The sequence below is a fragment of the Eublepharis macularius genome, chromosome 1 (assembly GCF_028583425.1).
Source record: "Eublepharis macularius isolate TG4126 chromosome 1, MPM_Emac_v1.0, whole genome shotgun sequence".
Lineage (NCBI taxonomy): Eukaryota > Metazoa > Chordata > Lepidosauria > Squamata > Eublepharidae > Eublepharis > Eublepharis macularius.
Genome location: NC_072790.1, coordinates 229720148 through 229790800, shown reverse-complemented (window position 1 = coordinate 229790800; position 70653 = coordinate 229720148). Strand labels below are relative to the sequence as shown.

The 70653-nt window shown below is 43.9% G+C and overlaps 3 protein-coding genes across 9 annotated transcripts; all 3 read left to right on the top strand.

Moving 5' to 3' along the window:
- The first annotated feature begins 6834 nt into the window (after positions 1–6834).
- LOC129329144 (intelectin-1-like) lies at positions 6835–23449 on the top strand. 3 transcript variants are annotated; one of them, XM_054978588.1, is made up of 8 exons: positions 6835–6896; positions 10248–10314; positions 11700–11846; positions 12007–12254; positions 15723–15881; positions 16156–16276; positions 22532–22635; positions 23185–23449. In XM_054978588.1, exons 2-8 carry the CDS (start codon positions 10254–10256, stop codon positions 23335–23337), a joined length of 993 nt encoding a protein of 330 aa, XP_054834563.1. In that variant the 5' UTR covers positions 6835–6896; positions 10248–10253; the 3' UTR covers positions 23338–23449. The 3 variants fall into 3 exon arrangements, with proteins under 3 accessions (XP_054834563.1, XP_054834560.1, XP_054834571.1); XM_054978585.1 differs by having other exon boundaries at positions 6839–6926; XM_054978596.1 differs by having other exon boundaries at positions 6882–6896; positions 10205–10314.
- A 7464-nt stretch (positions 23450–30913) lies between these two features.
- LOC129338630 (intelectin-1-like) lies at positions 30914–52882 on the top strand. 4 transcript variants are annotated; one of them, XM_054993024.1, is made up of 9 exons: positions 30914–31132; positions 43607–43703; positions 44603–44669; positions 46898–47044; positions 47203–47450; positions 48834–48992; positions 49270–49390; positions 52105–52208; positions 52679–52882. In XM_054993024.1, the coding sequence occupies exons 6-9, from the start codon at positions 48900–48902 to the stop codon at positions 52829–52831; spliced, it is 471 nt and encodes a 156-aa protein (XP_054848999.1). In that variant the 5' UTR covers positions 30914–31132; positions 43607–43703; positions 44603–44669; positions 46898–47044; positions 47203–47450; positions 48834–48899; the 3' UTR covers positions 52832–52882. The 4 variants fall into 4 exon arrangements, with proteins under 4 accessions (XP_054848999.1, XP_054849015.1, XP_054848991.1 ...); XM_054993040.1 differs by lacking the exon at positions 47203–47450 and adding an exon at positions 45154–45367; XM_054993016.1 differs by lacking the exon at positions 30914–31132 and adding an exon at positions 45154–45367 and having other exon boundaries at positions 43471–43703.
- A 2767-nt stretch (positions 52883–55649) lies between these two features.
- LOC129342278 (intelectin-like protein) lies at positions 55650–68639 on the top strand. 2 transcript variants are annotated; one of them, XM_054997967.1, is made up of 8 exons: positions 55650–55746; positions 57099–57168; positions 60524–60688; positions 62678–62925; positions 63530–63688; positions 65343–65463; positions 68149–68252; positions 68374–68639. In XM_054997967.1, the coding sequence occupies exons 2-8, from the start codon at positions 57108–57110 to the stop codon at positions 68524–68526; spliced, it is 1011 nt and encodes a 336-aa protein (XP_054853942.1). In that variant the 5' UTR covers positions 55650–55746; positions 57099–57107; the 3' UTR covers positions 68527–68639. The 2 variants fall into 2 exon arrangements, with proteins under 2 accessions (XP_054853942.1, XP_054853950.1); XM_054997975.1 differs by having other exon boundaries at positions 55655–55762.
- Positions 68640–70653: the final 2014 nt, after the last annotated feature.

The following is a 70653-nucleotide window of genomic DNA, read 5'->3' as shown; positions in this document are numbered from 1 at the left end:
TATTTCAGTCGGAGTGTGGTAAAAGCAATTCTCTGTTTTTTATAGTTCCATAAAAATTTATTTAACAAACTTTGCCAATTTTTCATCGTTTTCTGCGGGATCTTGAGTGGAATTGCTCTCATAAGAAATAAAAGTTTTGGCAGAATAAATGTTTTAATTATATGATACCTTTCAAACCAAGAGAGATTTAATTTGTTCCATTTGCCTAAGTTCAATTTTATTTGTTCTATAACTGCATTATGATTTAGTTTAAACAGTTGCTTCAAATCTGTAGAGATATTAATGCCCAAATATTTTATGTATTTAGAGACCCAACGATAATTACAGATTTTTTTTAGATGGGTAATTGAATCTTTTTGAATATAGACTGGGAGCAATTGAGATTTCATTTGGTTAATTGTTAACCCTGAAATATTACTGAATTTTGTTAGTGTCTCCTGTAGGGGAATAATCGATTTAATTGGATTTACCAAATAGAGCAATAGGTCATCAGCAAAAAGGCTTAATTTAAAGTTGTAAATTTTGGTGGTAATCCCTTGTATTTGGGTGTCATTCCTAACAGTCTCTGCTAAGGGTTCCATAGCCAAAATAAATAAAATGGGGGAAAGTGGGCAACCTTGTCTCGTACCTCTCTGAATGGCAATTTTATTTGAAAAAAACCCATTGATTTTAATTTGAGCTGTATTTTGTGAGTAAATCGTGTCTATCATTCTTAGAAATTTATCACCAAAACACATATGTTTTAACACTGATTTAAGATATTGGATCTCAATGGAATCAAAAGCTTTTTCAATGTCGAGAGAAATAAAAGCAGACTCTATATTATTTGTTTGGCAGTATGAGATTAAGTTTAGAGTTTTGTAAATATTGTTAGTCAGGTCTCTAGATGGAATAAAACCAGATTGGTCCTGGTGAATATAGTGGGAAATGAATGAATTTATCCTTTTAGTTAGAACCATAGTGAAGATTTTATAATCTTGGTTTAAAAGGGATATGGGTCTATAAGACCCCGGGTTGGTAACATCTCTGCCCTGTTTTGGTATTACAGTAATTGAAGCATTTGTCCAAGAAGGAGGCATCTTACCACATTCTAAAACTTCATTACAAACTTCAGTTAAAGGTTTGCTTATAAGCATGATAAATTTTTTGTAATATTCTGATGGAAATCCATCAGGACCTGGCGATTTATTATTTGGCAATGATTTTATTGCTTCTGATATTTCCTGTTGAGTAATTGGGCTATCTAAAAGAGATTGATGCTTAGTGTCCAGTTTTTTTAAATTTGCTAGTGACTGTAAAAATTGCAAAATAGACTTCTGATTTGGTTTTTTGGATGTATATAACTGAGTATAGTAATCCTCAAAAACATTCAAAATCTCTTTTGTTGTGGTGTGAGCTACTCCCTTAGTGTCGATTATTTTCTTAATGCACCTTTGTGTCTCTTTGTCTTTGATCTTGTGGGACAAAAGTCTAGAAAATTTGGGTGAATTGAACCAGTAATTTATTTTAATGTATTGTAGCTTTTTTTGGATTTTATTGATATCTAATGATTCAAGTAATTTACGTTGAGATAGTAATTTTTTATAAATTTTTTTACTGCATGTTCTTTTATGGGTAGCTTCTAACATTTTTATATTCTCTTGGAGTTCCTGTTTAAGGATATTTCTTTGTTTATTAATATGTGCTGAAAGAGATATTAAATGTCCCCTTGTAACAACTTTCACTGTATCCCAAAGTATGCTTGGTGAAATGTTTTCTGTTTTATTATCAATGATAGCTAATTCTATAATCTTGTTAATTTCTGTGACTGTTGTTTGATTGGTAATTAAGGACTTATTGAATGACCAAAATTTTGGTTTGAAAAAATTTGGATTGATTTGTAATGAACATTTGACCCATGCATGATCTGACAAGGTAATATTACCTAATTCAGAGCTGACTATATTGTCTGTAATTGAATCAGAAACTAATAAATAATCAATTCTAGTGTAAATGTTGTATTTTGAAGAAAAATAGGTAAAATCTTTTTCATTTTTGTGTTGATACCTCCAAATATCAATCAGGTTATTGTTCTCTAAAAGGCGTGCTAGACCGGAGTAGTCATTCTTATATTTAGATGTCTTCTGTTTGGGTCTAGATCTATCTAGTTTATAATTTATTATATAATTTAAATCTCCCCCTAAAATCTGAGTGCCTTCACTAAATTGTGTAAATTTGTCTAAAGAATTTTTTATAAATGTTAGTTGGTCCTGGTTAGGTGCATATATAGAACCAAAGGTGTATAGCTGGTTTTCAATTGTACCCTTAATGAATAGAAACCTGCCCTTAGAGTCTCTAATTAAGTCATTAAGTTGAAATGGTAAAGTTTTTGAAATAAGGATGGACACCCCTCTTGCTTTGGAAGTCCCAACTGCATGGTATTGTAAATGATAACGATTAGACTTCAAGTTTTTTGTATGTTTAGAATCAAAATGAGTTTCTTGTAGTAAAATAATGTCTGAACCTGTTTTAGATAATTCAGAAATAATTCGTTTTCTCTTAATCGGATTTCCAAGGCCACGTACATTAAAGGAAATAACTTTGAGATGGTCTGCCATATCTATTTTTGTTTGTTATAAGAAAAAATAGTTCTCAAATAACTTATCAGATACTTATTAACGACCAAAAATTAAACACTTCTTCAACTTTGAAATAGCTAATCTTCTGTTTTTTCCTCCTCTTTTCTTCCCCCCCTCTTTTTTATGTTTCTTTACCAAAATTAAAATTAAAGCAGTACTAAAAATACTAAGCTAGAAGCTTAGATACAAAGATTGCAGTAAGCAATATTTTAATTTGTGACAGTAGAATTAAGTATTTTTGCTCTAATACATTTTATCTCAAAAAACAAACAACTAAGCTCTATCAAGCGTTGTAGAAAGGAATCTATAAAAACACTATTTAAACTAATTAACTTTTATAAAAAACAAAAATCACTTTTATATAATCCGTTAATACTATTTCCCTTTCCCTCCCCCAGTTCTTATTAGTAACAGAGCATTAAAAAATACAAAAATATGAAGCTATAAAAACTTGAGTAAGAAAAAATAAAAAGACAATTATAAATCACGTGGACTAGTGTGTTACTTCACGCACTAGCTATTTGTTGAGAGAGAAAAAAAACCCAACCCTTAAAAACTAACTCAACAGAAGCCAAAGAACACTAAGCTAGCAGCTTAGATATACAATAAGCAATATTTTAATTTGCAGCTATAAAATAAAATATTTTTACACTGGTGCACTTTAGAGGCTGAGTTCTAGCAAATGTAAAAAAAAAATTAAAAATCACTACTTAAACTAATTAACTTTTATAGTAACAAGACCCTCCACAATACAATTCCCCTTAACCCTATAACAGTATACCCCTCTTCCCTCCCCCAAATCTTATTAGTAACAGCTCAAAACTATAAAACTGTAGAAATTTTTATAAGGAAAAAAAAACAGTTATAGTTCACTTGGACTAGTGTGTTACTGCACACACTAGCTATTTGGTAAAAAACCAACCCTTTGGAACTATCAACCCAACAGGAGCCACACTGAAGAAACCACCCTAGGCTCCCCCCACCTGGAAAAATAAGATGAACATTAACGTGCAGAGAATTTCCACCTCAACTGTTGACTAAACTCAAAAACACATTCCCACATTAAGCTTAATTCTTTTTTGTTGTTCTTAATTAGTTGTCCAGAATAGGGATTTTACTCCCTTTTTGAGGAGAAGGTGTTGGAAATTTTCTTTTTTGACTATACTTGCTGACATCCATCGGAGTCTCCACATGCAAGTTCTGCAGCAATTGTTCAGCCTCATCTAAATTTGAAGCAATCAGTTGTTTTCCATTATGCATGACAGAGAGTTTAATAAAGTTGCTCCATCTGTAACGAATGTTAGCTCTTTGCAAGGCTAAAGTGACTGATTTTAAGTCCTTCCTTTTGGACAACACTTCACCCGGTAAATCAGGAAAGATGTAAGCTGGCTTTTCGTTGAAAAGAAGTGGGCTTTTGACTCTGGTCACATCCATTAGTTGCTTGCGTATTTTGTGGTCTGCAATTTCCACAATGATATCTCTTGGAAGATTTCTCTTTTTGGCAGCCTGCTCAGATCCCAGTCGAAAAGCCTTAGTGATGGTTAGCTCTGCATCGTTAGGTAAATTGAGCAGTTCGGAGAACCATTTAGTTAGCATTGTGATTAAGTTATCATTAATAGATTGCAACTCTTCTACGTTTCTTATCTTCAAATTGTTTCTTCGTGCAGCCACTTCAAGGTTAATTAGCCTCATTTCATGAGAATCAGAGGTATCTTGGAGATCACGAATATCCCTCTGCGACATAAGAGCCAAATCCAGGGCATTTTCAACTTTTGCATTTGTTTTACTGAGCTCTAGTTTAATGTCTGCCAACTGCATTGAAAGGGGCTGTATTAAAGCCGACATTTGTTTTAAGAGTGACTGTTCAAGCTGTGCTATTTGTTTAGGTAAGAGTAAAAGCTGTTTATTTACCTCTGCACTAGCTTCCAGTATACCCTCGGCCATGTTTGTTTTGCTTTCCAGGCCTTGGCTTTTCTGCACTTCAAAGTCAGCTCCTTCAAAGAGGTTTTGCAAGCACTTAACTGCTTTTGTTGGTGATTTTTTCTTCATCAGCCCCTGCTTTTTCATAGCCTCCTCAAACTTTAAGCTTTAAAAAGCTTTACTTACATGCTTCCAGGCGGGGGAGAGCTGGAGCTCCTTCAACATGCATCCATCTTGCACAGATGCCACGCCCCCTTCTTCTCCTTTTGCTTTTGCTTCTCATTCATCTCTAGCAATTTTAAGAGTTTCATCAGTCATCGATCTAGGCTTCTCCTTTCTTTTGGCTACAGAAATAGTCTTTGCAGATAATTTCTTGATAATATTTCTGCTTTCAACCCATAATACTTCTGGTTCATAATCAATTAAATTCAGTAATACAAATCAGTTCTTTAGATGGTCTTCAAATTCTTCAGGAATGGCATTCAGATTATATTTTGGCACTATAATTCTTTTAGTGTTTCTCTTCAGTGTCTATGTTTTGATATTAACATTTCACAATCTGTATCAGCGCAATCAGCTCCTGGTCTTGTTTTAGCAGACAGAATGCATGCGTATACAAGTTTTCAGCATCACAAAATTTTATGAGTCGCTATCCTGTTTCATTTTGTGATCCTAGTCCAAATTTTCCAACAATGTTTGATTCTGCTTTGTCTCCTATTTTTGCATTCCAGTCACCTATGATTATCAGTATATCTTGTTTAGGTGTATGATCAATTTCTTTATGGACACATGCAGAAAATTTTTTGATGTCTTCCTCCTCAGCATCTGTAGTTGGAGCAAAAACTTGAATGAAGGTTATGTTAATAGGCTTTCCATGAAATCTGATTGATATTAATCAGTCAGACTTTGAGCTATAGCTCCTGACTGCTTGTGCTATGTCTCGTCTCACTATCAGAGCAGTACCATTTCTTTTCAGTTTGTCATTTCCAGAGTTTGTAATTTTGTAACAAATTTTGAATTTTGTAATAAAAACTTTGTCAGTTTCTGACTGTAAATGTCCTAATCCAGTTCACGTTACTTCAATCATACCCATGATAGCCATGTTTAAATGTTCCATTTCTCGTTCTATGATTTTGGGCTTACCTGAATTCATACTTCTTACATTTCATGTCCCCAGTAAATCTGTTGCACAGCTTTGGGTGTTACTTTTGCATTTATTCACATAGCAACTGTATGTCCTTTCAACTTTAGTCTAGTCACATCATTAAGAACAGCGCCATTCGTACTTGTCCTCTGCTCTTCCCCAGTAGTCAATTAAGTGCCATCTGACTTAGAGGTCCTGTCTTCCAGTACTATATCATCTTTCATTTTGGATTTTCTCATCATAGAGTTTCTGAGGTAAGAGATGATCAGTAGTGGTTTACCACTACTACCTTCTATACAGTACTAACCCAAAGTGTCACTGCTGTTGTCACTGTTGCTATCGGTGAAAAATCCTCCGCCAGTGCCACCTACCATTACTGCTTCTGCCCAGTAGCTAACCTTGAAGAATTCCTCCACTCCCATCACCGCTGGAACATTCAGTTCTCCTCTGCTGATGTGATGATTGATTCCTGAAGGGGGTGGTTGCATCTGAGTCTGGTGTCTCTTTCCATGACTCTTCCAGATGTTTAGAATTTGATGGTATCTGTGCTTATGATGGTATTGGTCTTCGCTTCACTGACACATTCAAACCCTCTCACCACATTAAGATGTTTATCTAAAAGGGGATATTGTGCTACTTTTCCACAAGTGTCTTTCTTTCCTTCCTCACACTGTATTTAAAAAGTATTGTTGGTCAATGGGTGTACATAATACAAAGCAGGGAGCAGACATGCTCAGGGTTTTCAAGCACTTTCCCCACTCATGGTCCCAATTGTCACATGAAGGAAAGCCCCGTCATCTCAAAAAGAGTCTATGTGTGAATAAACAGAAAGTGATATTTTGACCTTTCTAGAATTCTTCCGGTCTTATCTCTAGTTGATATGCAGCTCTGCAATGCAAGCTACCTGTGGCAATGTTCAATTCTCAGCATACTCTTGCATAAATCTGGATTTTCTACCCAGATTCTGATGGGGGAGGCCCCTTCCAAGGGGTTAACATCTTTTCCCGGAAGAAGTGATAAAAAGAATGTGTTCCTTATTTGCCAATCTCCTGCCCTATATGCAAACAATGGTGTTCTCATCAATAGGATTTCCTTATTTTGATTGACTGGCTGTTAGCCACTTGCAAACTGGAGCTAATAAATATCGAGCAAGAGGAACAGATAAGACAAAAGGCTGGAGCTTTTGCACTGAAGAAGTGGAAGCTGCTGTTCAGGTGAGCTGGCAACTTTTCTTTGAAGGACAGGTATGTGAACTGCTGGAAACAAATTTTGCTGAATTACTATCCCATCTTTCCTGCATTATAGAATTAACAGACAGTGTGTATAATGATCAGATTGTGGGATTCATCAGGGACTATCAGGGAGACCAAGGTTCAAATCCCCCCTTAAGCCAAGAAACTCTCTCTCGCAGTCCAGTCTATCAGGATTGTTGTGAAGATAAAATGTCAGGGAGACAACCATATAAAACACCCTGAATTAATAGGATGAAGGGCATGATAAAAAGAAGAGGAGGCAAATTACATGGGATTTTCCAGTATATCTCTCCTTCAGGGCTGGCCCCAAGATTTTTGGTGCTCTAGACACCAAAGCAGCTGCCCACCCTTTTCATCACCCCACTGTGACATGAGGAAGTGAGCCTGCTGCCCACTTTCTTCACCATCTGCACTGCACAGTGTCAGGGGGAATGTTGCCAGGTGGCATCCCCAAGGAAACTGGATAGGGCCCTGGAACATACCTTAATTTTTTTTCTTGCTCACATGCTTCTGAGTTCGATGTAATGACATCACTTTGGCCATGATGTCATCACTGCTGCTGGAGCCAAGGCTGGCTGGCCACTCCCGCAAGCATGCAGAACCAGAGAGCCAGTTTGGTGTAATGGTTAAGAGTGCAGTACTCTAATCTGGAGAACCGGGTTTGATTCCCCATGCCTCCACTTGAAGCCAGCTGGGTGACCTTGGGCAAGTCACAGGAGCTCTCAGCCCCACCCACCTCACAGGGTGTTTTGTTGTGAGGATAATAATAACAGACTTTGTAAACTGCTCTGAGTGGATGTTAAGTTATCCTGAAGGGCGGTATATAAATCGAATGTTGTTGTTGTTGTTATAACCACAAGATGCTGGCAGGATCGCTGCAGAAGCTGCCTGGGTGCCCAGATGCAGGTGTCACTCATGAGGCCCTTACCTGGGCACTGAGGAAGGGGAGGTGTCTGGTATTTGGGGAGAGTTTTCCCCAGAAAGTCCCCCCAAATAGCAGACTGTCCAGATGAATACCGGACACCTGGCAACCCTAGCTTGCTCTCTTTGCCCCTCCCCAGGTCTCAGGGAGACATGTCTGTTTCCTGCTCTCCTCCTCCTCACCCCGCCTTGGGGAGGCAGGAAGCTGTCGCCCACCTTGCCTATAGAAGGGTAAGGAGCTGCTCCCAGCAGCTGCCCACTGAGGCTAGGGACACCTTCCTGATGCCATGGACTGGCAGACACCCTTCTAACCATTGTGCCCTAGTCTATTCCCTAGGAGTGTCTAGTGAATGGGCCAGCCCTGCTCCCCTCCAGACACTAACCAGATTGAAATGAGTTTATCTTCTGCAAGGTTGCTTCATCAGGTACTTTCAGACTATGCATTGAATTGAATATTATCAGGAGCAAGCAGGAGCATGACCATCATTCCCATCCTACAGTTACTTCATTGGCTACCTATCAGTTACCATGCTCAGTTCAAGGTATTGGTTATTGCACACAAAGCTATTCACAGCCTTGGTCCAGCATACCTACGGGACCGTCTCCCTCCCTATATCCCTCCATGGCAGCTTTACTCAACTGAACAGGGTCTCTTGCAGGTGCTAGCCTGTACGTGGGCAAAATCAACAGCAGCCCGTATGCGGGCTTTCTCTGTGGTAGCCCCTACCCTATGGAACGGCCTGCCTGAGGAGGTCAGGAGAGCCCCCATGCTCCTGGCTTTCCACAAGCAATGCAAAACTGAATTATCCAAAAAGGACTTTTTCTCAGCTAAGAGGGTGGTATTGTAGGAAAGGGATCCCAGATGTTTCGCTAATAGAAACCATAGATTTCACCATTATGTTGCCTTACATATTATCTGTTGCTTTAAATATGTACTCCTATATACTACCTGTGTTTATGTTGTTTAATGTAAGTCCCAGAATTGATTATATTCTGTTTCAGCAATTTCTCAACCCCATACTGGATCCTTGCTAATACTATGTCTTCGTAAACTCATATTCTATTCATTTACCCCATGGCATTGTTTATGGAAATGTTCTTGACACTGTATGGAAATGCCTGCCCTTGTTCTTGCCACTGATTGTACTAATCTCATATTATGTAATCCGCCTTGAGTCTCAGTGAGAAAGGCGGAATAAAAATGACAGAAACAAACGAACAGGTCTAAAATTACAAACAGTAGACTGCACCTGGTAACTTGATTTTTAAACAGGTCCATCAGCCCTGGGATGTCATCTCTTGTTACCTCTGTGGCTCAGTTCTTTGCACAACCTGTCTGAAATGAGTGGGTTGGATCCAGAACTAAATTTCCCAGTAACCGAAGCAGAGTAATTTCTACCAATTCCCCCTTCTTGCTGCAGACTCCCAGTTGCCCTTCATGCTTTCCCTGGATCCTCTGTTTGCCTGGAGCAACATTTGGGGAGATTAATGGACTGCAACAGGTGGCAGGCCAGAAAATTATGTCTGGCTGAACTTAATAGCACTGCAGTCACTATTCCCAGCTGGTTTGCTTTGCACCAGTTTCAGAGGACCACTGAAGGCCAAGTCCAGGGTGACCCTGGACTCAGAAGGAGTGAAAATTATAAGGTGCAGATGGCATTGCTATCCAAATGCACATCCGTATTATTTAGCAATACAAGCAAGTATAGTGGTTAGAGCATTGGAATAAGATCTGGAAGACCCAGGTTTGAATCCCTACTCTGCTGTGGAAGCTTGCTGGGTGACCTTGAGTAAGTTACGTAGTCTCAGCCTATACTACCTCAGAGGGTTGTTGTGAAGATAAAATGAAGGGTAAAATCAACAGCAGCCCCATATGCGGGTATTCTCTGTGGCCCTATGGAACAGCTTGCCTGAGGAGGTAGGGAATTGGCATTGTAGGGAAGTGGTTTCAGATGCTTCACTAATGAGTAAGGGACAATATAGTTCACCACTATGTTGCCTTACGTACTAACTGTTGCTGTAAGTATGTGCTCCTATGTGCTACCTGTGCTTCAAGCATGACCCTACTGGGTAGTTCTGTGTTGTCTAATGCCGGTCCTAGAATTGCTTATGTTCTGTGCCAGCATTTCTTCAACTCTGTATTGGATTCTTGCTAATACTTTGTCTTTGTAAACTTGCATTTATTTACCCTATGGCATTGTTTATGGAAACGTCCTTGATATTGACTGTATTAAGCTCAGTGAGAAAGGCAGAGTATAAATGACATAAACAAATAAAATGCTTCGACTAGACGAAAGGCGGGATATAAATGAATTAAAGAAATATTATTTAATGGTCAACCACTCCAGGGGACAAGCCATTGACTAGCTGACCTTCTGACTTTCCACACAGTCCACAATGAGGCCACTTGCTCTCCTGCTTCTGCTCTCTGCTTTCGCCCCAAAGGCTGAACTGTGTAGTAAGTATGTGCTATCTTTATATAAGTTATCATTTTGTCCTGTTACATTTATTCTCATATATTTAACTGGTTTTCTGGTAATAACACAAAAGCCTATTTTTTGTGTACATGCCAGTACACAATACTGGCCCCTTTTTTAGCCAGAGAGATTGTGCTCCCAAGGAGTAAACATCACACATGCTGGCACCTCTTTTTTAAAGAAAAAATGGTTGAGTAGCACAAATAAGCAGATGATGCTGAGCTCTATTTCACCTTGACAGCTGAGTTGGGTGGATCTATGGAAGCCCTCAACAGATGCCTGGAGAAGGTAATGGGATGGATGAGGGCCAGTAAACTGTGGCTCAGTCCAAACTAAACTGAGGTGTTGTTGATCAATGACCAAGCCACTTGAGGACTCAGGAGTTAGCAAGTCCTGAGGGAGCTGATTCATTGCTTGGTGGTGGTGCTAGATTCTGGCCTACAGTCAGAGGCTCGGGCTTCCATTCTGGCCAACAGTGCCTTTTATCAGCTGATATGATAGACACTGCCCTTCCTCTACAAGCATGATTTGGCCGCAATGATATGTACTCCGATCAGGTCACAGAAACTTCAACTGGTCCAAAGGGCAATAGCTAGATTGTTGTCAGAGGATGGGTATACCATCCCAGTGCTGAAACTAGCTGATCTGTGGATCTGCCCTGTTGATTAAGCAGTTTATGAGGTTACCAGGAAGGTCTGTATAGTGAGGGACACTCTGGAAATGAAATGTACACCAGTTTGGTGTAGTAATTAAGAGCGGCAGGACTCTAATCTGGAGAACCGGGTTTGATTCCCACTCCTCCACTTGAAGTAGCTGGTTGACCTTGGTCAGTTACAGCTCTCTCTGAGTTCTCCACCGACCCACCTTGCAGGGTGATTGTCGTAAGCTGCTCTGAGTAAGCATTAAGTTGTCCTGAAGGGCAGTATATAAATTGAACGTTATTTCAAACGTTATTCTGCAAGCAAGAATGTTATTCAGCAAGTCATTCATTTTGGACAAGGTGTGAGGTGATCTCATAGAATCAAAAAACAAACTCTGATTAAGGGGTGTGACAGTTTCTCACCTAGACCTAGCTATCAAATCATGAAATGGAGTTTTACTATCTTTAAGACACAGTAAGGTTCTCTGGTTGGATTTAATAAAGAGCCTCCCTGTCTGCATAGGCCCTAAGAGTGTGGGGAGGCCAGGAGGGGTGACTGTTCTGTATTTTTGTTCAGGAGGCCACTGGAGGTAACAATGCATGCTTAACATGCCTTCATTTTGGTGATGGGATCGGAGTCTAAATACTTTGCTGTTCTAGTTATCCTAAAGGGTTACGGGTTCTAGATTACCTCCCTGCTAAATTTAACTTTTGTTATGTATATAGGCAGTGACAGTTGCATCAATTTACTGAAGCAGGACATCCTCAACCTTCTAGCGAAATGGGAAGGGTCTTCCTGCCTTCCAAACTCTCCACAGAAGAATCTGCCTCAAAGCTGCAAACAAATCAAGGATTCCCAACAAGAAGCCACAGGTGAGAAATGGTCTTTGCGAAAATTTAATGCAACCGACATTAAAATCCCATCTTAGTTCTCTGAAATAATAACACCAATCAGTAACAATAGCACTGAATAACAAAATATTGCATTGTTTTAATTCTTTCTCTTATCACACCACCTTCTGGGCCTGTGCAGATGGGCTGTATTTCCTGCAGACGGGAGATGGTGAGGTCTACCAAACCTTCTGTGACATGACCACCAATGGAGGAGGTTGGACTCTGGTGGCCAGTGTCCATGAGAACAACATGTATGGGAAGTGCACTGTGGGGGATCGTTGGTCCAGCCAACAAGGGAACAACCCCAACTGCCCAGAAGGAGATGGAAACTGGTCCAATAACTCCACCTTTGGGTCAGCCGTGGCCTCAACCAGTGATGATTACAAGGTGAGGAATATTGCCTAGAAGATCTGAGGACTGAAATAGTGGGAACCATAGATATAATATATCATCTAGGTCAACTGTGTCTCTGTACATATAAAGCATAATAAATCCACTCGGGCCCAGCCTGCCTTTAAAAGTTTCCAAGGAGGAAGTTTATATAACCTTATACCATAATAAATCTGCCCAAGCCTTTTTCTTGTTTAGGCTGTAAAATAGGAACTTTCTTGAACTGGTTACAAGGAAATTCCATCACTACTTTAGCTATTCCTATAGAACGTCAGCCCCCCAGCATCACTAATTAAAAGATCTCAAATAGAAAGTTTTCATTGCATGAGACCCTGGAGAACCACTTCCAAGTCACATTGTTGGGCTGGATGGACCAATGGTCTCACTCAAGAGAAGGCCACTTCCCATGTCATTTGGAAAAGCACTTACTTTGCATCCAAGGAAGAAGCTTGAAGAGATTTTGATTCATATCACCTTATGTCATAATAAATCTAACCAAGCCTTTTTGTTGTTTAGGAAGGAAATTCCGACACCATTTTAAGAAGTTCAGCTACTCCTGTAGTACTTTGATCTCCTGCATCACTAGTTAAAAGATCTCAAGTAGAACGTTTTCATTGCATAAGACCCCAGGGAACCAAGTCACACTGTTGGGCTAGATGAACCAATGGTCTCACCCAAGAAAAGGTTACTTCACATGTTATCTGGGAGAGCATTTGCTTTGCATGCAGAATATCCCAGGTTCAATCCCTGCCATCTCTAGTTTAAAAGGATTCCAGCAGCAGAACTGGAATCCTATTCTGAGATCTTATTCTGCAATCGTATTCTGAGATCTTAAGAAACTGAGAGTAATCCATACAGACCAGACTGATTCAGATGTAGGTACTTCATATATTCAGGGGCTAGCAAGCACACAAATTACATGAACAAGGTTCAAGTTCAACCCCCAGCATATCCAATTAAAACATCACAGGTAAGAGAACTGGGGGGAAGCCCTGCATGAAACTGGAAGTGTCCTTCCAGCAATGCCAGAATATACTGTATTGGGCTAGACAGACTGATGATCTGACTGCATTAGGCAGCTCCAGATATGCACTCTTTCTTGCCCTATTCTCAACTATCATGATCAACAATGATCCTTCCTCTTTCCTAAATTTATATCTAGTGATACACTTTCCTTCAACAAATGGCTGCTTACCATTTGGTCTTCAATGCCTTTATTTAAAAAAAAATCCCTCTCTTTTTATACTTACTTTTCAGAAAGTCATAGATCCCTCTCAATAGTAGATATGATTTTGACGAGAGATTTAGCTACCATCATTTCTAAAGTAGGTATCTATGTAAGAATTTCTCAGATCATAATCCTATGACTATGATTTATAAGAAAAAAGTTGTACCTTTAGATGGAAATTAAATCAAGTTTTATTACAAAATGAAGCAATTGTTAATGATTGTAAGACCAAGGCTGTTTTCACACTACTAACCTGCTTCTGTAACATTGCAAAACGTCGCGCAAAAAATGCAGAAGATAGCATCTTCTTGTGAGAGTTTTGCGTGATGTCGCGCAAAACTTTCGCGAGAAGACGCTATCTTCCGCAATTTTTGTGCAACGTTTCACAAGGTTATGGAAGCAGGTTAGTAGTGTGAAAATGGCCCAGATTAAAGGAATTTTTTGCATTTTGTCCTCCTTCCTACCCCTTTTGAATCCACCCACCATGTCCCCCTTTTTTATAATAAACCTTACTATAAAAGTATTTTTGGCTTCCTTGGTACAATCCTTTTCTCTGGGATATTCTCCGATTCTCTTCCCTACATGCCAGACAGCTTGAGCACTACCCTCAGTTTGCTATAAGATCATTTTTCATGGTTTCCACCCTGTTACTTATTCTTTTGCTAGGGCTGAGCTGGAAGAGCTGCTTCCCAGCGGATCAGTCTAGCTGTTCTCAGGAGGTACCTAAGTGGTGGCAGGCAACTACCTGCGTATTTTCCAGGGAACTCTTGGCCTAAGGTTGTTCTCAGCAAGGAAAGTCACTTTCCCCCTTTCCTAACCGTAACAATATATTAGTAAACAGAGCCTTCCTAGGATTACAAAACACCAAAGACAAATTATGAATGGATCAATAACGATAAGAGAAGTGGCGGATGCTATAAAAAATATTAAGCCTGGGAAGGCTTCTGGACCTGACGGATTCCCAGGCACTTAAGTGCTTTGGGGATGAATTGTTACAACACTTATGAGGAACTGTATTTTAGAGGGAAATAAGATGCTTGAGACCTGGAAAGAGGCCAATAGTACATTAATGCCCAAAGACATTAACTACAAATTATGTACAAATGATTAACGTATTATTGCAGAAATGTATAAACTTGTTTTGAAACTGGAGACAGAAGAAGAGCAAGTCAAAGAATATATGATTAAATGGGCTAAAAATTTTGGGTATGATATATTAAATGAACAATGGGTAAATATATGGTTAAAAAGGCTGAAATGTACATTAAATTCCAGTCTTGAGAATTTTATAATATGATGTATCAATGGTATATGGCTCCTGAGAAATTGGCTAGAATGTATAAGAGTACATCGAATGTATGTGGGAAATGTACTCAGCATGAAGAATCATTATTTCATATGTAATGGTCTTGTAATTTGCAAAAATATTTTGGGAAAAGTATCATTATTGATACAGACTATTTTAAAGATTAAAGTGCACAAAACCTGAGACATTCTTATTGGGAAAGATAGACTTTCAGTTGTAGAAAAGAGCTGGCACTTCCTTTTTATAAAGGATTACAGCAGCAAGACTACTGTATTCTCAAAACTGGAAGAATCCGACACTGCCTACAATAGAGGAATCTTTGACAAATATGATGGAATGGGCTGAGATAGCACTGATTAGAAAAAAGGCAATAATTTCATTTGTTGGTGAATGGAAACTCTTCTTGGACTATTTGTATGAAATAGATTTTGAAACAATTTCATGATTTCTGGATTAAGTGATTTTGCATTAGGAAAAAGAGAGCTAATGGCTAGTTATATTTGTGTCAAATGATTGTTTTATATGTTATCTTCATTGGTAGGTAGTTTATAATAGTTTAATTGATGTTTTAGATATTTATGATGTGATACGTAATTTTTAGATTAATGGATTAATGACTGTGTTATGTTTATTTATGTGAATTTATTATATTTTACAGGATAAACGTTTTTTAAAAAGAAAGAAAAAAGAGCTGTTGATCATTACTCAGAGAGAATGTAGATTTGACATATGAGTATTTGTTTTGGAGAAAATCAGAAACCTCTTAGTTTAGATTGTTTTTGTTGTTTTTTTGCATTATGTATGTTTTGTATGTTGATTAATTGTATTTCTTTGTTTTATTAGTATATGTGTAATTGTAGTTTTTTAAGGTTTGTTTTTAATTATGTAAATTTTTTAATTTAAAAAATCCCTCTCTTTCCTTGCTTTCCAGAATCCTGGCTATTATGACCTGGCAGCAAAAGATCTGGCTATATGGCATGTTCCCAACAAAACTCCAATGAAAGAATGGCGGGACACCTCCCTCCTGAGGTATCGCACTGAAACTGGGTTCTTGGCTGCAGAAGGAGGTAACCTTCTCCGGCTTTACCAGGTAATGATGGTTGTTTGGTGACTTAGAATTTCTGCCTGATAATTCAGCATTTGGAGTTTGGGAAGATGGAAGTTAAGGCAAGCACTCCTGGGGCTTGCGCATCGTAGTCCCCTATTGTGAATCACAGGGACTTACACTCAAACAAGTATTTGCTCAACTAGAATATTCTGTAAATAAATTATAACAGAGATATCACAATATATTATCTTGCCCTCCTAACAAAGGAATTTGGCCCATAAATGGAAAGCAGTAATCAGTTTGCTTCTCCTTTCAGAAATACCCAGTGAAATTTGGAATTGGCAGTTGCCTAGCTAACAATGGCCCAGCGGTGCCTGTTGTCTACGATGTGGGCAATGCCCCGAAGACAGCCGGATATTACTCTCCAAATGGGCGGAGTAAGTCTTTTTTGTTTGCTTAGATTCTACAGTCACTTTGCCAAAATCTGTGTTCTGACAAAACAAGCAGGAACCACTCGAGTTTTGTGACTCTCCCTTCTCATCTGTACCTACTTATTCATGTATTCATAGTGATCCTCACAAGTAGTTGACAAGACCTCTAGCCAAAAAAAATGTGAAAAAAGGAAACTGGGTATTGCAAACAGCCAGCCAGAAGGATTTAGTGAGGACTAAGTGCCCGGTGCTGCTTCTTCTATATGTTTACATCTCTAAGCAGTATAGGGTCTCATACCTTTGCTTTTATTGCTATCACCATGTTATGCAATTTTTTTTTAACAAAAAGCAGCTTAGGCTGTGTCCAACAAGGACGTTTGTTTTCACCTGGGTTTCCCAAGTGGAGCCCTTTGTATGGATCTTCTGCACAACCCTGTACTGCAATTGCCTTCTGCAAAACCCTGTGCTGTAATTGCCGTCTTTCTGGGTTATCCCTGCCCTTGATACATTCTTTGCCAAACCCACTTTGCTCCAATCTTATGGGAAGGAGCTCAGCCCAAGAGTACTGCCATGGTGTTTGGAAGAAATGAAGCGCACTTTCCTGTCCTCCAACAGTCCCAGCCACGTGGTGGTAGTGCAACCCAGGTCTTATTTGGAGAGCTCCCATACAATTACTAAACAAGGCCAACCCTGCTTAGCTTTCAAGATCTAATGAGATCAGGCTTGCCTGGGCTATCCACGTGAGAGCCCCCACCTACACCACAGGACTGTTTTTTGAGGACTTTTTACAAAAATGGTAATTAATACAGTGCTATAACAATCCATTGCCAGTTATCTTATTCCAGTTTTAAGAGAGCAGTTATAATGAGTAATAGGTATTTCTATTGGTTATAAGGACAGTGCTTTTTATTCACTTCTTTAAAATGTGGCGCTTACCTTTTTTGTAGGGGTATAACTATGTCCCCATAACATTTATAATAAGCAGCCGTCAATCCATTTGGGCCAAGAGCCTTCTCTGCCTTTAATTTTTTGATGGGAAAGTTAATCTCTTGTATTGTTATTACCTGATTTAGAATATTTCTATGCCTAGGCATAAATTCTTTAATTGGTTATAGTAGTTATACCCCTACAAAAAGTAATGAAGGAAATACAAGACAAGAAGATCTTACCACCGATGTGGCTAGAGGCAAACATAACTTTAATACATAAAGAAGGGAACGATCTGTTACTACCACAATCATATAGACCCATTTCTTTGTTGAATGTGGATTATAAAATATTTACAACAATACTGGCGTAAAGGTTAAGAAGATGTATCTCAGATGTAATTCAGCACCAAACAGGATTTGTTCTGAAGAGATACATGAGAGATAATATTAGATATCTCCTCAATGCAATTGAATACTCAAGAAGGAAGGGGGGGGGGTACTACATTTATGTTTCTGGATGCTGAAAAAGCATTTGATAATGTGTCTTGGAAATGTCTTACGAAAGCACTGCAAAAAATGAACTGTGAGACTGAGTTTTTGAATTAGATGCAAAGTATCTATACTAACCAGCAAGCCACAATCCTAGTTAATGGTTTGTTTATGGAAAACATTGAAATAACAAAAGGAACACAACAGGAATGCCCAATATCACCATTACTGTTCATTATTGCTTTGGAAATTTTGGCGGTGAGAATCAGGCAAGACAGCAGAATTGATGGCATAAAGGAAGGGAAAGAGATATATAAAATGAAAAGCTACTAGGGGTGTGCAAGCCAAAAATTTTCGGCTAAAGCCGAAAGCAGAAAGCCGAAAGAGGATTCTCTTTCATATAAGCCGAAAGCCGAAACGGCCAGCCGTTTCGGCTTTCAGCTTTCGGCTTTTTCAATGGGAAAATGCCTCCGGCGTCTTCCCGGACGTCTGGGGGAGGCATTTTCCCACCGAATCAGCCCAAAATTGGTGGGGACCTTCCTCTAGCCCTTCTCTACAAACCCCCCAAGTTTCAGACCGATTGGACTTAGGGGGGCCATGTTATGGCCCCCCAAAGCAGGTCCCCCTATCCTCCCATAAGAAAGCGAAGGAGCAGCATATTGTTAGCATGCTGCTGCTCATCTTCTTCATTATTTCCTATGGGGAAAAATGAAGAAGCAGGCTTCCTTTGCCAGGGGTGGCATTTTGCATGCAAAATGCCCCCTTACCCTCAGGGGCCCTTCTCCCACCCTTCCTCCCACCCTCCACCAAGGCTCAGCCTGCTCCCACTTGGGGGGGGGGCATTTCATGGCCTCCCCAAGTAGGTGCTCTGCTCTCATCTCTAGCACTGACAGCTGGGGGAGGCTTGTCTTGCCAGGGGTGGCATTTTGCATGCAAAATGCCCCCCAGCCCTCAGGGGCCCTTCTCCCACCCCTCCTCCCACCCCCACCAAGGCTCAGACTGCTCCCACTTGGGGGGGCATTTCATGGCCTCCCCAAGTAGGTGCTCTCATCTCTACCACTGACAGCTGGGGGAGGCTTGTCTTGCCAGGGGTGGCATTTTGCATGCAAAATGCCCCCCAACCCTCTGGGGCCCTTCTCCCACCCTTCCTCCCACCCCCCACCAAGGCTCAGACTGCTCCCACTTGGGGGGGCCATTTCATGGCCTCCCCAAGTAGGTCCTCTCAGCCCCTAAAGTCCACCCCTTACAGCCCCACACAAACCCAATTCCCCCCCAGCTGCCACACACAGACCCAAATCCCCACATTAGCCCCTCATAGACCCAAATCCACCCCCAGCAGCCCCACACCCATAACCCCAGGAACAGGCTGGCAAAGGCCAGCCCTCTCCTTTTGTTCCCTATGCTGGGAACTTCTAAACTCTCTTTCCCTGGGCAATTCTGTTCCTGGGGTTATGGGTGTGGGGCTGCTGGGGGTGGATTTGGGTCTATGAGGGGCTAATGTGGGGATTTGGGTCTGTGTGTGGCAGCTGGGGGGGAATTGGGTTTGTGTGGGGCTGTAAGGGGTGGACTTTAGGGGCTGAGAGGACCTACTTGGGGAGGCCATGAAATGCCCCCCCAAGTGGGAGCAGTCTGAGCCTTGGTGGGGGGTGGGAGGAAGGGTGGGAGAAGGGCCCCAGAGGGTTGGGGGGCATTTTGCATGCAAAATGCCACCCCTGGCAAGACAAGCCTCCCCCAGCTGTCAGTGGTAGAGATGAGAGCACCTACTTGGGGAGGCCATGAAATGGCCCCCCCAAGTGGGAGCAGTCTGGGCCTTGGTGGGGGGTGGGAGAAGGGCCCCTGAGGGCTGGGGGGCATTTTGCATGCAAAATGCCACCCCTGACAAGACAAGCCTCCCCCAGCTGTCAGTGGTAGAGATGAGAGCAGCTACTTGGGGAGGCCATGAAATGCCCCCCCCAAGTGGGAGCAGTCTGAGCCTTGGTGGGGGGTGGGAGGGTGGGAGAAGGGTCCCAGAGGGCTGGGGGGCATTTTGCATGCAAAATGCCACCCCTGACAAGACAAGCCTCCCCCAGCTGTCAGTGGTAGAGATGAGAGCAGCTACTTGGGGAGGCCATGAAATGCCCCCCCAAGTGGGAGCAGTCTGAGCCTTGGTGGGGGGTGGGAGGAAGGGTGGGAGAAGGGTCCCAGAGGGCTGGGGGGCATTTTGCATGCAAAATGCCACCCCTGGCAAGACAAGCCTCCCCCAGCTGTCAGTGCTAGAGAGATTAGAGCACCTACTTGGGGAGGCCATGAAATGGCCCCCCCCCCATGTGGGAGCAGGCTGAGCCTTGGTGGAGGGTGGGAGGAGGGGTGGGAGAAGGGCCCCTGAGGGTGAGGGGGCATTTTGCATGCAAAATGCCACCCCTGGCAAAGGAAGCCTGCTTCTTCATTTTTCCCCATAGGAAATAATGAAGAAGATGAGCAGCAGCATGCTAACAATATGCTGCTCCTTCGCTTTCTTATGGGAGGATAGGGGGACCTGCTTTGGGGGGCCATAACATGGCCCCCCAAAGTCCAATCGGTCTGAAACTTGGGGGTTTGTAGAGAGGGGTTAGAGGAAGGTCCCTACCAATTTTGGGCTGATTCGGTGGGAAAATGCCTCCCCCAGACGTCCGGGAAGACGCCGGAGGCATTTTCCCATTGAAAAAGCCTAAAGCCGAAACGTTTCGGCTTTTTTTCTTTCGGCTAGCCGAAACGTTTCGGCTTAGCCCGAAACGTTTCGGCTAACCTGAAGGAAGCCGAAACACTTTTGTTTCGGCTTTCTTTCGGCTTTCAGAAAGCCGAAATGCACATCCCTAAAAGCTACTATTGAATACTAAGCTACTATAAAATAAAACTCTACTATTGGCAATGATAGAAGAACAAGAAGAGATTGAAAAAATAACCGACTGTGCCATTACTACAAAGCCTGTAAAATACTTAGGAATAAATATATTGGCACAAAATGAGAGCAATAAGGACAATTATCAAAAAATTTGGACAAGCATTACTGAAGATCTGCAAAGATGGGAAAATTTGAATATTTCATGATTGGGAAGGATTTCTGCTATTAAAATGAACATATTGCCAAAATTGAACTTTTTGTTTTAAATGGTGCCAATTCAGATAGACCAAAAGTTTTTAAACAAGTGGCAGAAAGTAATAAACAATTTTATATGGATGGGGAAGAAACTAAAAACAAGATTTAAAGTATTACAGGATGAAAAAAAACTCAAGAAGGATTGGTAATACTGAATATTAAATTATACTGCCAGGCAGCAGCATTGGTTTGGATAACCGATTGGATTATAAATCAGAATAGAAGATACGTTAAATTAGAGACAACTGATGCTAAAGAGGGTATTAATAAATATTTACGGCTTAAGAAATCACTAAAATCAATTCAAAAGCAAGATGGTGTTCATATATTAAGAGATGGACTACTTAAAATATGGTTTCATTGCAGAAATAGACTGAGCCCACCAATTTTTCCACTGATATCGCCAATAAATGCTCACTGTGATGCCAACACTAGAAACAGAATTGACCAGTTTAGTTATGAATTTATGACAAATAAGCAAGGTAACATGAAAACTTGGCAAGAAATTCATGCTTAAGGGGGAAATATTCGATGGTTAATATGTCATCAAATAGTATCTAAGCTTAAAGAACAAACTCTCAAAGGCGGCGGCAGATTAAGAGAAAAAACAGAATTTGAATTACCGATAAACTGTGACCAGAAGCATTTATTAGGAAAAGTCTATAAAATTCTACTGCAACACCACACAGAAACAGAACAAGTAAAAAACTGTATGGTGAAATGGATAAATTTCGGAGAAACTATTTCCATGAATCAATGGGAAAATCTATGGACCAAAGATAATAAATTTACAGATTGTCAATTGTTAAGAGAGAACTGGCATAAAATGTTCTTTAGATGATATATTATGCCCAAAGATATTGCGGGAATTAGTAAGAATTATAGTGGGCAGTGTTGGAAATGTCCATGCACAGATGCAACATTCTGTCATAAGTAAGCACAAAGCTATTGGATGAAAATGTATGAAGAGATGCAGAAGATTTTCAGGCTCAGGTTTGACCTGAATCTGAAAAATATGCTGTTAAATATCTTACCAAGTAATATTACAAAAGAACAGGGAGATCTCTTCCGGTATATGGTGACAGCCACGAGACTACTATATGCAGCAAAATGGAAAACAGATTCTTGTCCTGATATGCCCGAGAGGATAGTCAACCTATATGAACATGCATCAATGGCTAAATTAACCTCCTATGTGCAAAACAGACCAATACTGGAATTCCAGAAAAATGAAAAGATTTCTTTGATTACTTCGGTCGAAACTAAGATAAATTAAGGTAATCATAATACACAGGCAAAATATGGAAGAGATGACTGATGAAAAATTATTGATATTAAAGTTTGGGTATAAGCAATCAAGGAGAGGGGACGAGAACTATTATATAAGCTAGTTGTGCTGTTAAATATTTTGAATATACTTTTCTGTTGTAGCTCAAATATAGTGCTTTTTATTTTATATAAATGTCTATGGACTTTCCACTGTCATTTCTATCTTTTCTTTTTCAATAAAACTTATATTATTAAAAAAAAACCCCTAAAAATCCAAAATGTGGCGCCCACCTTGGAAGGATGGCAGACATTCCCTGTGGAAATGTGGAGTTTGAAGTTGATAGGCAAGGAATTCCCATCGTCAGTTATTTTAAGCAGTGTTCAGCAGACAATTTCATTCCCATCCCTTCGTTCTTCTTGCCTTTCCTACTCTTTATGATTTCTTCTGTGTTCTCTCAGATGAATTTGTTGCTGGCTTCATTCAGTTCCGAGTGTTCAATCATGAGAAAGCAGCCATGGCTCTCTGCGCTGGGGTTAAAGTCACCGGATGCAACACAGAACATGTGAGTATCCTGGCGACAGGAACTTAGCTTCCAGAAGGGATGGTTCTCAAACCTCTTTCCAACAACAACCACACTCAACAACCACAGCAAGATTCAAGTCCAGTAAAACCTCAAAGACCAAGATTTCCAGGGCATAAGTTTTAGAGAGTCCAAGCTCCCTTCATCAGATATCTGTTGTTCTACCTCAAACCAACAGTTACCCATCTGAAACTAGCTCTGTAACTTATTACCTATTTGTTGGACTCTGTATGGAAAGGTAGTCACTAAAACAAGCTGAGGAGAAACCAGTGCTGCTCAAGGGACACATCTGTCTAGTATTCAGTGTCTTTATTAATGTATCTGAAAACAGCATACTACTCTTTTTGATCAAAATAACACTTTGCTACCTTCCTGCTTTTGACCTGTATAAGCTCTAGTCCCTGTTTTGGAGGTATTTTCAATTGAGATTAATATTTGCTGAATTTTGGTCTAATTCTAATCCCGTCTCTATAGGGTTGGCAGCTCCTCCCAAGTTGTGCCATTTGTTTTACTCTCCCTTCTTTTTCTTAGCACTGTATTGGCGGAGGAGGATATTTCGCAGAAGCAGCTCCTCGGCAGTGTGGGGACTTCGCCAGCTTTGACTGGGATGGATATGGGACTCACCGTGGCTGGAGCGCTTCTAAAGAGATAACTGAATCTGTTGTACTGATCTTTTACCGTTGATGGCTGGTGTGGCAGAAAGAGGAGTACCGGAGGCACAGTCTTGACCAGGGCTTTTTTTCTGGGAAAAGAGGTGGTGGAACTCAGGTGGTGGGTTTCCCTTGGTGCAAATGGTCACATGGCTGGTGGCCCTGCCCCCTGATCTCCAGACAGAGGGGAGTTTAGATTGCTCTCCGCGCCACTCCAGCGGCTCAGAGGGCAATCTAAACTCCCCTCTGTCTGGAGATCAGGGGGTGGGGTCACCAGTCATGTGACCATTTTCAAGAGGTTCTGGAACTCTGTTCCACTGCATTCCAGCTGAAAAAAAGCCCTGGTCTTGAGCATGAAAACCTGTCTTCTGTGCATATAGGCTGTCAATGGAACTGAAAATTAAAAAAACTGAACGGAGATGTACCTTTTGTGCAGTTTGTTCTTCTGAGGATTTCTCATGTGACTACTAGAGTAGAACAGTATTCCAAACATGTGCAGTCACCAGCTAGTTGCAACTAAGAACACCTATAGCGGGAGCTGACCAATGGTCTCTCAAATCCAGCATCCCATTTCCTATGGTGGGCAGCCAGACATCTCTCAAGTCAGAGTGTGCATTTGGAAAGTATATAATCGGGGACTTCCTGTTTGGGATCCATGGAGGTCTAACGCAGCTCCACTTGCGGAGCTGACCGGACTGCCGTTTTAACCGGCCGGCGGGGTGAAAATAGCCCGCGGCCGACTGCTCTCAGGCGGGGAGCAGGCAAAGAACGCTCAAGACCCTAGGGTGAGCTAGATCTCGGACGAGGGGGGGCTCTACACAGCGAGTCTCCCCCCGATCCTTGAGGTCCCACCTTGCGACGGGTCGGCTATAATCTCTGCGGCAGTTTTGGGGCCAATTCGGCTGGCATAAGACCTACATACCCAAGCATCGATTGGGGGAAGAAGCTGAGAGGAGAACTTAAAATCGAAACAGCGATTACAACCCGAGAAAAGTGAAGAGAAGGTAAAGATCATTATCTTCTGAGACGGGACAGATTGATAAAAACAGAGAGGAAAAAAAGTAGATTTTTAAACTGCAACAGACTAGTGAAAAGGAGGGGAAGACTCGGCAGGAATCGAATTTAAAAAGAGACTAAGTTTAAAGAAGTTATTAAAGAAATGGGACTATTGTTTTGAATACCTGTGGCTTTGGAGCTGTGAGAAAAAGACACCATCGCGAGATCTGCTGTGGGAAGACGGGAGACAGGAAGTGCGTAATAACAATAGAGTGGCTGGAGAGAAGCGGCCCTTGCTGGAGGGCAGGAAGTAGGGAATCGCCATTTTTGAAAGGGGAAGGGTCGCGGCTTCAGCGGAAGAGGAAGTAGGCCATCTTGGATTACAAAATCATAGAGAAACCATAGAGAAAAGACGCCCGACATTTTGGACTCTTTAAAACTTAATTTCTATAAGAAGACCGGGACATTTAAAATAGAAAAACGTTAAATTTTACGCCACGGAGTTAAGGAAGAGAGCGGATTCGTGGGAGCGAGCTAAAGCAAGCCCCACGATGTCAAAAAAAGAGTGGCAATCGGCAATAGAAAACCTGGATAAAAACCTGGATAAAAAACTTTTAGATATGATTAAAGAACTTAAGGACACGAAATTGGAGCTGATAAAAGAGGTTAAAGAGGTTACACAGACAGTAAAATCGGAGCTGTCAGAAGTGAAAAAAGGTATGGAAACAATACGAAGTGAATTACAAGGAACGCAGCAGAGAGTTAAAACAGTAGAAGACGCGATGGAGAATTTAGCAGACACGCAACAAACAGAGATGAGATTGGTGAAGGGGAGAATGTCAGTTGCAGAAACTAAACATATGGAGAAGCAGCTACGTTTTCGTGGCTTGCCAGAAGTGGAAGGAAAGTCAGCGCAAGAACAGATGACTGAGGTGTTGGCTGAGTACCTGGGGAAGGAGGAGGAGGAAGTTGTGGCTATCCTAGATGTGGCATACCGTGTGAATTCGAGAATAGCAACCCAGAGGAAACTACCAAGAGATGTGATTGTGCAGTTTACAACACGAAATATGAAAGAGAGGATTGTGACAAAACAGTTTCAAGATCCATTGGAGATTGATGGCAAGACGATTATTATAATGAAGGAACTGCCCAGATCAGTGTTACTGGACCGGAAAAAATATAAAGTGCTAATTCAGATTTTGAAGGACATGAAAATCAGGTACAGATGGGAGTTACCGGAAGGAGTGTCCTTTGAGTTTGGAGGGGCCAAAAAACGCATCAGATCTGAGCGAGAGATGGAGCGATTTATTAAGGACAATGAAAAAGACTTACCAACAAGATCATGAGTATGGAGTGTAAAGTATTATCTTGGAATGTAAATGGACTAAACTCACCGAATAAGAGGAAAAATACTTTTCGCTGGCTACTAAAACAAAAATGTGACATTGTTTGTTTGCAAGAGACCCATATCAGAAAGCAGGATGTAAAATATTTAAAATCTGGAAAATTGGGCAAAGAATATGTAGCGGCCTCCAACAAGAAAAAAAGAGGAGTGGTGTTGTACATAAAAGAGGAGCTACAGCCAAAATTTGTTATGAGAGATGTGGAAGCTAGATTTGTAGCAGTGGAATGTATTTGGAATTTAAAGAGAGTGTTGGTAGTCGGACTTTATGCACCTAACGGTGCAAAAGAAAGCTTCTTTGAGGATTTAAGGAAGCATTTAGACGATCTTGCATACGACCAGATAATTCTTGCTGGAGACTTCAATGGAGTGACAGACTTGGAACTAGACAAAAAGACTACAACGGCACAAAAGAAAAGAGGACTATTACCAAAGCTTTTTTTTGAGTTGATTCAACAAGAGACTCTTGAAGATGTATGGAGGAGAGAATATCCTAAAAGCAGACAGTTTACTTTTTATTCTGCAAGGCATTCTACATTATCAAGAATTGATATGATCTGGGCCTCAAAAGACTTAGCATTATGGACTAAGGAGGTAGAAATAATGCCTATGGTAGGCTCAGATCACAACCCAATTATGTGGAAATTTGGAAAAAAGAGAAAAAGGAAAGCATGGAGAATAAATGAGGACTTGTTACAGGAAAGAGAGAATATGGAAATACTGAGAAGAGAGACAAAGTTTTTTATACAATACAACGTGAATAAAGAAGTACCAACCAATAAAGTTTGGGATGCTTACAAGGCGGTTGTAAGGGGCATACTAATGGACTTAAATGGTAGAGCAAGAAAGAAGAAAGAGGAGAAAAGACAAGAGATTGAGGAGAAAATAAAAGCCAAAGAAACACAGCTAAAAAAGAGACCAGGGAAAAAGAAGGTATACCAGGAAATTAAAATACTTCAAGAACAGCTAACAGCAATGAGCAATAAAGAATTGGAGTGGAATCTCAAAAGACTGAATCAAAAAGCGTTTGAGGGTGCTAATAAACCTGGGAAGTACCTGGCATGGCAATTGAAGAAGAAAAGGGAAAAGAAGATAATAAATAAAATTTGCGAAGATAACAAAACGTATTTGGAGCAGGCTACCATTAGTAGAGCCTTTTATAAATTTTACGCTAAGCTGTATAATAAAAAAGAAGTAAACAAAGAATCAATAGCGTCATATTTGGAGAAAACCAAACTTCCAGAAATCTCGGAAGCTTGGAGAAATAAGTTGAATAGTGAAGTAACTGACGAGGAAATAAGTAAGGCAATACAATCTGCAAATCTAGGAAAGGCGCCAGGGCCAGATGGACTTACGGCTAAATTCTATAAGACAATGGCTAATGAACTGGCACCATTCCTAAAAGAGGTGATGAATGGGGTTTTAAGGGATCAAAGGATTCCAGAAACTTGGAGTGAAGCGAATATATCATTGATCCCAAAAGAGGGCCAAGACCTGACTAATGTGAAAAATTATAGACCTATATCGCTACTCAACAATGACTACAAAATTTTTGCGAAGATATTGGCGGAGAGATTGAAGGGGTGGCTCTCGGAAGTCATAGAGGAGGAACAAGCAGGCTTTTTGCCAGACAGACAAATAAGAGACAACTTAAGGACAGTGATCAATGCTATTGAATATTATGACAAGCGTTGTGACAAAGAGGTTGGTTTCTTCTTTGTTGACGCTGAAAAAGCGTTTGACAATTTAAACTGGGACTTTATGTTTGCCACTATGGAAAAGCTACAATTGGGAGAAAGATTCATCAGAGCAATTAAGGAAATTTATAGAGACCAGACTGCAGCAATTGTGGTGAATGATGAATTGACCAAGAAATTGACGATAAGTAAAGGAACAAGACAAGGTTGCCCGTTATCTCCATTGTTGTTCATTTTAGTATTGGAGATTCTGATGATACAAATACGTCAAGATGATGAAATTCGTGGAATAAAAATAAAGGACTATTCATACAAGGTCAGAGCATTTGCGGATGACATAATGTTAATTGTAGAGGACCCATTGGAGAACATGCCAAGAGTGATAGATAAGATCAAGGAGTTTGGAGACTTGGCAGGTTTCTTCATTAACAAAAAGAAGTCAAAGATATTATGCAAAAATATGACTAAGCAGAAACAACAATTGTTAATGGAAACAACGGATTGTGAAGTAACAAGTAAAGTGAAATATTTGGGAGTCGAATTAACTGCAAAGAACATAGATCTATTCAAAAACAATTATGAAAAACTATGGACTCAGATAGAGAGAGACTTGATTAAATGGAATAGATTGAATTTGTCGTGGTTGGGTAGGATTGCAGCAGTTAAGATGAATGTGTTACCAAGAGTAATGTTTTTGCTACAGACAATACCAATCATCAGAGACTCCAAACAATTTGAAAAATGGCAGAGGAAAATATCAGATTTTGTTTGGGCAGGCAAGAAGCCTCGAGTGAAAGTGAAAGTTTTACAAGATGCAAAGGAAAGAGGCGGAATGCAACTGCCCAATCTGAGACTTTATCATGATGCAATCTGCCTAGTTTGGTTGAAAGAATGGATGACATTAAAGAATAAGAAACTATTAGCCCTAGAGGGATATAAAAAAATATTTGGATGGCACGCATATTTATGGCATGACAAAGTAAAGGTCAACTCGATGTTCCTGCATCACTTTGTTCGGAGAAGTCTATACATAATCTGGAAGAAGTACAGAATTTATCTACAAGAAGGAACCCCTTTGTGGGTGGTTCCATATGAGGTGATAGACCCGAGAGCTGTTGATAATGAACAACAATGTTTAACGTATAAAGAAATAACTAAAACTGAAGCATCCAAACTTAGAATAAAGACACAAGAGGAACTATCACCTAACTACGATTGGTTCCAGTATAGACAGATCAGAGACTTATATAATTCGGACTCTGTAAAGGGAGGTATACGAATAGAGAATTCGGAACTAGAGCAGACCCTTCTTAAAGAAGATAAGAAAAGAATATCCAAGGTATACCAAGTACTGTTGAAGTGGTATACCGAGGATGAGATAGTTAAAACACAAATGGTGAAATGGGCTATAAACTTTAATAAAGAAATAACAATGGAGGCATGGGAATACTTGTGGAAAACTACAATGAAGACAACGACATGTATTAATATCAAAGAGAACATTCATAAAATGATCTATCGTTGGTACATGACACCAAAGAAGATTGCGCTAGGGAATTTGAATACTTCTAATAAATGCTGGAAATGTAAGAAGCATGAGGGCTCCCTCTATCATATGTGGTGGTCGTGTGAGGTAGCCAGGCAGTACTGGGGGGAAATAATAAGAGAAATGAGTGAAATTTTACAATTTCAAATTAATAAGAACCCAGAACTCCTGCTACTGAACTTGGGAATGGAGGGAATTCCAGCCCAACACAGGACGTTGATATTTTATATGACAGCAGCAGCTAGACTTTTGTATGCGCAAAAATGGAAAGTACAAGAAGTGCCAACTATGGAAGATTGGACTTACAAATTGCTGTATATGGCTGAAATGGACAAGATGACAAGAAAATTGAGAGATCTGGACTCAGGGCAGTTCAACACAGACTGGGAGAAGCTGAAACAATACCTGGAGAAGAAATGGGAGGTGGGAGGAAAACTGTGGCAGTTTGAGAACTACTGAAGTATTGAAGTAGAGGGGGAAGACTTTACCGGGGGGAGAAGAGATAAATGTGAATTAATAAGCAGTCAGATTAATAGATTGACATATATATAGATATATGTAGGTTAACAAACAGAACATAGAGAAAATAATTAATTATAAGGACTAAATATAAGGAGCGATTAACTAACAATATTTTCTTTTTTTTCTGACAAGTTTTGTACCAAACTGAATGTCTGAAGATATAGATGGGTCAAATTGATTGACTACGTGAGGAGAGATATATAGAACTATTATAAAAAGATAGAATGAGTAATATATATAGAGAATAAGTCAAATTGTTTGATATAAACGAATGTATGATCTATATGGTTTATGATATATAGAAATACCTGAAATTGAAAAATTGGGATAAATTGTTTATCTAAGATAGAAACAAAGGCTTACAGTTTGGGCATATAATGTTAAAAATAGTTAAGGATGTACTGCTTAGAATAATGGAGAATATATATTTGTTTTAGATAGAGGAAGCTAATAAAAGTAAGGGAAAGGGGACAAAGGGTTGGAAAGCTGTTGGAAGTCAACAAAAAGGGGGGGGAAAGGGAGGGGGTTAGAGATGAAAAAATTGGGGAAAATTGAATGTAAATGTGGAAATAATGGATTCTAACCCAATAAAAATTTTTCAAAAAAAAAAAAAAAAAAGGAAAGTATATAATCAAGACCCAAAGCAAAAACAAGGAGCTCTTTTCGGCACAGAGCATTCAGGGCAACTGCTCCAGTTCCCATACTGGGGGAACCTGAACACCAGGCAGCCAGGGGCCATGCTGCCCCTACTGCTCCCAAGTCTACCCAGGCAACCGCTGCAGCAGAGACCAAACAAGCTGGCTGGCAGGGCCAGCCACCACAGAAGAAATCAAGCAAGCCCAAGCTGCAAGTGGCCAGTTTGCTTGCTGAGGTCAGCACTGCAGCCTCAGCAAGCCAGCCAGCTGGCCACCCAGGTCTCTCCCCTCCCCCACTGAGGAGGTAGGGCTGGGAGCAGACCAAGAGGCAGGGCCCTTTCCAGGACTGTTTTTGCCTCCCGGTCTACTCCTGGTCAGGGCCTGAAGTGGGAGCAGCAAAGCCTCTCAAGCACACAACCTTCCACCACCTCTTTGTCAGTGTCCCCACCATCTCCAACAGTGCCCTGAGACCACAGTGTGGCATGATATGGTTTGGCATGAATATCTGACTTGACAATTGTTAAATCCACTCCCTGCCTCCATAGGCCATTGCACCGAAGTGCTGAGTGCAGGGGGAAAAACAGCTGCTGACGAAGGCTTGCCTGTACTTTTGGAAGCTCATACCATGGTTTGGCTCTAAACTGTGGTTCTTGCAAACTTTACCATAGTATGATGCATGAATTGAATTACATGGTGGATCAGTTCCTGGACACTGAACGGAAACATTCTGTGAGAATGTCCAGCCCTCCTGGTGACAGCTGTTATGAAAATATGGGCTGCAGGATCCCAAGTGGTAGGAGGGGAGAAGATCATCATGTAATCTTGGAAAGAAAGCAAATCCAACTCTGTTCACTGCCCTCCTGCCCTTTGTGTGTCAACAATTTCTGGCTACTCTGAACACTCTGCTCTGATTTGTTCATCAATGCTCCAAAGTCAATTTGGCTGTTGATAGAGACAGGGGGACAAACACAACTGATCAGGTCTTTCCTCCTGGTTAAGCCATTGACACTCACTCAGAAGCAGAGAGGAAGGTAAGCTGTTGATTAGGTGAGCTGGGGATATTTCTTTACACCCCCACACCTACCCTGCTGTGCCATATTGTGTTGTATCAAAAAAAGCCACCGCTTTTCCCCAAAACCGATGTTAGTCTCCCATGCAGAGAACAAATAACTGAGATTAATTTCTTTACTAAGGCTGATTTTTACAAGCAGAATAAACCAAGAGTCCAGTAGCACCTTAAAGACTCACCATAGATCAAATACATTTTGTTAATCTTTAAAGCACGCTGGATGGTTGTTTTATTCTGTTAAGGCGGGGGAAATAACATAACAGCCCGACTCTCCTATCCTGCTGAATGGGTCTTGCTATGCCAAATTTGTTTTGCAAATTCCAGCCTACCTATATGTCAGCATCCTCTGTTGTGGCAGGGGGGGGGGGGTCACTGATCAGATTGCTCCCTTTTGCACTGTACATCCTCTTCGGGTGACTATGGGTTGGAGGCAACAGTGGCTTCTGGCGGCTGCTGATTTCAATCGCCCACTGCACAGGGATGAGCTCAGCATCATAGCTGTATCAGGAGAGAAGTGACAGCCAGTGGGCTGGAAGCACGGCAAGGAAAGAGCTAGCAATGGAGCTGCAACTAAAGTGGCACAACACTGCCTTCCAACAGGGAAGCCGATTCTCATTGCCAATGGCATGAATGGATCAATAGAGAGGGGCTCTTTCTGGTCCTGTAACCTCTGGACTATGCGCAACCTTAAAGAGGAGAAAAAATGGAACAGATTTTTGCTGGATTAGGTTCAGAGAGTGAGGGGTAGAATAATGCTGAGAAATCAGGGTTACACTTACCTGTAATCACTTCTCACGAGATTTCGTGCGAGATTTCACTGTTTTCCGGAACAAGGTAAGCCGTGTGGAAACGGCCCAGGTGCAGGGCAAATGCAGAGAGATTTTTCTAGCTTCTAGAAGGGCACTCCTTCCCCCACACAGTTTCCTACCTAAATTCATGTGTTGTGAAGGAGAGGCACCTGCTTCCTGTCCGGGGTCTGAGTCCCAGCCCTCAGACTTGCCAGGAGGGAACAGTGGGAAGCAAGTCAGGAGGCAGCGGCCCTGCCACCCCAGCCAGCAACCAGGTCCAGAACCTGCCTACTCCAGGGGGAAGGGGTGAAAGGCCAAAGCCTCAGAGGGCTGGAGGGAGCAGGGAGAGACCAGCTAGTCCCATCCTCCAGGGGGAGGAGAGGGGGCTAAGCAGGCCAGAGGAAAAGGGCCAAGGCAGGGGGAATAGGAACCCAGCAGCAGCCCAAACAGAGCCCTTACCAGCCAAATAGGAGAAGCAGCCACTACAGCCCAGAGCCACACCCCGGCGAGAGGACAGTAGCCTGGCTCAGGAGTTGCTAGGAGCCAAGCCCCTCCAGGTGGAGCTGCCACAGGCATTCTGGGGGAGGAGATGGGTAGCCCCGCCCAGCATCAATGAGCAGGCAGCCCAGAAGCTGGCCAGGGCAATTCCTCGCAAGCAAGGCCAGGGAAGCTCAGCAGCACAGAAGCCTACTGGGGCAGCTCCTCGCGAGCAAGGCCAGGCAAGCTCAGCAGCTCAAAGGCCTACTGGGGCAGCTCCTCATGAGCAAGGCCAAGGAGACCTCAGCTGGGGATGGCTCGCATTCAACCCCACCCTGCCAGCAAGGCAAGGAAACCTGGAAGGGATTAGTGATAGGAGGGAAACACTTGAGGGAAGGCACAGCTGGGCCAAGTCAGGAGAGGGAACAAGCCTGGAAGGAGGGCGGGGTGGAGAAAGGAAACCCTATAAAGTGTGGCTAGGAAGAGCTCTGAGGTGATGGGTGTGAGTAAGGAGTGATGGTGTGGAGTGAGAGCAGAGCAGTGTGAGAGTGGAGGCTTGGAGGAGAGTTCTGGGAGGAGGAGAGGATGGAGGACACAGGGGGTGAGAAGGCCAGGTTGAGCAGGCCAGCGAGTGGACTGAGAGGGAGTCTGGGTGATGTATACCCCTCCTTCCACAGAGCAGGGTCCTGCAGCATCCCTGGTGCCCCTCTGATGTCAGGGCTGGCCCAGCTAGTGTTCCGCCCAGCGGCGGCAGCAACAAGCCCTGACACTTCCCTCAGTTCTTCCTTTCGTCACCATCAGGAAAGCATGTCTGGTATTTTGGCTCCTAAATTTCAATTTACCTCAGAGTGCCTTCTTCCATTCTGGTCAATTTCCTCTTTAACAACCATAGAATTCTTCATGGCTCAAAAGACTTTGTTCAAGAAATGTACCTAGTGCTCTACCAAAATGACTCAAACTGATCAGCATGAGTTTTGTGTCCTTTGCCTCAGGGAGCCTACCTCATACCAACAGTGCCAACACTTCACTCCATTCTGCAGTTGGTTCCAGCCTTGGTGCCAGGATCTTCTTTTCCAGCCATTTCCCCTGCATTGGCAGCATGGAAGGCTTTGTTAGATGTCACACAACTTGTGTCAGTTCCAGGAATGCCCTCGTCAGCTCCATCCTTTTCCATACTGACCCTGCCTTCCGTTCCGATGCCCCTTATTCAACAGGAATGCATGCTCGATTCCGACTCTGAAGAGGATGAAATAGCATCCAAGTTTGACCACGTGTCTGAGATGGCCTCAGAACCCAATCCAAACAAAATTATAGAAGGCTCCATTTCTGCCTCTCCCATAGAGGACTATAGGATGTTCTCTAAGCAGATGCTGAGAATGGCTCAGGCTCTTGAATTGAATGTTTCCCCTGTCAGGTCCAGTGTATATCTAAACTGTACTGACTCCATTTTCTAATGCTTCTAGTGTTTAAGTGCTTTCTTCCCAGGTGCACCAGTTCCCAGGCAGCATTCCCACCGGAGGAGACTGTTTTGTCTAACACCGTTCCACCAAGCATTGGCCTTGAAGGAGAGCAGCTTCCCAGGACTGAAAGATGTTGTTTTGAGAACTGTGGGGGGAGGCTAATTCTGATCGGTATTGTTACTCTGTACCTCATGCTTTGCCCTTCATTGGTAACAATGATCGTGTACCATCCTGAGTCTCCTATTCAGGACAGTGGACTATAATGGACCTTTTCTGCAGTAAAGTTTCCTTATTCAAACAATGGACTCGTGTTTGCTTCTAAAGGGAAACCTGTAGTGAGAGCCTTATCTAGCCACAGTCTGACATTTTGTTACCAATCATGCCTGAGTCGGGCCCAGCGGAATCCAAGGTAGTCCCGGACAGGGATCCTTTGTTTGATCCGTATGCGTCCCCCGACAGTCAAACAGCGCAACCCCAAGAATCTCAGGTGCCAGCCGGGGCCGGAGCTTCGACTTCTACACCGCCTCTCATCGACCTAAGCAGTGAGGGGACAAGGCCGACGGCTGCCGCTCTCCCCTTGATCTCGCTACCCACCCCGTCGGAGTGGGGAGCCAGACCCAGAGAAACGCGAGAGCGCCGGGCCGGAGGGCTACATCCAAGAGTTTCGATGGACGGACGCCGAAGCCTAGAGACTGTCCCTGAGCTGGATAGCAGCCAACCGTGGCTGTTTTGGAACAGGACGGCCGAACAGACGGACGGGAACACATCCCGCCGCGGCGCCCTGAGTTGGGATTATTCGGAACTTGCCCCATGGAAAGAACCAACGGAAGTTCCTGAACAAAGTTGGGTGCAAATGCAAAGTCGCACCCATGCTGTAGATTCCGGCATCTCGGCAGTGACGGGCCTAGCCAAGGGAATTCTAGCAGCGAGATCGCGAGTCGACCAAGGAGATCCTCCGCCTTGGGGGCCGTTTTCCCCGGTGAGTACAACCGAGGGAGGTTCCGTGATGGGGCAACCGGGTCCTAGCCGAATGCAACAGTTGGAAGCTAGGCTGATCGATATGGAGGAAAGTTTGGCTCATGCCATTCACCTAATCTCAGCGATGGGGGCAGGAGAGAGAATCTCACCTGAAGAAATGGCGGTACAAATCGCCACCCTCCAAAGTGTTATGTCCTATCCGGTTGAGGACGCCCCGCAGCAGCCGCTGCCTTCGGGAGAGGAGGAATCCTACCCTGGAGAACCGGGAGAATCGCCCGCGGAACTCCCTAGAATAGACGAAACTCCGCCGAGCGGGGATACTCCAGCTGAGGTACCTGGAGAGACTCTGACGGAACCCCCTAAGTCGGACGGGGATCCATCTCCCGAGGAGACTCCAGCGGAGGAGCCTAGAGAAGGGGAAGAAGGGCCAACCCGTCCAACCGAGACGAAGGTAATACCCCCTCCCGCTTCTCCAATAACAGTTCGGCCGGATCAGACAGAAGAGCCTCCGGCCCCTTCTGGGGAGGAATTACCGCAACGACCGCAAACCCCGAGGGACGGTCTACCGGCGCCACAAGACCAGAATCCACAAGACCAGCCTTTGCGTCCCAGAGACACGACGCCGGGAGGGGCAAGCCCGCGCGGCCCACCACCCATCAGGCCTTCGCCGCTGCGGCCCCTTCCGCTTCGACCGCAACTAACCCCTTTGCAGCAACCGATACGTTTGCCACTTGAGCAGCCCGTAATACCACCTCCGAACCAACCGGTGGGGCCTACACCACTACGACCCCACCAACCCGCCCCTCAGCGGCCGGTCACTGCTCACCTGCACCGGCCACCTCCACCTCAACTGCTACTGCCAGCACCTCCGGTATTGCCACCACCAGCCCGACCAAGGTTGCTGCCGCCTGCCCGACCACGGCTGCAGCCACCGGCCCAGCCGAGGGCACCACCGCCAGCCCAGCCGAGGCCGCCACCCCCGGCTCAGCCGGTGATGCCGCCGCCAGTGCAACCAGCGCCGCTACCACAACCGGGTCCCCCCGTACCTCAAGTGCCATTGATGCTTCCGACGGACTTCTACCCAGCACCGGCTCCGAGGCAAGACCTCCCGATGGGCTGGGTGAAACTGGAAGCTACTTTTGATGGGGATCCCTCCAAACTGGGATTTTTCCTAGTGCAAGTCGTGCAATTCTTTAACCGGTGGGGACACCTCTTCGGCAGCGAGGCCAGTCAAATTGAACATCTCGGCTCCCGCTTACAAGGCAAAGCAGCGGACTGGTATGTAGGACTATACAATATCGGGGCCCCGGAGCTCAATACTCTCCAGGGGTTGGTGGATGCTATTCGAGCGCAATATGAAGACCCCTTAGAGGAAACCAGGGCCCGAACAGAATTGCAAGCCATCAAACAGGGCAGCATGTCGGCGAGAGACTATATCACAAAATTCTGACAATTGGCTGCCAAATGCCCTAGGTGTGAGGAGTCCACCAAAATCATCCTGTTCAAGCAAGGGCTAAACCCGAGACTTCTGGACAGAGCCCTTATGCAGGACAACCCCCCTACGTTGTTAGGTTGGATCCAACTTGCATGCGAAGTTGAAAATCGCATTTTGGAAGTCCGTTTGGTTGAACAACAACAACAAACGGGACAAAGAAGACCCTTGACTTTACAGAAGGGAGGACGGGGAACTGGGTATGCCACCCGTGGAGCGAGAGATGCTAGATGGCAACAAGGGCTGTGTTTGCAATGCGGACAAGCCGGTCACTTTGCAGCACAATGCCCCTACCGGCCTGTGCAAAGACCTCCGCTTCAACTACGGCGTCCAACCCTTGCTCCATTCCCTACTCTCCAACACCCGATTCCCGCGCCACGCGCGAACAGAGGCCGCGGCGCTTCCCAAAGGCCCGCCTCAGAGAGAGGACTGGAAGCGGAAGAAGTTATGGAATACGACCCCGCTTCCCCAAACGCAGAGGTAAATCCAGAAAGCCCCCAGTCGGGAAACGAGATGGATCTGTCGTAAAAGGGCCCAAACGACAGATCCGCCCCAAGCCCGTCCCTGCCCGGAACCGGCCACCTGGGTCCATCTTATTCATGCCAGTGACTTTACTTAACCCGGAGAGGAAGATGCACATCCGAGTGCAAGCCCTCATCGACTCGGGTTGCTCGAGAGACATTATCGCCCCGGCCCTAGTCAACGGACTAGTTCTACCAACTCGTGAATTGCAAAACCCAGTAATTTTTGAACAAATGGATGGCACCAATATGAACCCTGTTACCACTGAAACCATCCCAATAATCACCGACATGGGCCAACACTGGGAGAAAAGGTCTTTTGTCATCATGAATTCCATAAAACGGAACTCACTTACCTTGGGTACTGCATCTCCCAAGAGGGTTTAAAAATGGATCCAGCCAAAGTACAAGCGATCCAAGAATGGCAAACTCCCACCACCCGTAAAGAACTGCAATCCTTCCTGGGTTTTGCCAACTTCTATAGAGACTTTATAGCAAACTTCGCCCAAATCACGCTCCCCTTAACAGAACTGTTGAAAACAAAAAATAAAGGGGACCAGGCTAAAAAACCCTCCTCTAAACTACAATGGACCTCCGATTGCCAAACTGCTTTCGAATGCCTGAAAAAGCAATTTGTAACAGAACCCATCCTCTGCCACCCCAACGAAAAGTCCCCTTTCATAGTGCAAGTCGACGCCAGTGATACGGCGATAGGGGGGGTATTATTGCAGAAGGGGGAGGATGGAAAATTACGGCCTTGTGCATTCTTGTCTAGAAAGTTTACGGAGGCAGAAAGGAATTGGAATGTGTGGGAGAAGGAAGCTTTTGCAGTAAAGGCAGCCCTTACTAACTGGAGACATTGGCTGGAGGGGGCACAACACCCCTTCGAGGTCTGGACAGATCATAAAAATCTGGAGGCCCTCCGAAGCCCACGCAGACTGAATGCCAAGCAATTGCGATGGGCGGAATTTTTTTCCAAATTCAACTTCACTCTAAATTACCTCCCGGGCAAAACTAACTTTCTGGCAGACGCCCTATCGCGCATGCCCCAACACAAAAGCAAACGGGAGGAGACTGTAGACACGGTCTTCTCACCTACGCAACTGGGAGGCGTGGTGACTACCCGCAGCCGAGCAAGTCAGCCCCTCCCAGCCAACCAGGAGTGGAAATCGAAACTTAAAACTGAGGTGGAAAAGGAGGGGGATAAAGCACCACGAAACAAACTGGCCCAATCCCCACAGGGGGATTGGCTAGCTGGAAGCAAGTTTTATGTCCCAGACAGCCTCAGACGGGAGGTATTACAGCGCTGTCATGATGCTCCCACTGCTGGTCATTATGGGTATCTGAAAACGTTGCATCTAATCCAAAGGCAATTCTGGTGGCCAGGCATGCGCAAAGACATTTCCCAATACGTTAGCTCCTGCCCCATTTGCCTCAGCGCCAAAACCCGGAAAGGAAAACCTCCGGGTCTCCTACAACCATTGGAAACACCTAACAGACCTTGGGAAGTAATATCTATGGACTTTATCACTGATTTACCCCTTTCGAAAGGACATAATTGCATTTTAGTCGTAGTAGATCTGTTCTCCAAACAAGCTCATTTTATTCCATGTACTGCTATACCCACCGCTCGAAAACTGGCGGATTTATTTTTAAAACACATCGTAAAATTACATTCTTTTCCGTCCAAGGTGATTTCGGATCGCGGCGGACAGTTCGTTGCCAACTTCTGGCGGGAGCTTTTGATAATGTTGAATATTGAGCAAGGCATCAGCTCAAGCCACCACCCACAAACCGACGGGCAATCCGAAAAAACTAATCAGATCCTAGAACAGTTCCTCCGTTGCTACATTAATTTCCAACAAGATAATTGGGTGGACCTTCTCCCTCTGGCTGAATTCTCATATAACAACAGTGTGCATGCTTCTACTGGGGAGGCCCCTTTCAAAATTGTATATGGAGCTCACTTCAATCCCTTCCCGTTGGACACTCCCCCTCTGCATTCCTCTAGTTCGCCAGATGTATCTTCGTGGTGGGGGGAGGCTGCGCAACAGTGGACTCTTATTAAGAAACACCTCGAAAAAGCCAAACTGGATTACAAAAAGTACGCAGATCGCCATCGTGCGGCCGAATGGGATTTACAACCGGGAGATCATGTGTATATTTCCACCAAGAACCTGAAACTAGCTCAAACAAGCCGCAAACTAGCGCTAAAGTTCCTTGGACCTTTCCCTGTACGCAAAGTAATAAATAAAGTGACTGTTGCTGTAAATCTACCCAAGAACTTGCGCCATGTTCATGATACGTTCCATGTCAGTCTCCTGAAAAGAGCTCCCACCGACGACAAGTGGCACATCAAAGCTCCAACCATTCCAACTTTAATAGACGACCAAATACACTATGAGGTACAACAAATTTTGGACTCTAAATTCAAACGAAATCAGCTTTTTTACCTCATTAGGTGGAAAGACTTTGACTCTGGTTACGATGAGTGGGTGAACTCTGTACATGTTCATGCTCCTAGATTAACCAAAGCTTTTCATACTCGTTACCCATATAAACCAGGGGGGGATCTGTTTTAAGGGGAGCAGAATGTCAGGTCCAGTGTATATCTAAACTGTACTGACTCCATTTTCTAATGCTTCTAGTGTTTAAGTGCTTTCTTCCCAGGTGCACCAGTTCCCAGGCAGCATTCCCACCGGAGGAGACTGTTTTGTCTAACACCGTTCCACCAAGCATTGGCCTTGAAGGAGAGCAGCTTCCCAGGACTGAAAGATGTTGTTTTGAGAACTGTGGGGGGAGGCTAATTCTGATGGGTATTGTTACTCTGTACCTCATGCTTTGCCCTTCATTGGTAACAATGATCGTGTACCATCCTGAGTCTCCTATTCAGGACAGTGGACTATAATGGACCTTTTCTGCAGTAAAGTTTCCTTATTCAAACAATGGACTCGTGTTTGCTTCTAAAGGGAAACCTGTAGTGAGAGCCTTATCTAGCCACAGTCTGGGGATGCCACAGTCTGACATCCCCAGCTAATCCAAAGTCTCAAAGACTGATCACAGTGGGCGTTAGGAGTGAATATTTGGCAAGCAGCAACATTGTGAGATTCCCTGAGGCAAAGGTGACAAAGCTCATGCTGATCGGCTTGAGTCATTTTGGTAGAGCATTTCTTGAACAAAGTCTTTTGATCCCTGAAAAATTCCATTGGTGTTATGGAGAAAACTGACCAGAATGGAAGAAGGCACTCTGAGGTAAATTGAAAACTAGGAGCCAAAATGTTAGATGTGCTCTCCTGACAGTGGCAAAAGGAGAACTGAGGGAAACAGGCACCACTGCTTTGGTGGGAAACCGTGCTGTGGGAGGGGCACCCTAGGAGCCTTCTAGAAGCTAGAAAAATCTCTCCACAGCTGGCCTGCACCTGCACGGTGTCCAGTGTAGGACTGCACAGAAGATGGATGATGAAAACAGGGTTCTCATTATTAAAAATTAATGAAAGTGAGGCTGTGTCAATCGTACCCCTGCAACTCCTCTAGCCAGCAGGAAAGCACATGGGGGCACAACAAGGGCCCAACCCAGCCAAGAGGCAGAGATCTGGCCAAGGAGCTGATTGGTTGGGAGGAGATGATGGGGCAGGATCAGAGCTGGAGGAAACCTTCAAGGGCCAACTGGCCCAAGCTATAGGGAATGGAGAATGTAAAGGCCACGAGGGCCTATTCAAACCCTCTCAGCCTCAGGCCAGGGAGGAGGTGTTTGGGCAAGATTGATGGATCTCCCCCAGCAACCAGTGGACGATGGGAGGAATGGGAGTGGTGAAAACTTACCGAGGGGGGGCACGATCCTTGTCTCTGAAAGATGATGTCACTTCCATTGCAACCTTGAAGCAATGGCGTCGGGCTGGGGCCAGTTCTTTAGCACACAGCCAAAAAATACAGTATTTTTGGCTAAAAATGCACTTACTCCAGCTAGGAACCGGAGGAGGCTTCAGCCACCACACACAGCTCCTCCCTTCTCCACACCAGTACCCTGCTTTGCCATACCAAGCCACATTTCTATGGCTGCCCTTCCCTGAGGCAGGCCAGTGGGGCCTTTCTTTCTTTCTTTGATTATGAGCAGGGCTTTTTTTCTGGGAAAAGACGTGGTGGAACTCAGTGGTGGAACTCAAGACCGCACAGTGATGTCACTTTGGGTCAGCTGGAACAAGGGGGGAGTTTTTTAAAGTTTAAATTGCCCTTGGTGAAAATGGTCACATGGCTGGTGGCCCCGCCCCCTGATCTCCAGACAGAGGGGAGTTTAGATTGCCCTCCACGCTGCTCCAGCAGCGCAGAGGGCAATCTAAACTCCCCTCTGTCTGGAGATCAGGGGGCAGGGCCACCGACCATGTGACCATTTTTAAGAGGTGCCAGAACTCCGTTCCACTGCGTTCCTGCTGAAAAAAAGCCCTGATTATGAGGCCCTGTAAGTGGCAGTGGTAGACAGTGAGGTGGAGAATCCTTGTAAGCTTTTTATTGCCTTACAAGGGCCTTGTGAGGCCTCATGTTGATCTCTGTGAAGAGATGGGGAAGACATTTTCTCATGTGGTCTGTATTACTTAGTTTTACGTCGTGAAAACATCTGCTTTTCAAACACCTTTCTGGAAGGTCTCTGTGCAGTAACTGCTGACCTTGGATTACATAGAATTGTCTGAGAAGGGGGACTGGTCATGGAGATGGTTGAGATTTGGTGGAAGCGAGATGGATGGGTAGTCCTAACTGGCACTTTTCAGTAGCACGATTTTCTCTCACCATGTTGACTGCTCTACTTCATTGAAATACCATTTTGTAATGGCTTCACCACAGTAAAGTACTGAACTGTACGCACAAAGGATGCTATTAAAGTATTCTCTCTTGAAAGAAGAACAGCTCTTTGTTTTTCCTTTACCATGATGGTAATCTTGTGCAGCAGTTGCTAGCAAGGCAAGAAAGGACAAAATTAACATATCTGAGAAACAGATTGAGAACCCTGAGAAGCTCTGGGGTATCTTTGGTAAAGGAAACATTTGTGAATTGGGCTGCAGGCTGTGGGATTCCAAGTACATCAATGAGACTATGTACAATCTCTCAAGTGCTGATGACCTTAAATTCCAAACCGAAGCTATGTAGGCCTTTCAGCTTTCACTGAAAAGAGAAAATTGTTATATTTTTCCTTTGGAGAAAGAGAATGTGGCTGTGGATAACAGTGTAAGCTTAGACAGCCTTTTTCTTTTGGATCCATCCCCTTATCTCTATTTCACATGTACATCAATGTATAGTTATACCCACTAAGGTATCACGCAATGCACAACCTGCCATTTCACACACAGTGCAGCTACCATCAGTACATGTACATTTCTCAAATGGCTGCTTTCCAGGGCCTTACAGAGCAGGAAAATGGTACCGGCAGGCAGGAGGCTAAAGCTCCTTCTCTCTACGTACCATGGCCATGATCCAAATTGAGTCTGCACATACCTGGGAATTAAATCCCAGCTGGGAATTCCAGAACACACCTGTACTAAGTCCGCATGGGGGTTACATGGACATTGTAACATTTGAATTGGCCCTCATACGTTCATCTCCTGGGCACCGGTCTGAGACACCAGAACAATTACCCACGCTGATCAGGAGGGCTTTAAACTAAATCCTGTGGGGTAGAGAGACAAAAATTCAAAGCCTATAACTGGAGATGAGAACATTAAAGATCTGCGGGGAGTGGCACCTACGCTAGGAAACATTAACTTGCAGATATGTACCAAAGCAAAAAACTCAGTACATATAACCCAGAGATTTTGATGTTTCCACAGTAATGCTCAGGGTATGGGAAACAAGCATGAGGAACAGTCCTATTACAGGAAGGTCCTATTACAGGACTATGAGGCATTACTGAAACTTGGTGGAATGATACTCACAATTGGAATACTAGGATTGAGGGATATAATTTGTTTAAAAGGGATAGACAAATAAGGAAGAGGGGAGAAGTAGCATTATATGTAAAGGAGATATATCCTTGTGAGGTTGATAGCGACCTTGGTGGTCAGGAAGCAATTTTCTCCAGGTCAGTTTGGCCAAGGATGCTGGAGGTTTTTTGCCCCATAATTTTTTATCTGTTTTATCTTTCTAGTAGTTGTGCATAGAAGAACCATTGACATTTATGACTTTTAGCTATTAGATCTTCCCTTGTCTTCAATTTACACTCTCCTTGTGAGAACTCTAATAATTGTCCGTAAGTCAAACATCTCTGTTTAGTTTCATTTCACCTCTATAAAAAGCTTCCTGTACTGAAATCTAAAGCGATAGTCTCAGTTTATATTTGTTCCAAATTCTCAAGATGGCTCTCCTAATATAGTAATTTTTAAAGTCTACGTTGACCTTTACTTTATCATACTACAAATAAGCACGCCATCCAAATCTCAAGTCATCATGACCTTGCAAAGTCAAGAGCCTATCATTTCTCAGAAGCATCCGTTCCTTCATCCACATTAGACATGAGACAGCAAAATACAACATCAAGTCCAGTAAACCTAGCTGTCTCTTTCCTTTGCATCCTATATAATTTTGCATTTAACTCTTGGTTTTGTTCCCTTGCAGTATAAATATTGATATATCCTTTTGCCACTGTTTAAATGGTAGTTCTAAAGTTAAAACAGGAATTGTCTGGAACAAAAATAACAACCTAGGATTTCCTTATTTTGATTGCCTGGCTGTTAGCCACTTGGGAACTGAGGCTAATAAATATCAAGCGAGAGGAACAGATAAGACAGAAGGCTGGAGCTTTTGCACTGAAGAAGAGGAAGCTGCTGTTCAGGTGAGCAGGCAACTTTTCTTTGAAGGACAGGTATGCTGTTTAAATTAATGGGTACATGTGAACTACTTGAAACAAATTTTGCTGCAATACTATCCCATCTTTCCTGCATTATAGAATTAAAAGACAGTGTGTATAATGATTATATTTTGGGAGTCATCAGGGACTATCAGGGAGACCCAGGTTCAAATCCCCCTTAGCCAAGGACTACTGCTGAACTTAATAGCGCTGTGGTCCCTGTTCTCAGCTGATTCAATGTTTTTGCCTTGCTTCACTCATCTGAACAGGGTCTCTTGCAGGTGCCAGCCCACACATTGGCGAAATCAACAGCAGCCTGCACACGTGCTTTCTCTGTGGTGGTCCCTACCCTATGGAACAGCCTGCCTGAGGAGGTCAGGAGAGCCCCCACTCTCCTGGCTTTCCACAAACGATGCAAAACCGAATTATTCAAAAAGGCTTTTTATTCAGATAGGAGGGAAGTATTGTAGGGAGGGGGTCTCAGATGCTTTGCTAATGAGTTAGGGACCATAGACTTCACCATGTTGCCTTGCATATTATCTGTTGCTTTGAATATGTACTCCTATGTGCTACCTGCTTCATGTTATCTAATCTCAGTCCTAGAAATGATTATGTTCTGCTTCAGTATTTTTTCTACTCTGTAATAGATCCTTGCTAATGCCACATCTTTGTAAAATCCTATGACATTGTTTGTGAAAATGTCCTTGATACTGTATGGAAACGTCCTCAATACTGATTGTGCTATGTAATCCACCTTGAGTCTCAGTGAGAAAAGCCGACTATAAATGAATGAATGAACGAATGAATGAAATACATATTATTTACTGGTCAACCATTCCAGAAGGCCAGCCATTGACTAGCTGCCCCTCTGATTTTTCCCACAGTCCACAATGAGGCAACTTGCTCTCTTGCTTCTGCTCTCAGCTTTCGTCCCAGAGGCCTAACTGTGTAGTAAGTATGTGCTGGAAGGACGGTGGGTTGGGTCACTGGTGTGGAATCTGGGAGAATCTGGTCTAGAATTTTTTTTAAAAATCAGGGCTTTTTTTCAGGGGGAACGCCGGGGAACAGAGTTCCGGAACCTCTTGAAAATGGTCACATGGCTGGTGGCCCCACCCCCTGATCTCCAGACAGGGGAGTTTAGATTGCCCTCCACGCCGCTCCACGGCGCGGAGGGCAATCTAAACTCCCCTCTGTCTGGAGATCAGGGGGCGGGGCCACCAGCCATGTGACCATTTTCTCTGAGGGCAACCCACTGAGTTCCACCACCTCTTTTCCCAGAAAAAAAGCCCTGAAAAAAATTAAACCATAAACCTAACCCCTGGTCTGAAGCAAAACTCAGAGCAAATATGATGAAGAGAGAACCACATCCGTCACTCCAAGCGCTGTAAAGGAAGGGTGGGATCAAGTGACACGAGACTTATTCTTCCATTCTCAGAGCAGAAGATCAGGTGATGGCAGCAACACTATTGGCTCGAAAGCAAATTCACACAGCCCCATATAGTTGTAAAGTGATGAGTCAAAGTATCTGGCTGACGCACAGAGGGGACTGATGAACACTTCTCCTGCCTATGTTATTTCCTGCCCACTCCTCAAACCACTTCCCCAATCACCCTTCTAGCTGGGTTTCAGATGCAGAAAATGCCACCCTGGTAAGTACATATTTGTTTGCTACACTGGAAACTAAGGTGCTGGGGGAGACAGGTGCCTTGAAAGGCCTGCCATCATAGCCAGGTTCACAGTTTGCTTACTCCTGTTTTCGCTCAGTCCAATCTCCTCCTCCCCCACCACACCCCCCCCAATGTGATTTGCTCTCCTCGTGATGTATTTGCTTACTTCATCCACTGTGTGCCTTTCTCACCATGAGCATACACAGGAAGTCCAGTGCTGATCATTCAACACTACCCACAGCATGTGGCTCCAAGCCAGGTTATCATCACTCCTTGAAATTTCCTGCCGCTTTGCTTGGGGCTGCCTGACAGACAACTACAAGGGCTCAGTTGAGATACCTCTCAGGATGCTATCAGAATGCAGTTTGCTTCTAGTTGCAGGGATGACTTTCAGCAGGCGACTGACAAAGTGGAAGTGTGCGGCCAACTGCATGTAGGCTCCACCCTTGCCCTTTGTGGCTGATAGTGTTAAGCCGGGCTGAATTGGTTGAGTAGGTCCAGGACGTAAAAATGCTTCTCTATGGGAGGGTGTAATCTCAACCACTTAGCAGAAGGCAGTGGTGGAACCCCTCCCAAAGAAGGCATCCCTGGATCAAATGACCTAAATAATATTCCACCATCCAACTTGGGTAGTGAGTGACCACCATTCCGTTCCTGGGCAAGGTGTGCAAGCAAGTAAAGTTGGGCAATTTGGGGGGCAGGAGATTGTCTGGACCCATTTCAAAGTGGGGGTTCAGGCCTTGGTTTAGGACAGAAACAGCTTGGTCGCCCTGACAGATGCTCTTTGTAGGGGAGGGAAAGTAAAGGGGGGAGCATGTCCCTGTTGCTCCTCCTGGACCTCTTTGTGCCTTTTGATACCATTGACTGTAGTTTCCCTCTGGAGAAACTGGCTTTGGGGCTGCCTTTGAAGACTGTTCAGAAACTTCCATCAGTCCAAAGTGCAGTAGCCAGGTTATTGTCAGAGGATGGATACAGGGATCATATCATCTACGTGCTGAAACTGGCTGATCTATTGATCTACCCTGTTGATTACGGACTTGATTAGGTTACTAGGCAGGTCTGTATAGTGAGTGATACACTGGATGGAAATGAAATGTTCGGAAATTATTCAGCAAGCCCTGGACATTCATAATGGACAGAGTGTGAGGAGATCTCATGGAATCGCAAAACGAACCCCGATTAAGGAGTATGACTCTCACCTTGACCTAGCTATCTCATCATGAAATAGAGTTTTTCTGCCTTTAATCCACAATAAGGTTCTCTGGTGTCATTTAATAAAGAGTCTCGCTGTCCCTCTGTCTGCACAGGCCTTAGGAATGCAGAGGGACCACTGGAGGAGTGACAGTTCTGTATATGTGTTCAGGAGGGCACTGGAGGTAACAATGCATGCTTAACATGCCTTCATTTTGGTGATGGGATGAGAGTCTGAACACTTTGCAATTCCAGTTATCCTAAAGGGTTATGGGTTCTAGATTACCTCCCTGCTAAATTTAACTTCTGTTGTGTATATAGGCAGTGACAGCTGCTTCACTTCACTGAAGCAGGACATCCTCAATCTTCTAGATAAATGGGGAGGGACTTCCTGCCTTCCAAACTCTCCACAGAAGACCCTGCCTCAAAGCTGCAAACAAATCAAGGAGTCCCAAGAAGAGGCCACAGGTGAGTAATGAAGTCTCTGCTCATTAGACAGAAAATTTAATGCAATCTACATTAACATTCCATTTAATTTCTCCAAAATAATAACATCAATCAATTACAGCACTGAATAACAAAATTCTTTCTCTTAACACACAACACAACCTTCTGGGCCTGTGCAGATGGGCTGTATTTTCTGGAGACGGGAGACGGTGAAGTCTACCAAACCTTCTGTGACATGACCACCAATGGAGGAGGTTGGACTCTGGTGGCCAGTGTCCATGAGAACAACATGTATGGCAAGTGCACTGCAGGGGATCATTGGTCCAGCCAACAAGGGAGCAACTCCAATAATCCAGAAGGAGATGGAAACTGGTCTAATAAAGCTACCTTTGGGTCAGCTGTGGCCTCAACCAGTGATGATTACAAGGTGAGGAATTCTTCCTAGAAGATGTGTGGACTAGAGTAGAGGAAACCACAGATACAATATATCATCAAGGTCAACTTTATCTCTACATATGTAAAGCATGCTAAATCACGTCTGGCCAAGCGTGCCTTTAAGAGTTTCCAAGGAAGAAGCTTGAAGAGGTTTTGGTTAGTATTACTTATGCCACAATAAATCTGCCCAAGCTTTTTTGTTATTTAGGCTGTAAGACACTAACTGTCTCTTGAACTGGTTACAAGGAAATTCCGACACCATTTTAAGAAGTTTTGCTACTCCTGTAGTACTTCTGTCTCCAGCATCACTAGTTAAAAGATCTCAAGTAGAAAGTTTTCATTGCATAAGACCCTGGAGAGCCACTTCCAAGTCACAATGTTGGGCTAGATGGACCAATGACCTCACCCAAGAAAAGGCCAATTCACGTATTATTTGGGAGAGCATTTGCTTTAATACAGAATATCCCAGGTTCAATCCCTGTGTTCTCTAGTTTAAAACGATTCCAGCAACAGAACTGGGATCCTATTCTGAGAATATTCTGCAATCGTATTCTGCGATGTTAAGAAACTGAGAGTAATCTAAACAGACCAGACCGACTCAGCTGAAAGCAGTTTCATATATTCAGGGACTAGTAATCAAGCACATGAATTGCATGAATAAGGTTCCAGGTACAAACCCAAGCATATCCAGTTAAAATATCGCAGGTAAGAGCAGGGCTCATTTCGAGGGGGAACGTACAGAAACACAGTTCCGGCAGTTCCCCAAAGAGGTCCCATGACAGGTGGCCCTGCTCACCTGACTCTCAGCCATTTTGGGCCCATTTCGGCTTGGATTGGGGCCAAAACGGCCTGGATCGGGCCTCTGACAGGTGGTGGATCACTCTCCTGCTCAGCAGCAGCCCAATCCTGACCATTTTGGGCCCCTTTTCAGCCACTTTTAGCCCCTTTTTGCCGGTTTGGGCTCAATTTTGACCCTGAATGGCCAGGATTGGGTCCAAAACAGTCAGGATAGGTGATGTCAGGGGGTGTGGCATATGCGAATGAGTTATGCCAATGAGTTCCTCCCACTCTTTTTCTATGAAATGACCCCTGAGTAAGAGGACTGGGGAAACCCCCTACAAGAAACTATGAAGTGTCCCTCCAGCAGTGCCAAAATATATAGTACTGGGCTAGACAGATAGATGGTCTGACAGCATAAGGCAGCTCCAGATATTCACTCTTTCTTGCCCTGTTTCAAAGTATCATGATCAACAATGGTCCTTCCCCTTTTCTGAATTCATATCCAATGATACACTTTCCTTTAACAAATGGCTGCTTACCATTCGGTCTTCAATACCTTCATTTTTAAAAAAAATCCCTCTCCCTTGCTTTTCAGAATCCTGGCTATTATGACCTGGCAGCACAAGATCTGGCTATATAGCATATTCCCAACAAAAACTCAATGAAAGAATGGCGGAACACCTCCCTTCTGAGATACCGCACCGAAACTGGGTTCTTGGCTGCAGAAGGAGGTAACCTTCTCCGGCTTTACCAGGTAATGATGGTTGCTTGGAGATTCAGAATTTCTGCCTGATAATTCTGCATTTGGAATTCAGAAAAATGGGAGACAAGGCGAGCACTACTGGGTCTTATGGATTTTAGTCCACTATTGTGAATCACAGGGACTTACACTCAACTAGTATTTGCTCAACTTGACTATTTTTTACATAAAGGGTAACAGAGATATCATTCACAATATATTATCGTGTCCTGCTAACAAAGGAAGTTGGCCCATAGACAGAAAGTAGTAATCAGTTTGCTTCTCCTTTCAGAAATATCCTGTGAAATTTGGAATTGGTGGTTGCCCAGCTAACAATGGCCCAGCGGTGCCTGTTGTCTACGATGTGGGCAATGCCCAGAAGACGGCTGAGTATTACTCTCCATATGGGTGGGGTAAGTCTTCATTTGCTCAGATTCTACAGTCACTTTGCCGAAATCTGTGTTGTGACAAAACAAGCAGGAACTAACTTGAGTTTTGTGATTCTCCCTCCCTCATCTGTACCTTATTCATCATGTATTCATAGTGATCCTCACAAGTAAATGACAAGTCCTCTAGACAAAACGTTGTGAGAAAAGGAAACTGGGTATTGTGAAGAGGATGTAAAGGGCTGGCCCAAAGGACCAAATGAGGGCCAAATACCCTGTCCTTCCACTTCTATATTTTTATATCTAAGCAGCAAACGGGTCTCATACCTGTGCACAATTGATATCACCATTCTACGCAACCCTTTGGTAACAAGAAGCAGCTTAGGCTGTATACAACAAAGTTTGTTTTCACCTTGCCTTCCCAACAGGAGCCCTTTTTATGGATTTTGTGCACAACCCTGTGCTGTGATTGTCTTCTACCATAACCTTGTGTTGTAATTGTCTTCTTTTTGAGTTATCCTCGCCCTCAATACACTCTTTGTTTGTTTGTTTGTTTGTTTGTTTTTGTTCGTTCGTTTGTTTGTTCGTTCCTTTCTCACGGAGACTCGAGGCCAATTACTAGTGTGAGATTAGTACAATCAATATCAAAGAGAATGGTTGTTGTGGATTTTCTGGGCTGTATAGCCGTGGTCTTGGCACTGTAGTTCCTGACGTTTTGCCAGCAGCTGTGACTGGCATCTTCAGAGGTGTAACACCAAAAGACAGCGATCTCTCAGTGTCACTGAGACACAGTGCTGGCGAAACGTCAGGAACTACAATGCCAAGACCATGGCTATACAGCCCGGAAAATCCACAACAACCTAGTAGGGAGGGATTCAGATTTTATTCTTCTCCATTTTTTCAACCGGTGGAGCCAAGACGGAACTCAACCATATGCCTGGCGGAACATCTCTGACTTACAGGCCCGGCAAAACGATAACACATCCTGCCGGGCCCTGGTCTCAGTGGACAGAGAGTTCCACCAGGCTGGAGCCAGGACCAAGAATGCCCTGGCTCTGGTTGAGGTCAGGTGGGCCTCCTTGGGGCTAGGGACCACCAATAGATGTTTCTCTCCCAATCGGAGGATCCTCTGGGGCACGTATGGGAAGAGGCATCACTCTAAGACATCATATACCCACCAATCACCCCAACCTCCATATCTGTAACATTTGGAGTAATTTCCATTACTCCAGCAAGTCTCAGGTTCGTATGCTCTGATTTCCACCACTGCTCTTCTTCCTTTTTTTGTGGCAAGCTGTAGTTCTCTTAAAGTCTATGGCGTGTACTGTTTTTCCCCATCCGACTTTGGAGGGCAACCAAAACTATTCTTCGCCACGTTGGACATAAGAGCAAGCTTTACGCTTTGCAGGCAAAAGAGGAAGTGCATGGGGGGGGGCACTCAAACCCGAGGCTCATTCACGGTCATCTGGACAAAGAGGAATGGGCTGAAGCCCGTTTTGCGTGTGTAGGAGAATGAGGTGGTGGAATAAAATGTGCCACTTCAAACTGCGGGGTTTGCATTCTGGAGTACTAGCTCACCTCGATAGAAAATGAGCCTGTCATGTTGGGACCAGAGCCTCTATCCCTTCTATAAAGCGAGAGCTTTAAATAATTTTTTTAGTGTTAACACGAGTAGAAATCTCATGTTAAGCCAACATAGTGGTGAAGTCTATGGTCCCTTACTCATTAGTTAAGCATCTGAGACCCCCTCCCTTCAATATTGCCCTCCTATCTGAGTAAAAAGCATTTTTGAATAATTTGGTTTTGCATCCTTTGTGGAGAGCCAGGAGAGTGGGGGCTCTCCTGACCTCCTCAGGCAGGCTGTTTCACAGGGTAGGAGCCACCACAGAGAAAGCCCATGTACGGGCTGCTGTTGATTTTGCCCATGTGCCAGCTAGCACCTGCACGAGACCCTGTTCAGATGAGCAAAGCTGCTGTGGAGGGACATAGGGAGGGAGGCAGTCTCGTATATTTCCCAAACTCCCTTGATTCCAATCTTATGGAAAGTAGCCCAACCCAAGAGCATTACCATGCTGTTTGGAAGAAATGAAGCACATTTTCCTTTCCTCTCCAACAGTTCCCATCCACATGGGTGGTAGCAGAAAGTCCTGTCAAGTTATAGCTGACTTATGGTAACCTGTGGTGGGGTTTCCAAGGCAAGAGACGAACAGAAGTGGTTTGCCATTGCCTGCCTCAGCATACCAACCCTTGTCTTATTTAGAGGTCTGCCATACAATTACTAACCAAGGTCTGACCATGCTTAGCTTCCAAGATCTAATGAGACTGGACTTGCCTGGGCTATCCAGGACAGAGCCACATAGGTGCCATTTCCCTCCCACATACATTTCTTTTTACTGCTACACCACAGGACTGTTGTTTGAGGGCTTTAAAAAAAATAGGTAATACAGTGCTACAACAATCCATTGCCCCTTATCTATTTGAATTTTAATAGAGGAGTTATAGTGGGTGATAGGTGTTTCTGTTGGTTATGAGGGCAGTGCTTTTCATTCACTTCTTGAGAATGTGGCGCCCACTTTGGGTGGATGGCAGACGTTCTCTGGAAATGTGGAGTTTGAAGCGGATAGGCAAGGATTTCCCATCATCGGGTATTTTAATCAGTGTTCAGCAGACAATTTTGTTGCCATCCCTTCATTCTTCCAGCGTTTCCTACTCTTTATGGTTTCTTCTTTGTGTTTTCTCAGCTGAATTCGAACCTGGCTTCATTCAGTTCCGAGTGTTCAATAATGAGAGAGCAGCCATGGCTCTCTGTGCTGGGGTTAAAGTCACCGGATGCAACACAGAACATGTGAGTGTCCTCACGACAGGCTCTTAGCCTCAACCAGGGATGATTCTCAAACCTCTTTTCAACAACAGCCACGCTCCATAGCATACAACAAGATTCAAGTCCAGTAAAACCTTAAAGACCAAGATTTCCAGGGTATAAGACTTTGAGAGCTTTCTTTGTTCGATACTTGCTATTCTACTGCAAACCAAAACAGTTGCCCGCCTGAAACTAGCTCTGTAACGTTACCTATTTGTTGGACTCTCCATGGAAAACTAGTTACCAAAACAAGCTGAGGCCAAACCAATGCTGCTGTCTCATATTCAGTGTTTTTTTAAAATGTATCCCAAAATGGCATACTAATCTTTTTGATTAAAATAAAACATTGCTGACTTCCTGCTTCATTCTGACTCATATAAGCTCTAGTCCCAATTCTAATCTCATCTCTATAGGGTTCACAGCTCCTCCCATTTACTCTCCCTTCTTTTTCTTAGCACTGTATTGGCGGAGGAGGATATTTCCCAGAAGGAAATCCTCGGCAGTGTGGGGACTTCACGGGATTTGAGGGGCGTGGCTACGGGACACATGGTGCCTGGAGCGCTTCTAAAGAGATAACTGAATCTGTTGTACTGCTCTTTTACCGTTGATGGATGGTGTCGTAGAAACAGGAGTACCGAGGGCACAGTCTTGAGCATGAAAACCTGTCCTCTGTGCATATATGCTGTCAATGGAACTTAAAATTAAAAAAAACTGAACAGAGATGTGCCTTTTGTGCAGTTTGTTCTTCTGCGAAAGCTTCCAAGTAAAGGACTTCACAGGTGACCACTAGAGTAGAACGGTATGCCCAATACGCACAGTCACCACAGAAAATGTGCTGGTCCCAGCTAGTTTCACCTAAGAACACCCACAGCTGGAGATGATCAGTGGCCCTTCAAATCCAGCATCCAGTTTCCTACAGTGGACAGCCAGACTTCTTTCAAGTCAGAGTGTCCATTTGGGAAGTAGCTAATTAAAACTCAAAGCAAAAACTAGGGGCTGTTTTGGGCACAGGGCATCCAGGGCAGCTGCCCCAGTTCTGAAGCTGAGGGACCTGAACGCCAGGCAGCCAGGGGCCACGCTGCCCCTACTCCTCCAAAGGTGACCCAAGCAACCACAGCAGCAGACACCAAACAAGCTGGCTGGCAGGGCCAGACTCCACAGGAGTAACCAAGCAAGCCCAAGTCCCAAGTGGCCAGCTTGCTTGCTAAGGTCAGCAACCTCAGCAAGCAAGAAAGCAAACTGGCTGCCCAGCCCAGCAGCCATGGCAAGTCAGCTTCATCCCCCTTCCCCTTGTTGAGGGGTGGAGCTGGGAGCGGGCCAAGAGGCAGGGCCCTTTCCAGGGCTGTTTTTGCCTCCCAGTCTACCCCTGGTCAGGGCCTGCAGGAGGAGGAATCATCCTCTCAAGCTTGCAGCCCCCCATCACATCTTTGTCAGTGCCCCCACCACTTCCAGCGGTTCCCTGACGCCATGGTGTGGCATGATATGGTTTGGCATGAATATCCGGCTTGACAAACAATTGTTAAAGAATTACAAAAAATTAAAAGCAATGAGAATCAAAGTGAAGATGTGTATCAAGCATATAAAGAGTATGAAATACTCAAATATTTCTATAGATAATAATCATAAGTCAACACAAACTTTTAACACATGCAATAAATGACTTTAGCTAGGAAGACAACCAACAGGTAAATTTATAACTCAACCAGTGCAGCAGTAAACTCCAACAGGGAAGACATCCAATAGGTAAGCTTTCGTGGTATCCCTTAAGCAAGGTAAGTCTTATATAGCTATATTTATGTCTATCAAGTTAAGGAATCAATCTTGGCATCCTCAAATGGCATTCTGTTTTTTGTAACCTAGAATTAGAATAAGATGATTTGTTTTTTTGTACTTTTTTAAATTATAAAGTATTTTTGTAAATTATGAAGCATTAACTGTATTTTATAGATCACATAATAGACTAGCATATATCATTTTGAATTAGTGAAAGTTCCCTTTAATTGCAATGTTTGAACAAATTCGAAACCTTTTAAATTTTCCCATCATTGGGCTACGGCCAACTTGAGGATGCCGAGATTGATTCATTAACTTGATGGCGCGGAAAGATTTCTCTTGTGATGTTTGGCAGGGTAGATTGTTCTTATATAATTTATTATTGATCCAGTTTGTATTTTAAATATTTATTACATGTTTTTAGATATTTATTGTATGTATTCATGTAATTATCTATTTTAGTATGGTGGACTGAGTTCTTGCCCCTGATGAGGTTGTAACAACAAAACATTGGGGTTCTTGCCAGCCCTGCATGTTGGGCGACACAGGAACGTCTTTTGGCATCCCGAGACCACTGGCACCACCAGAAAAGAACATAAAAAGGAAAATGAATACAATGGACACAGATATGGATATATAAGACTTACCTTGCTTAAGTGATACCATGAAAGCTTACCTATTGGATGTCTTCCCTGTTGGGAGTTTACCACTGCACCAGTTGAGTTATAAATTTACCTGTTGGTTGTCTTTCTAGTCATTTATTGCATGTGTTAAAGTTTGTGTTGACTTATGATTATTATCTATAGAAGTATTTGAGTATTTCATGCTCTTTATATGCTTAATACACATCTTCACTTTGATTCTCATTGCTTTTGACTTTTTGTAATCCTACATGCATGGTTTTCACCCTCTATAGGCTACTCTTGTGGTAGGAACCTCCTTGCATTTTTGTTCTCAGGTAAAGGTAGCCCCCTGTGCAAGCACCGAGTTACTACTGACCCATGGGGGGGTGTCACATCACACCGTTTTCTTGGCAGACTTTTTATGGGGTGGTTTGCCATTGCCTTCCCCAGTCATCTACACTTTACCACCAGGAAACTGGGTACTCATTTTACCAACCTCGGAAGGATGGAAGGCTGAGTCAACTTTGAGCTGGGTTTGCAAACCTGGCTTCCGCCAGGATCGAACTCAGGTTGTAAGCAGAGCTTGGGCTGCAGTACTGCAGCTTACCACTCTGCGCCACGGGGCTCATTTTCTCAAACAATTGTTAAAGCTATCCTCCAGAGGCCATTGCACCAAAGTGTTAAGTGCAGGGGAAACAACAGCTGCTGACCACGGCTTGCCTGTACATTTGGAAGCTCATACCATGGTTTGGCTGTGGTTCGTGCAAACTTTACCATAGTATGACACATGAATTGAACTACCAACTGGATCAGTTCTTGGACACTGAACAGAAGTGTTCTGTGAGAATGTCCAGTCCTCCTGGTGACAACTGTTATGGAAATATGGGCTGCAGGATCCAAAGTGGAAGGAGGAGAGAAGATCCAACGAAAATGAGTCCCACTCTGTTCATTGCCCTCCTGCCCTTTGTGTGTCAACAATTTCTGGCTACTCTGAACTCTCTGCTCTGATTTGTTCATCAATGCTCCAAAGTCAATTTGGCTGTCGGTAGAGACGGGGGAGAAACATAACCGATCAGGCCTTTCTTCCTGGTTAAGCCATTGACACTCACTCAGAAGCAGAGAGGAAGGTAAGCTGCTGATTAGGTGAGCTGGGAATATTTCTTTACACCCCCACGCCTACCCTGCTGTGCCATATTGTGTTGTATCAAAAAAACAGTGGGGTTTTCCCCCAAACCGATGTTAGTCTCCCATGCAGCAAACAAGTAACAGATTAATTTCTCTGCTAAGGCTGATTTTTAGAAGCAGAACAAACCAAGAGTCCAGCAGCAACTTAAAGACTCACCATGAAACAAATACATTTTGTTAGTCTTTAAAGTACCATTGGACAACTGTTTTATTCTGTTAAGGCAGGGGCAACAACATAACGGTCTGGCTCTCCTATGTTGCTGAATGGGGCTATTTAGTCTTGCCATTCTGAATTTGTTTTGTAAATATGTAAGCCGCCTGTTTTTTTCTTTTTTTTTTGTGGGGCACTGACAAGAGAGCTCCCTCTTGAACGGTATATTCTCTTTGGGTGACTATGGGTTTGGGGCAAAAGTGGCTTCTGGCTGCTGTGCACAGGAAGAGGCTCAGCGCCGTAGCTGTATCAGATTCAGGAGAGAGGTGGCAGCAAGTGGGCCCCAATCATGGCAGGGAAAGAGCTGGCAATGGAGCTGCAACGAAAGTGGCATGACACTAGAGTCCTGTTGCCTTTCAACAGGGATACGGGTTCTCATTGCGAATGACATGAACGGCAAGGCAATAGAGATGGGCTCTTTCTGGTCCGGTGACTTCTTGATTTTTTTGTTTCAGGACTATGTCCAGTCTTAAAGAGGAGGAAATACGGAATGGATTTTTGGTTGATTGGTTCAGAGGGTGAGGGGTAGAGCAGTGATGAGAATGAATGGAAATTGTGCATAACCCCAGCCAGTGTGTGGCCTCAGGTTCCCAGAGTTGCTGGTCTTTTGTACCAAGCCTGTGTGTGTCTTTCAGTGTTTGGAAAGCTGGCAGGAGTCTTTGTCAAGTTTCGAATTTCTGAATTTCTTCCTCATTTTCAGAGTTCTGATGTGTATTTTTGCAGAGCCTTGGAAAGTATTCTGTTTCTTTAACTGGAGTAAAGAGACATTGCTGGGGGAAAGGATGGCATGTGCAAGCTTATGCTCCAGAGTAAAGTCTGCAACCATCTCTGTAAGGCTACAGCTTTGCACAATTAAGTGCTGGATCCTCAGTTTCATTCTCTTCCATTTTCCACTGAATTTATTTAAATTCTGCCGTATGAGATTTGGTTTTTCAATTTTTTTCATTTGGGATATGCAGAGAGATCACACTGTATAAACTGGAGCTTGCAAAGGAAAGGGTCTGAATTCCTCTTTGTGTGTGAGATTGTGTGTTTCAGGGCGGGATAGAGAGGCTCTTACATAACAGATCTTGGATCTTACAGCTCAAGAAAATGAGGGGCTTCCTGTCCATCCTGCTGTGTGTGATTGTGTTGCCAAAAGGCCAATGGTGTGGTAAGTGTGCATGTGTTATTTTTGGTCAAAACAGTTGTTAGAATTGCAGTCATTCTTTAGACACACATGCACACAACACATCGCATTCCCTTTTAAAATGTTTGGCAGCTGGACGGGACCTGAGGAAGGAGACCAAATTCATGAGGCCTTCGGTCCCAACCCGAACTAGATGTTTGGTTAACAGTGTGTGCAGGGGTCATTTCCTAGAAAAAGAACTGCAGGAACTAATTTAGCATATCTCATTAGCATATCTCATTAGCATATGCCACAGCCTCTGACATTACCGGAAGTGTGTCAGAAGGTAACATCCACCCCTCAGGCCCCTTTCCCCAAAAATCTCCAGGTATCTCCTTAAAGCAGAATGAACTCAAAGCAGCTTACCCTCTTCTGGAGAGCCAGCCCTGCTTGCATGCACACACTCACTCACTCTCTCTCTCTCACAAGTCACAAATGAAAATAAAGCAGCAGAATTATTTCAAAGCAGCTTACCCTCCTTTGGAGCCCAGCCCCACCCGGCTTGCCCTCACTCATTCACTCACTCTCTCTCTCTCCTCACGAATCACAAATGAAAATAAAGCAGAAAAGCAGAATGAATTCAAAGCAGCTTACGTTCCTTTGGAGCCCAGCCAGGAGGAAAAGGAATCACTTGGACAGGGCCAAAACCCACATGACCTCTTTTCAGATTTACCGGAACGCTGTTCCGGCATGTTCCACCTCCAAATGAGCCCTGAGTGTGTGTAACTAGGAGCACCTATGACTAGATAACACATCTTTCTATTCGTTAAACATGACAGAGATTTGTGTGGTCACAGTGCCAACTATATATCACTTTGATGACCCTCTGCAAAAGAACTCCATAAGGATCTCTCCAAATGAACTAGTCAACACAATGAGGTTCAACATAAGAAAATGTAAAGTGATGCAATTGAGATGAAAAAGATCTTGACTTTACATATCAGCTAGTGGGGTCCAGTGAGAAATAACCAGGAAAGGTTCCTTGGTGTCAAGAAACTTTGGCTGACAACAGCTGGAGCTTCTGGGGGTACAGCTATTGTACGGCATCATGTGACACTGCAATGTCAATCCCAGCCCTGTAACCGGAAGCAACATTACCAATTGCTTGGATGTTCTAGCAACGCCCCCCCTCCCAACTCTATGGCTTTACCATGGAGCTTTAGGGGATTAGTAGAGTATCCCAGCAATGTGTGGTGTTACTTTCGGTTACACGTCTGTTGGCCCCAAGAGTCAGACCAGAACCAAAGGGTTAAAATCAAACCAAAAGAATTTTCAGCTAAACATTAGGGAAAACTTCCAGATGGTTAGAGTGGTTCCTCAGTGGAACGGGCTTCCTTGGGAGCTGGTGGGCTCTCTTTCTTTGGAGGTTTTCAAGCAGAGGCTAGGTGGCCACCTGTCAGCAATGCTGATTCTATGACTCAGTATGAATTTAGGCAAATCACATTATGCCCTGATTTCCTTAGAATTGAAATCTCATTTATTTTGGCTCGTTCTTGCCTGTTTCATTATGCACCGCTCCATCAGTATCGGCTTATTACCCTACAAAAAAATGTGTTACCTGTCCGCATCATCTTCCTTTCCAAAAGAAAAGTTTAGGCTGACTGCTGAAATTCCTTTGATGCTTTCATCATTATTGACATCCTCCTTCTGCAAACCAGCAATGCTTAAAGATGCCGCCCAACATCATGCTTCGTGCAAACCAACAAGGCATTTAAATAGTTGATTGATTTCCTGGCGATGTTTCTGCAGTGCTTGTGCCTGTGTGAGAATCGCCATTAGCACATCGCAAAACAAAACATATGCTGTAGATACACAGATAAGTGCATGCGTGAAGATTTGCAATTTAACTTCAGTGTTACTGGAAGGAATTGCTATGCCCAAGTATGATTATTGGAAACTGAAATTTTTCCAAGGAGAACATTGTAATCTCTGGAGACATCTGGCATGCAACACCACTAAGATGACTAACCACTCTTGGGGGGGAAATCCATGTTATTAATACATAGTAGAGAGTGTTTTTAAAAACTTTAAATGTTGTTATGATAGGGTGGAGGCAGCACAGTACTGCTAAAATGAACAATTTTTTTTATAAATGATATCTCACCAAGGGGAAAGGGCTTGTAATAAAAATATATGAGACATCATTTAAGAAATTATAAATACTAAAATGCTATAATGAAATGCTAGGGCAGAAGGCATTACTACAGCATTACTAAGGTGACTGTATAAGTAAAAAAAGGACAGAAAAAGCAAAAGCTACAATTACACCTCCGTTTATTACTGCTTTGAAGGAAATCATATGGTTTTTCAGCAAGCTTGAGATCTCACTGGAAAATGTCTTGGAAGAAAACGGTTTTTTGTACAAAAGACATGATGGGAAAGGGGAGGGACAGAAGAGGGGGAGGAAAGGGGATGTCAGGGTGGAGGGAACCAATCATCGCATGGTGGGCAGTTTGAAGAAAGGCAAATGAAATGGTTTGCATGGGAGTCAAAGCCAGCATTGAAATGGATTTGAACAAAAGTTACAGCAACAGAGCAGACAAGAAAGTTGGTCAAAACCCGTGGCTGACTCCCAAGGGCACCATATTGCACTTGGATATCTGGAAAACATCTGACACAATATAGGGCCCAAAGGGGGGCAAATAGCCCATGCATAGAAAGCCTGTGAGAAAGGGGGCAGGAAGGAATGAGCCAGTGCTGCCCCTTTCTTATGTGCCCAGGGTAATGCCAATTGCTACTTTGGGGTCAGGAAGGAATTTTTCTCTGAGCCAGATTGGCCAAGTGTCCAGGAGGATTTTTGCCTTCCTCGAGGCATTGAACAGAGACCACTGGGAAGTGGGGGAGGGGTTGGTGTTAATTTCCTGTGTTGTGCCGGAGGTTGGACTGGATGATCCTTGGAGTTCCCTTCCAGCTCTATAATTCTATGATTTTAAGTGATGTTGCTGCATCACTGTGTCATTGCTTTTTCAGCTAAATTTTTCCCACTGCTGCACCAGGCAGCAGTGAGGGACGGGAGTAGGCGTGATCTAGGTCATAGAGAAGAACTCAATGAAAATGTCAACTCAGTAGCAGTAGCAGTGCAGTAGCAGTGAAAAAAGCACATTCTGTTTTGGGAATTATTAGGAAACTGTTTGAAAACAAAATGCAATGGAGAAAGTGACCTTGGTACTTTCTCTCCCATGATGTTAAATAAAACTCAGGGGGACCCAGTGAAGTGAATGGACAGTGCGATCCAGACAAAAAAAGGACTTCTTCACCCAGTGCATAATTAGCTTTTAGAATTCATTGCCATGAATGAATGGTCCCGCTCTTTCCTCCCTCATAAATCCCTTCTTTGTAGATAGCGATCGCTGCATGACCGCACTGAAACATGACCTTCTCAGTATGATGATTAAGTGGGAAGATGCTACTTGTTTCCAGAACGAGCCGGGCCTGCCCCCAAACCTGCTCCAGACTCTGCCTCGAAGCTGCAAGGAAATCAAAACGGCACTAGAAGGAGCCGCAGGTGAGTGAGCCAGAAAAGGATGGAGATATGGTAGAAGTGACGCCTCCCAAAAGAAAGACGGGATTCTGTGAGAACTAGGGTTTCCAGGTGTCTGGTTTTCACCTGGACAGTCCTGTATTTTTGTGTATTGCCCAGGGGAAATGCAGCTAAAATACCACAACCTGGCACCATCTCTGCCTCCTCCCCATCTACTTCCAGACAGCTCCATTGCTTGCCTGCCCAGACTCCTGATTGCTACCACTACCACCAGCCTGGGGGAGTGGCCAACCTGCCTGGCCACCCAATCTCCTGCAGGGTGCCACCCAGGTGTGGCCAGCCCATCCAGGCATCCAGAGTGGGGGGGGGGCATGATGACATCACTACTGGAAGTGACATCATTGCACTGGGCCAGGAGCGCACATGCACTTTGCGCGCACATGAATAACAACACTACAGTTAAGTGCCACATTCCTCCTTCTCCCAGGGGTCCAGTATTCTTCTGGACCCCATCTGGCAATTCTAGTGGTGTTCCCTAGAGGTGATAAGAAAGTTAATCTGCATTTTACCTAGGGCTTCCTAAAACAGGAAACAGGCTGAATATCTGCATAGTGCCCAATTTAAATGAGATGCTAAACACAACCATTACTGCATGTGTAACCTGTTTAGTTCAAGGAGCAATACCAAATAAATATATATTTTTAATTTAAGAACTAGGAGAGTTCACATCTATGACAGTGTGATCCCACCTTGTGACTAGGGTTACCAGGTGCCCGCCAGTGGTGAGCAAACTCCTGGACCGTGCCCGCCACTGGCACGCACCTCAGGAGCGTGCACTGGGCGGACGCTTCCACCCCTCGCACTGGCTGCGGGAGCATCCCTGCACTCTGATTTGGCCCCAAACCAGCCAAATCGGAGCTCAGGAGCACTCCCGCGGCCAGCGCGATGACATCACTTACAGAAGTGACATCACTACGCACTTGGTGTGATGGCGTCACTTCCGGAAGTGACATCATCACGGCAATGCCAGAGCACGTGCGCTGATGCACATGCGTGAGGGTAAGTTCCAGGCCCCTATCCTCCAGCTGAGAGGATAGAGGGACCTGGCAACCCTGCACTTACATTTATGAAAATAACAATGAACCAACTTGAAAATACATCTTATTTGGAACAATAATAAAGCATATACAACAACAATCATGTAACAGTTTAACAAATCAGGCCTGTTGTATTCAAGAAGACCCGGGTCTCAGTCTTTCTGACTTCTGTCTAGCCAGTTCCTTGAAAATCCACCAGCTTATAGCTGTGCTCTCCATTGGGATGTCTTCTGTTCTTTACAGGAGTTTTTAAAGTATTAACAGAGATTGTTCATAAAAAGGAGTGCTTCTGAGGAGAGTGTTTTCCCTTGCAGTTTCAGGCCCTCCCAATCTCTCAGGGAAAATTTACATATAACATCCATTTCAAATAGACCCAACAATAATCAAAATACAAACTAACAGCCAATTAATATAAACACAATCCTCCCTTCCAGTAATTAGTATAAGAAATTCTCATACCTAAAATATTAATTTAGAAAGGAGGCCTTCTGAGGTGAGAGTGCTTCTCTGGGCAGTTTCAGGCCCTCCAATCTCTCAGGCAAGATTGCGCCTTTTTTTCCTTATAAGGAATACCCCAACTGTTTAACTCTCTCTAGTGGCCCAAGGGTTACACATGGTTGAATTCTTCTTGCCTGCATGACCTCAAGGTTAAACCGGGCCTTAAAATGGCTAGCAAGAATGTTGCTTCTTCACAGGCATTCAGTAAAGGTAAAGACTACATAATCCAAGTCAGGGTCCAGGGCTGTGTTGAGAAAGTTGACCTCCTTAGTGAGCTGAACCTGGAACCAAGTTCCTTGCAGTGTAATAAGAACCCATCTCCAACAACTTCTGTTTTGAACATTACAAAAAAAATGTTTAGAGTTAATGGTATAAATGTGGTGTGAGCTTTGCTACAGAATGGTCTGTCCTCCTGCAGATGGCTTGTATTACCTAGCCACAGAAGATGGTGAGGTCTACCAAACCTTCTGTGACATGAGCACCAATGGAGGTGGCTGGACTCTGGTGGCTAGCATCCATGAGAACAACATATTTGGGAAGTGCAGTCTGGGAGACCGCTGGTCTAGCCAACAAGGGAGCCAGAGCACCTACCCCCAGGGGGATGGCAATTGGGCTAACAATGCCACTTTTGGAACAGCCACGGCTGCAACTAGCGATGACTTCAAGGTGAGTCTCTCTTTTCATATGCATGCTACATCTTCCTGCTTGAAAAGTTAAGAGATGCACTTCTCTGACATACACATATCAATCAGAGACTGGTGTAAGAAGTTTGGATTTCATTCTGGAAGGCTCTTTATCACTTGTTGAAACAAAAGATGCTAGCAGTCACAGACTGCAGGCCCTACTGGGGCATCTTTGCTCCAGTGGGAGCAGTGGGGTAGGAGCAACGATACATTATGTTGCAATGTCACTTCCAGGTTTTCCTCTGAAATGACATAATTGTATAGCTGATGTTGTGCCCCCCATGCCCCCATCCCCACCCCTCCCACTTGTTGCTAGGCATGGCCTGGCAACCCTACCAGGAAACGCTCTAAGAATTGTATCTCTTTATGGTAAAAATCCCATGGAGATTAGCAAATTCCTGGAGTGTGGTGATGTCACTTCTGGTGCAAGCAAGAAGTGATGTCATCATGATATCATGTCTGACATGTGACATTGCTCCCCCACCCATGGGAGACTTGCTGGTTACCAGTGTTCAGCTGGCAACCCTATTATCTGGGGTTTAGGCACCACCAGGCTTTTCCCTCAAACGTTTTTGTAAACTTTCTAGAATCCTGGCTATTATGACCTTGAAGCACGGGATGTGGCCATATGGCACGTCCCCAACAACACCCCGGTGAAGGAATGGCGGGAAGCTGCCTTCTTGCGGTATCACACTGAAACAGGCTTCTTGTCTGCTGAAGGGGGGAACCTTCTTAGACTCTACCAGGTAAGGATGGTTGTCCAATGACTGCACATTTGGGCCTTTGAAGAGTGCCAGTAGTATGAAGTTCTCATAAAGACTGAGCTCAAGAAGCTAGGGAATTCAAAACACTATTACATGCTCCCCCCTTCTCTGAGAGGTGAGGAGTTCCAGAGGCAGAGCCTGTGGTTCCCTTTTGATGTAAGAACACTGGAGGCTTATGGGGTCTTTGTAATATTTGCAGATTAGAGAAGCCTGGCAGAGCCTAGCAACTGGGAGGACATGGAGGAGGCAGGGACTTCCATATTGTGGCGGGGGGCGGGGGTTGGCACCTGTGGTGCAATGGCATCATCCTGCCAGGGATGCCAATCAGTCCCCCGCTTTCTCCTGGGCATTTCCCCCACCATCCAGCTGAACAGCAGCAGTCAATAAGAGCTGAGGGCAGGAGATTCTCTGCCCCCGGTGGGAAACTGGCAAGTCTAAGCGGTGGCAGTGTACAGGAGATCTCTTGCCATCAAAGAGAATGTGGCATCCGTATTACAGATGTACAGGTAAAGGCAAAAAGGCACGTCTACAGGGCAGCAAGTTCAGTGCCCCACTTTAGATTCCCAAGAGGAAAGACCCTACGCCCAAAAGGACTTCACCTTCAGCCAACTCCACAGTTTTCTGTCTTCCCTTTTTCTCAGCTCTTGCTCACATCCAAACACACACCTCCGCCTCCTCACCTCAGCAGGAGGGGTATGTCACCCTATGCAGGGCTGGTTACAAGTTGGGGGGGGGGGCTGGGCAGAGATTGCTCAGGACCCCCCCACTCCCCATGCTCACTGCTAGGCTTCTCATCTTGCCCTCCCACCCACATGCCCCACCTGCCTGAGTGTCTTTCCTTTGCCAACTCACAGTTCTCCCACCACATGCAGTCCCAGCTGCCCACACTGCCTGCACGCCCTTTCCCGGATGGTGCCAAGTGCAACTAGGAGTGCACTGCCATGGCCACAAGGAGCGGTGATGATTTGTGCACCTCCCACATTCCCTTCTCCAGCAATGCTGGGCAACATATGAAGCTGGGGGCAGAAGCATTCTTTCAAGGCAAGAGACTAACAGAGATGCTTTGCCATTGATCTCCCTCTGCAACCCAAGTCTTTTGTTTTGCCATCTTCTGAGTCAGGGTCACTGTGTGTGTGTGTGCATGTGTGTGTGCGGGGAAGGTAACTGTGCATTTCCTGCATTGTGCAGGGCGTTGGACTAGATGACCTTAGAGATCCCTTGCAGCCCTATAATTCTATTGGAGGTCTCCTATCCAATTACTAACCAAGGCCAGCTCTGCTGGGCTTCCAAGATCTGACAAAATTAGGCTTGCCAGGGCTATCCAGGTCAGGACATCTCCTTATAAAAGGCTACCATATCTGCTCTGGGGACCTTTCCCCCCCTCAGTGAGATCGGTCCAAGTCTCTCTCTCTTTTTCTCTCATCCTACCCTTCTTCCAAGAAGCCTGAGGCAGCATACACAGTTCTCTGTGCCTCCATCTTATCCTCAAAACACCTGAGAAGTAGGTCAGGCTGAGACAGAGTGACTGGACCAAGGTCTCCCTAGCGTGTTTCATTTTAAAGCTCCCAGCTCCTAGTCCAACTTTCTAACCATGACATCACACCTGCTTTTCTTTGCCATTCGCTTCCCTTTATAGAAATACCCAGTAAAGTTTGGAATTGGCAGCTGCCCAGATAACAATGGCCCAGCTATACCAGTTTTCTATGACTTTGGTAATACCGAGCAGACGTCTTTCTTTTACTCTCCAAATGCTCGAGGTAAGCGATTTGTTTGTAAGATATTCTGTGGGAACTGACAGAAGCCTTGAATGGCTTTGGTTTGAAATACAAGAAAGTACCAAACTCAAAGTCTTTCAGAGAAGAAAACAAACAAAAAAACCCACAGCATTTTAAATTGAAATTATAACCTAGTTTTGGCTTTCCTATACAAGATGTTTGAATACATAATTAAACTATATGGGATGGATGGTGATTTTCTTCCAGTTTCAGAGGGGTTTTTTTCCCCGATTGGTAAATGAAATCTGGATGGCAAATGATTAAAGTCAATATTGAGCATTGTGAACTTGTTTGAGGTTTGTTAATGTTCTTCATTATCAGTAACATTTGCATGTTACATGGACTTTGCTTGCCTTCCATTGCTGGTTGGAACTGACCTAAGTTCCAATACACCTTAATAATAATAATGAGATTATTAAATAATACATATCAAATATTGTATATGTTTACTGGAATGTCTGTTTTGTATCTAAGATTTGGAACAGGCTACAGTTTTTTAAGAAAGACACACAAGAACAGTCCTTAACCAGCTTCTTACAAAATATACTAACCATGCTCCTTCCTCCTACCATATCATTTTGGATTCCTCCCTAGTCACTGAAACCCAATGTGAGCGGAGTAAGTTTTACAAAGCTTTCAGAGCTAAGCCCTCTCTAGTGGCAAGGAATTCCAAAGGTTAGGGCAGCCATAGAGCACAGAGGGTGTAATGAGCAGACAGCAGACGTTTCAACAGAAGATAGTTCGCATCTCTATGGAAATTTGGGCCCAATTTGTGTACGATTCTAAATTTTATTTATTTGTTGACTTATTTAAAACATTTATATGCTGCCTTTCCACCCAAATAGGGTCCTCAAGGCAGCGAACAACAGACATTACAAAATTTAAAACGTTAAAAGAGTATTATATATGTGTGTGTGTTATTTATTGTATTATATATGGGTGTGTGTTTTATTTATTGTTTTATGACAGACAGACATACAGACACAGAAAGAAAGAGAGAAAGAGAGAAAGAAAGAAAATTTATTGGGAGATGGGAGTTTACTAAAGGATCAAACCAGTTCATACATGACACATGATCAAATAAACATAAGCTATCTTGGAGCTTTTACAAAAATCAAAAGCAGGATATAAATATTTCATAGATGCAGAGAAGTTAGCCGTGTTAGTCTGTGGTAGCAAAATCAAAAAGAGTCCAGTAGCACCTTTAAGACTAACCAATTTTATTTTAGCATAAGCTTTCGAGAATCAAGTTCTCTTCGTCAGATGCCTGATACAGATACTGGCCAAATACAGAAGAGCAGGAGAGAGAAGAGAGGCGGCAATTAGGGGGGGAGGGGGAGGGAGCAATCAAAACATTCCTTTGCTAGTATATGTAAACATCTCCTTTTGGTGTGTGTATCAGTTGGCTTCAAAGGAGTTTGCCCTGTTAGTTTGTAGAAGCCAAACAGCTAGACCATCCAATTCCAATGCAGCACCACTGGTTGTCACCTATAGCTCCCAGCTCAAACCCATCCAACGTATCATCAGTGAGCTACAACCCATCCTGGAAAATGATACCTCTCTCTCAGAAGCCCTGGGTGGAAGACCTTTCCTTGCCTACAGACAGCCCCCCAACCTTAAACGACTTCTCACTCACAACCATGAATCGGCCAGCAGAGTCACCAGCACAGGTACCAGGCCCTGCAACAGACCCAGATGCCAGCTCTGCCCCTATATCTACCCAGGGAATACAATTACAGGACCCAATGGCATCAACTACACTGTCTCTGGCTCTTACAGCTGCTCATCCTCCAATCTGATATATGCCCTCATGTGCCAACAATGTCCTTCTGCTCTGTACATTGGACAAACCAGCCAACCTCTACGCAAAAGAATAAATGGACACAAATCTGACATTAGAAATGGAAACGTCCAGAAACCAGTGGGAGAACACTTCAATCTACCAGGACATTCCATCAAAGACTTAAAGGTCACTGTAGTTCAACAGAAACCTTTCAAAAACAAAATCCAACGGGAGGCTGCTGAACTGGAATTCATATGCAAATTTGACTCTGTCAAGCTGGGACTGAATAGGGACTATGAATGGTTATCACATTACCACAGGTAACAGATTTCCTTTACAGAGGTGGGGTCTGGGGGAGCTCAGTGGTACCTGGCGTGGGCTTTCGGGAACCACAGATCTCTTTGTCAGATGCATCTGGCAGGGAGAGCTGTGGTTATCGAAGGCCCATACTGCATTGGAATTGGATGGTCTAGCTGTTTGGCTTCTACAAACTAACAGGGCAAACTCCTTTGAAGCCAACTGATACACACACCAAAAGGAGATGTTTACATATACTAGCAAAGGAATGTTTTGATTGCTCCCTCCCCCTCCCCCCCTAATTGCCTCTTCCCTCTCTTGCTCTTCTGTGTTTGTCCAGTCTCTGTATCAGGCATCTGACGAAGAGAACTTGATTCTCGAAAGCTTATGCTAAAATAAAATTGGTTAGTCTTAAAGGTGCTACTGGACTCTTTTTGATAAATATTTCAGTTACTTATAGGCTCTGATCATATATCATGCCAGCTTCAAGGAAGAGCTTAACCATGGTTTGGACAAGCCAAAACTTGTCACAAGTACATCTGATCTACAGTACAACTTCCTTGCCATTGATGTTTTTGTCTTTCCAGCTCAGTTTGAACCTGGCTTTGTTCAGTTCCGGGTGTTTAACAACGAAAAAGCAGCCATGGCTCTGTGCGCTGGAGTTAAAGTCACAGGATGCAACACAGAACATGTGAGTAGGTGGCCTCAAGACACCATGATATGGTTTGGGACTGGCTTATTCCATCAACCATGTTGAACATTTGCCCCCTCTGGATTCCTACAACAGACCGTGATTATTTTCCTTTCCTCAGACCTGTGTTGGCGGAGGAGGGTATTTCCCACAAGACAGTCCACGGCAGTGTGGTGACTACACTTCCTTCGACTGGAATGGCTATGGGTCTCACAGTGGCTGGAGTGTTTCCAAACAGTTACTGGAATCTGCAATGCTGATCTTTTACCACTGATTCTAAGATGGCCAACATGAACAAACATCAGAGCCTTTCCCTGGAAATTTGGGACAGTTTTTCTCCTGGTTTGGAAGCCTACAAATCTGCAAATGAAAAAATATGAATTATAATCTGTGGTGCCAGTGCCATTTCTCCTGACAAGAATCAACTGGGATCATCTCTTTCTATTCCCATCAACTGTTCAGCAGATTAATACACTTGAGAGAGTCTTACTGAAACCAGTTCTATCAGAGACAGGGTTGCCAACTCCAATTTGAGAATATTCTGGAGATTTCAGAGTGAAACCTAGAAAGGGTAGAGTTTGGGGAGCAGAAGGAATCTAGCAGGGTATAATGTCATAGAACCTACCCTACAAAGCTGCTGTTTTCTCCAGGGCAACTGTTCTCTGTAGTCTGGAGATCAGTTGTAATTCCAGGAGATCTCCAGGCCTCACCTGGAGGCTGGTAATCCTAATTATGATCAATGCTCTAGGAATAAACAGGGTTCCTTCCTAGTTCATTAAATCAAAAATTCTAGGACCTGAGTAGAGAGACTGGAGGTGGGTCCAGTCCAATGCAAAACTATCTGTTGCATGCTCTTACAAGTCCTCTGCTACAAAACATGTCATCTATGTATGATACCAGGCCACCACAAAGAAGAGTACAATCACTCCTACTATGCTAGGCTTAAAAAGCGCCTGAAGAACAGACAGCTCAAGAAACGCCCTTTCTCCTTGTATGAGCCCACATATCAAATCAGAAGGCCTTGCAGAAGGTGTCTTCTACTCACCTAGATATGACAGATAAGCACGTCAGTTGTGGCCCTGCTTTACGGCATGGTCCCCCTCAAAATTATGCACACCAGTGGATTGTGACACTCCCACCTCTGCCTACACATATGAGCATCTAATTTGGTCACAATCTCTCCACTCAAACCCAAGCAGCAGGCGTTCTGAATTGTCTGCAGCAGCATTTCCTCAGAGAACCTCAGTGTTTGCTCACACTTTCCACGGTTGTTTCAAACGCCATCTAGTCAATGAAGCATCAAATTGTAAAATTAGCACTTATGCTGTCTAAATATGCCTAAGTGTTTGAAAGGCAAGGAAGACTTCTCCCTCACGCTGAGTAGGAGGATATTGCATTCTAAAGCAACAATAATCAAAGAGAAGATGGGAAATGCAGTAGAGAGGGTGGGGAAATGGGACATCTCTCCTGCTGACCTGCGTGAAAGACCTTGCCCTGTGTGGCTTGGAGGCTCCTTACACAGGTTGGACGCTTGTCAGCTTCCCTCAAGTTTTGATGGGAAATGTAGGCGTCCTGGTTTTACAGCTTGGCTTTCCATTACGGCTGCAAGACCAGGATGCCTACGTTTCCCATCAAAACTTGAGGGAAGCTGACCAGTGTCCAACCTGTGTCAGGCGTCACTTGTAGCTTGGCTCTAGTCATCTGCTATAGTAACAGTGCAATCCTAAACAGAGTTACTCTGCTTAGCAATTCCAATTAGATTGTAAGTATTTAGTCTGGAATTGCTGTGATCCATTCACTCAAGGTCCTTCTAAACAGAGATGTTTTCCCTTCATGGGCAATGGGAAGTCCCTGGAATATTTGGGAATATTCAGGTGGCATCATTCCCAAAGGGAAGCATGACTCATCTGGCTCCCATATTTTCGCTCTTTGAGCCAGATCAAAAATAAACCTCCTTTGATCCAGCTCAGATGTAGAAATGTGAGAAGAATGTCTGTTATAGGGATGGAGAGTAAAGCTCTATATCCTTCCCTTTCAATGCCCCCCCCTTTTTCTCCCCTATCTGGCAGGGAAAGGGGAAGCCAGGGAATCTTAAAATGCAGTTCTGGTGCCAGAGTTTGAAGCCAAGGAAGATTAAACAGATTAAAGTGGGTTAAGAAAGAGTCACTGATTCTTTTTTTTAAAGCAGAGTTTTGTGGAAGATGCCCTATTAAAAATAGGGATACCAATGCAGAAATCTGTGACCCAAGAGCAGAGATTGGGACAGAAGTAAAAAAAGATAGAACAGGCTGAGGGAACTATGCACCTCCGTTGCTACCCAATTACCTGCTTCTCCTTGCCAACCTCTATGGCTTGCATCCAACAAACTGAATGGTACGAAGTTTAAGGAAAGGACACCCTC

Excerpts from the sequence above, each read along its gene's own strand:
- LOC129329144 (XM_054978588.1), top strand. The coding sequence starts at position 10,254 with ATGAGGCCACTTGCTCTCCTGCTTCTGCTCTCTGCTTTCGCCCCAAAG. Across the intron at positions 12,255-15,722 it reads CAACCAGTGATGATTACAAG|AATCCTGGCTATTATGACCT; the intron begins GTGAGGAATATT and ends CTTGCTTTCCAG. Across the intron at positions 16,277-22,531 it reads TTACTCTCCAAATGGGCGGA|ATGAATTTGTTGCTGGCTTC; the intron begins GTAAGTCTTTTT and ends GTGTTCTCTCAG.
- LOC129338630 (XM_054993024.1), top strand. The coding sequence starts at position 48,900 with ATGAAAGAATGGCGGAACACCTCCCTTCTGAGATACCGCACCGAAACT. Across the intron at positions 48,993-49,269 it reads ACCTTCTCCGGCTTTACCAG|AAATATCCTGTGAAATTTGG; the intron begins GTAATGATGGTT and ends TTCTCCTTTCAG. Across the intron at positions 49,391-52,104 it reads TTACTCTCCATATGGGTGGG|CTGAATTCGAACCTGGCTTC; the intron begins GTAAGTCTTCAT and ends GTGTTTTCTCAG.
- LOC129342278 (XM_054997967.1), top strand. The coding sequence starts at position 57,108 with ATGAGGGGCTTCCTGTCCATCCTGCTGTGTGTGATTGTGTTGCCAAAA. Across the intron at positions 62,926-63,529 it reads CAACTAGCGATGACTTCAAG|AATCCTGGCTATTATGACCT; the intron begins GTGAGTCTCTCT and ends TAAACTTTCTAG. Across the intron at positions 68,253-68,373 it reads CAGGATGCAACACAGAACAT|ACCTGTGTTGGCGGAGGAGG; the intron begins GTGAGTAGGTGG and ends TCCTTTCCTCAG.